Below are 71,252 nucleotides of genomic sequence, written 5' to 3' on the forward strand. Positions count from 1 at the left end.
GAGCCTTCGGGCATCCACAAACACTTAAACCATTCAAAATTACTGCGTTACCCCAGGGATCTTATTCTTCACATCTGTCGGAGCGATGCTCTATCTTACATAACTCAAAGTCCTGACCTATTCCAAGGAAATTCTCATCTAGCGATATTAACATCATTAGTATTCCGACTTTAATATTAGCCATAACCTGTGTGGTATTCTGCAAAGTCAAGAAGCGATTAACTTCTCATCCTCATGCTCTATCCTTCATACCTCACTTTTTAGCAACGGCTTCGGACGTAAACATTTTTGGGCCAAAGACTTAAGTTCGGATAATCATCAAAACTACATTTAATTCATTAGTTTTCATTACCTAGTAACATGTCAACCGATGATTCAAAGATTTTTCACTCGACCTTTTTCAACTCGTAACCTCTGAAATACGAAAAACTATGTTTATCAAAATTTTTACACGTTGCTTATTTGTGCGGTCCTCACGAGATTTATGGACAAATGAAAGTACTAAAAACTTTTCTATCACTTACGCGATTTATAAAATCATATATGTATAAATTTACCCTTACTTATTTTGGGTTAGTACATACTAAGTTATACCTTCAAGATGATTAAAAATCGCTCCTTTATTGAGTTGTTTTAAGTTAAATAATTTTGTGCAAATGGTACTCGTTATACATACTTCTAAATTTACCAAGAACTTCGTTCCATTTATGTTGTCGTATCAAACGTTTAAAGGTTTTTCAAAACTTCCTCGGTTGATTTTATTAAAGGTTTCCGTATTAGACTACACCATGTAGGGATCACACTTCTTCTCTCCCTCCGTTAGGGATGAAGCTTACTATTAAAATCCTTGTTAAAAACGCTTGAGCCACTTTGGGTGGCAGATTTATAAAAAAAAAAATTTGTTAGGAAGTCTTTGTACTCGAAAAATGTTCCTTTTAAGGTTAAACATGGCAAAATCGCGGGCCGATAAATCAGTTTTCTGAGGTACACTCAATGGTCACCCCATTGTAGGAAGGGCACTAGGTGGGTTTATATTCTCAATATTTCACGGCTAATCGCAACATCCTCGTAAAAATCATCTCTATGAATTAGTAGGTTGAGGTACAAGGAATCGTTTTGAGATTCTTTTCACTTAGAGTAAACCGTTCTTTACGACCAAGGATCCATGTATCTTCTTGTCCGCGCATCTCCTTAAGTATAAGGATAAATTCAGAACAAACCGCTCGAAGAGTTCACCCTGGTTTAAAGATCACACCTTTCGTGCGATTCTCTTTCGGAAATGTAAAGTAACATACTTTAGGAATCTATGAATCTTGTTATCCTCTTGGAAGGGACTGCTTAAAACATCTGTAATATGGATATGGTTACTCTACACATTCCTTTCTTCATTGGTTGCAACTATATGTTGTTCTAGTTAATGTTAACCCTAACTTCAACATGTAACTGAAAGGATAAAGTTACATTATGGAACTGTTCTTTCATTCCATCTAAGGAAAAGTTCACCTGCAGTATGGTAAACTGGGTGATATCTTTCATTGTTCGTTCAGACCGTCCTGAAGGCACTATAGATAATTATGGCTTGCATTGCATATAAGTCCGATTATTCACTTTCAGCAAAAGTTTCAATTCATATAGTTAAATGAAACGTTCTTAAATATTGAGTTCTTTATGCCTATGGTCTCTTTCCGAAATCAAGGGGTTAGTAAAATCCGTGGCTAACACTATCCAGACATCAAATCGCATGGTTATGATCACCATGTTTTCCATCCTACCTGTCAGCTTTGTATTGCGACATAAGCGCTCAATGTTTTAGATGAGTTTAGTAACATTCATGATGTATTTCATGCATCCAGCTTACTAAAGATGCCTGTAAGGCTAAAAACATCATCTTTTCTTTTGTGGATATATTCAGACAACATACTCTTGTTAACCAGAAACGAAATCAATTTGTTGATCTCCTAAGAGACTTAATTAATAGCATATACCTATTCTTACTTTTATACGCCAGAGTACCTTTCAAGGTAAATAGCTCACTTTTTAGCCCACGAATCTTTCGGAACTTTGATACGCTACTTCTTATTTAAATACGGTACCATTTTTTTTTTGTCACTCCTCAAATTTCGGGACGAAATTTCCATTAACAGGTGGGTAATGTAACGACCCGGCTTTTTCGACTTGCTTTTGTGCCTTGTGTTTTTGCGAAACTGCGTATTTGTGCGTATTGTGTTACTTTATACTCTGGAAACTTGATTTACGTGGTTTACTTCCATTTATATGTTAAAACGTGCCTTAGAGTACGTAGGATACATAACTTGATCATTGGAAGCCTTTATAACCGTTAGTGTTATTTGACGTTTCGAATAAACCGCGAACTTGCGCGCACGTTTAACTTTTGTCATAATCGGAATATTATGACTGCGAAATATTAATTATTATTTTATAATAATAATTACCTGGGTTTTTGGATGCTTAATTACGCGTAGTAATTTAATTATGCACAATAGTTAGTCTTGTTGGACTTTCTACCTTGTTGGGCTCAAGCCCACCCTACTCTAGCTAGTGACCCAATTAATTAGCCCTTGTCCATGTCATCAATCCTTGTCAAATTCCTTGCTTATAAATACTAGCCCTTGTCCATGTCATCAATCCTTGTCAAATTCCTTGCTTATAAATACTAGCCCTTGTCCATGTCATCAATCCTTGTCAAATTCCTTGCTTATAAATACTAGCCATTTACCCCTCATTCAAATCACTTGCTCATTTGGTTTTCACACACACTTGTTCTTTCTTTCTTCCCTTTCTAGTATTGCTTGTAAGTCTTCTTTTTCTTCTTCTTTTCCTTTCATTTTCGTGGCCATCATCATCATATTATGGAGATCAAAGTTCCTTTTAGCTTTGATCTTGCTTATATCTTGTTGATTCAAGCATGAATCTTTCAAGAACATGGAAGATTCAAGCTTTCTAGCTTTGAATCTTCACTAACTTTGTAGATTCATCTTTCTTTTACTTTAATCTTGTTATTTTGTTATAAAGATTCAAACTTTTGTTTGTTATCTTCATATATCTTAAAGATCCAAGCTTTATGCTTCAAGATCTTCAAGAACACTAAAGGTTCAAGCTTTCTAGCTTTGTGACCTTATAAATTGTGCGAAAGGGATCCAAGCTCTCTAGCTTAGGGTTCCATCACCTCTTTTGACTTGGATCATGTTCATACTTGTTTGATTGATGTAAAGTTTGTAACTTTGTTTGTAAATAGGACTTGTAATTGTGTTAAGACTAAGGATATGATGTAACCTTGGTTCATCATCCATCTAAGACTCTTAAATGAGTTGTGTTACCACTTGGTCTTAACATATTGTGTATTGATGGTAGAATCTTGGTCAAAAGTGATGCTAAACCATCAACAAGTTGTACACTTGAAGCTACAAGCATCAAGGATGAGAACCGTGATGAGCATCAAGCACTAAGAACCTCACCAGAGCACTTGTCCACTGATTTTGGTATCTGATCAGACCACCTGAGCTACTGGAAAGTTGATTTTCAGTTAGTTCGGTTCGATTAGATGATTTTCCATTTAGGCCTCGTCTTAATCCGAGTTACGGTTTAGGATTTATGGCCCTCCGAGAGTCACTACACCCTATTAACGTTGTGCTGAAATTTCTGACCTACTCGCACTTAAACCGTCGCCACGGTCAAACAAAGACGAGTTAGGTTCTGAAAATTGGTCAGCGGTTAGGGGACTCACATACGGAGCCATAGCCATTGACTATGCATCTTTTCAATTTACGTAGAGGTCGCAGCAGCTGACTGAAATCAGCCTATTATTTCGATCTCTATTCTTGTCGAACTTACCTAGCTTTTATGATGATGAATGATGATGATGATGACACTTAAACTTATTTTATGCACTATTAGAATTTATAAAAACAACCTACTGACCTAGTAACCCTTGATTTAGGTTGACGACCTTTCGGACCGACTTACTACTTGCGTACTTTCATTACCGACTTTACCGCTTTTATCACTGTGAGTTATAGCATTCCCTTTTTACTTTAACTTATTTTGGGAACTGAGAATACATGCGGATTTTATGTTTTACATACTAGGCACGAGTACTTAAACTTATATATGTGTGGGTTATACAACGGCATAAACATTCCCTTTAGCTCGATAACGTTTAATCATTGGTTTTTGAACCATGAACGCGAATCTTAGATATGGATCCATAGGGTTTGACATCCCCACTCGGGCTAGTCGCGCTAGCATTTAACGAGTGTTTAATACTTCGTAGACATACGCACTTGCCAAGTGTACTTTCAGGGGGTATAAACGTTAAGTTAGTTACCGAGTGCCCACGGTTATACATATACTTTATCATACTGATTTGAATTACTGATTTGAAACGCTTGTCTGAAGCACTGAAATCTCGTGGCCTACATTACATTACATTACTGAATACAAACAAACTATAGCTCACCAACATTCGTGTTGACTTTTTAAGCATGTACTTCTCAGGTGTTTAGACGTTGTTGCTTCTGCTGTTAGCCTTGCTGTTCTAGTCTCGGTGTATAGACTTGTTGTTACAGACTTGCTGTGTTAGACGTCCGCTGCATTACTTAGAGATGTCTCAAGCATGAAACGTTTACTTTGCATTCCCAACTTATGTTATTTTCAAAACAATAGCTTTGTAATGACCTTAGTATCATTTACTCATGTTAATGTTTCCTATTCATCGTTTGTAAAACGTTATCTGTTCATGAATGCAAAATTGGTTTTCAAACAGCATATAGTGTTTGACCTTGTAATGATCCTGTTGTTGATGTACCGTACACGATGATTTTGTACGGCGCGTCACAATTGATGAGTTCCTGGATTTCTTGTTCCGTCATTCGGTTTAATCGCGCCATATTCTTCTATAAGAATGAAAAGAAAATAATTATTCACATGGAATATTATAGATGTAGTGTATATTTACAGTACATTATAGCTTATTAATAATATGAACCAGGTATTATTATAAAAGCCTTTTCTTCTTATTAGCGTTTTATAATTATATCTAGGGTATTACCTACCCGTTAATGTCCATACTTAATAGCTTAGTACAGAATCAATTACTACCATCTAAATAATACTTAACCATGGAAAATTATTGCATTTCACACTTCACTATTTTACATATGCTTATCTTACATCGAACATTAAGCAAACCACACTAATAATATTATACAAAACATTATATGATCCCATGGTTTAATACGGCAGCGTATCGTTTGGTCTATTTTCTAGGACGTTTAGGTTCAAAGAATCGCTTAACGCTTATCCTGGCTGTCTGCCTATACTTTGGCTGTGGGACTGAAGAACTGGATGCCGGAATAGAACGAATAGGAATAGCGAGAATAGGGGTGGTAGTGTCTAGTGGAGTTGGTGCCACATCATCCTTACTAAACTCGGGATTTGAATTTTCTAATTCATTAGCCTTTCGTTTCTTTCCTAGTTCGAACTCGTCTTTTGTAATTTCCTGTATTTCTTCCTCGGGTTCACTTTCCTCCTCGGGTTCACTTTCCTCCTCGGGTTCACTTTCCGGGTTCTCTATAGTCGGTTCATCCGGAATTTGTGAGTCTTCCCCAAAGATATTATTTTCGTCATCGGATAGGTTAATGACTGGAACACCATCTGAAGATTCTGGTTCGGAGTCGCTGAATGTGATAACAAGTTTTGAGCCCGACATCTATCACACAACAACTAACCCATTAGTACTACATAATATTTACATATAAATTTTAACCAACAATGATAAGCAATGGTTTTTAAATCAGACCCGGTCAAAGTCCAGACTTACTAATGTATCCTAACGACTTCTCGGTTAGACACACTAATGTAAACCTGGTTCGCTAAGACCACCACTCTGATACCACATGTCATAACCCGTCCTTAACCATAAGAACGTGTTAGATAACGTATGATTTCATTGCGAGGTATTGACCTCTATATGCGACATTTTTAAAAGAACAACTGCATATATTTTACATTACAAACCATAATTCTTATTTTGATACAAGCTTTAGACAAAATAAAGATGATTATCGTTTAGCGATAATCTTAGACTTACAAACTTTACATGTGATGATAACAATACGATTTCTAGCATATTTTACATTACAAATCCTCCGATATGCAGTTTTATTTTTGACACAAATATGCATACTCAAGATCTTGTTTAAATTCAACATGTTGCAGCGGAAGCTTCTAATTATCACCTGAGAATAGACATGTTTAAAACGTCAACATAAAGTTGGTGAGATATAGGTTTAATGCCGGCAGCAATATATATATATAGACCACAAGATTTCATATATAAACGTTTTTAATAAAAATATTCTAAGTGGTTGAGCACTTGGTAACCATACTTAACATTTAATCACGTCGCATATTCCCTTTATTATGAAATCTTACTACACCGTACCAAGTGTAGTCACGAAACGAAGTACTGTGCAACCGTTGAATACTGGTCGTCCAGTCCGGTTGGGGTTGTCAGGCCCGATAGATCTATCAACAGGATTCGCGTTTACAATACCGCTGTAAATAACAGTTACCAAGCTACAGGGAAGTATGCCAGTGGTACAACTCAACGTAGAATATATTTTTCAGTTACTTGTGTCCATAACGTAAAACATAAAATACATGTATTCTCATCCCGAAATACTTAGAGTTTAAAAGTGGGACTATATACTCACTTTCGTCTTGAAGATATGTAATTTCGACTTGGTCTCCGATTGATATCATGAACCTATCCATATATAGTTTATCAATATATTTCTATTTTAAACAATCGTCACATATATATACTTTTTATACTTTTAATAGTTTTAATAATTTCTTAGTCCGTAGTTAGCAGTCCGATGTTAGTAATTCAATTTTAATGGTTCATTTTTAGGTGTTTAATAAACCCCCAATGAAATAAATAAAAACCCCCATCGTATATGTATTGGTCGAGATTAATCTTGACCCATGGTACCGGTGTTGTCAAATGACGTGTTGCGTACATAAAGTACCGGTGTTGTCAAATGACGTGTTGCGTACAATCATGGGATCTTATGATTAATCTTCTCGTATTGTTTACGGGTGATCCTGAACCATATAAAATTAAATTATGAGTACATATATATAAAATATCATGTTATTTTAAAAAGATGTGATTTATTTAATTTTCTCCAATTATTTTCGTAGCCAAACTAGTCTTAGATATCCGATCTCGTTTTGGTCATAGTTTCTTCGTTACAACTCCGTTTTCGTTGATTCAACTTGCCACTTCCTTGGATCGAGTCCCTCTTTAAGACTATGAACTGTAAATACCTTAGTTTGTATTCGAAATCACAGGTCATAGGTCAAACTTTAGTGAAACTTATGAAGTTAATCATTTTCCATCATGTAAACAACCTTAAATGATTATTTTTCTAAAAATACTTATACTTTGAGTTAAATCATGAAATTTTTATGTGTTATCATATTCATAGTAAAAATCATTTTTCCAGAAAATAAACCTCCAATTCAATGTTTAAGATGGTTTTTAATTATCCAACCCAAAACAGCCCCCGGTTGCACTCCGACGTCGTAAAAACAGTTTTTAAGGTGTTCTTTGAAAAACCAAGTTATACCTTGTTAAATTAGCATATTTTTAAGTTATATTACAGGTCTTGAAGTATTTTAAAAGTTAAGTTATAAGGATCTATTTAGTTTGCAAACAAGTTTGAAAACATTCAAACTATGTTCTTGTTGTTAAAATTTTATACCACAAAATAAGATAGCTATATATATATGAATCGAATAAGGTTATGAACATAGTTACTACCTCAAGTTCCTTGGACAAGGTTGCTGTAAAAGAGGAGTAAAAAGCTAGAACCAAAAGGGTGATGGAATTGAATGAAAGATTGGAAGTAAGTTTGTGTTCTTGGAAGGATTTCTTGAAGTGTTTTTGTAAGGTTTTCTTATGAGGTTTAAGTGTTGTTTTTGAAGCTAAATGATGGGGAAAATGCTTAGAGATGATCAAGTATGAAGTTAAGAGTATTTTGAGAGAGAAATGGAAGTGTAAGTATGAGAAAATGGGGTGAAGAAATGGTGTGCATGCATAAAAACGTTTTTAGGTTATAAAGGAAAAAAAAAATACCTAACTTTGTTTTCTTGCTAAATAATTCATGCTACTTAACAAATGGTTGGTTCCACATGTTTCTTAATCATTTAAGGCTGCTAAGGAGCAGATTTTTATTGGTATATACCAATAGTAAATACATCTAGAAGCTGCGTATGATACGGGTACATATACCCTAGGTATACGTATAGAAATCTTTGAGAAAACGGAACGAGGATTCAAATATAGCTATCTTTTGTAAATATACTTATATTGTTTTATGTATTTAAGTCTTTAAAAGTGATTAAATACATTACTTATACGATATATGTATAAACATTATAGGTCATAAGTATTTAAGTCAAATAACGTTACGTATGGTTATCGTTTTGAAAACTTAAGTTAGTAGTTTCAAAATATACTTATAACTTATTGTTATTAATACAAAATGAGATATTAAAACATTCTTAGATCATGTTAAATATGTATATATACATATATATACACAAACGTATAATTATCATATATTGTATAGTTCGTGATATCATCGATCAAACTAGACGGTCAAACGTTGTGTAAAACTCTTTTCGAAAACATAAGTCTCAACAATTTGGATTGCTTATCATGTTGGTAAGGTTTAATTTATATAAATATTAATCTTATAAGTATAGAACGATCGAAAAAGTGCGGGTCATTACAAGTAGTATATGGATCCATAGGGCTTGATATCCCCGTCCGAGCTAGAGCGCTAGCCTTTTAACGGACGTATGCTATTTGAGAAGCGTACACGTTGGTTTGCGTGTATTATTAAGATGATTATACAAAGGGTACAAATAATATAAGCATTAAAGTTTAGTTACCAGGGTGCTCAATTTTGTAGAACCGATTGATAAACGTTTCGGATGAAACAACTGAAATCTTGTGATCCACCTTTTATGTAAAACCTATTGATAACGTTTTAAATAAAACAACTGAACTTTTGTAATCCACATTGATATACGGATTATGTGTAATATTAAAACTATGAACTCACCAACCTTTGTGTTGACACTTGAAGCATGTTTATTCTCAGGATTCTAGAAGTCTTCCGCTGTTTGCTTATACGTGATACAAGATATGTGCTTGGAGTCATACATGCTATATACAAGAAACTTGCATTCACCAAACCATTACCATGTATCTTATTTTGACTGTATTGTCAACAGATGTATTATTGTAAACCATTAAATGGTGATTGTCTATACGTAGAAATCATCAGATGTTAAAAACCTGGAATTTATATATTCATTTATGAAATACCTTTTCAAACGAATACAATGTTACAAAATGTATCACATAGAGGTCAAATACCTCGCAATGAAATCAATGAATGACGTGTTCGTCCATATGGATTTGGAGCGATCGTCACATCGAATGTTGTCATATGTATTTTTACTACAAAATACATTAAGTGAGTTTCATTTGCCTTTTTACCATTTATATTTTTGGGCTGAGAATACATGCGTTGCTTTTATAAATGCTTTACGAAATAGACACAAGTGATCGAAACTACATTCTATGGTTGGATTATTAAACCGAATATGCCCCTTTATAGTCTGGTAATCTAAGAATTAGGGAACAGACAACCTAATTGACGCAAATCCTAAAGATAGATCTATCGGGCCCAACAAGCCCCATCCAAAGTACCGGATGCTTTAGTACTTCGAAATTTATATCATGTCCGAAGGAGGATCCCGGAATGATGGGGATATTCTTATATGCATCTTGTTAATGTCGGTTACCAGGTGTTCAAACCATATGAATGATTTTTGTCTCCATGTGTGGGATGTATATTTATGAGAACTGGAAATGAAAATCTTGTGGTCTATTAAAATGATAGAAATGATTATTTATGTTAAACTAATGAACTCACCAACCTTTTGGTTGACACTTTAAAGCATGTTTATTCTCATGTATGAAAGAAATCTTCCGCTGTGCATTTGCTCATTATAGAGATATTACTTGGAGTCATTCATGACATATTTCAAAAGACGTTACATTCGAGTCGTTGTGTTCATCATGATTATTATTAAGTCAATTATAGTTAGATATATTATGAAATGGTATGTCCGCCGTCAACTTTTGATGTAATGAAAGATTGTCTTTTCAAAAACGGATGCAATGTTTGTAAAATGTATCATATAGAGGTCAAGTACCTCGCGATGTAATCAACTGTTGTGAATCGTTTATAATCGATATGGACTTCGTCCGGATGGATTAGGACGGGTCTTCACATGTTTAGCATTTTGTTAAAAGATTTCAAGTTCATGTTGTTTATCACATTAGTGTTCGTGTCTTAGTTGGTTGAGATTTAAACCCTTTCTCCATATATTCATAAGCGTATTCACAATATTGATAAGGGAAGTGATTCGTACACCACTTAATTTTAGCCGTACACCACCAAATGTGCTTCACAGGGTTATACAGTACAACACTGTAAAGCATGTTTGGTGGTGTATGGCTAAAAATAGGTAGTGTACGAATCATCACCCTATTGATAAACAAGCGAATTCATAACTTGGTGTCAATCACATTATTGTCACTGACATTTCTTTCACATGTGCAGTACTAGTAAGACAAAACATCAAGGATAAAACATATTATGACTATTTTTTTAAGAATCAGCAGTGAGTCCATTGCTACTCAATCTTGTTGAAGCCATAAGTCTCAAATGTTTCCAACAATGCAAATCATATATAGAAATTAAGCTACTTGAAATATGGCTTTTTACCAACAATTTTTGATTGTTGGAATTGGTAGTTTTTCTAGTGCTGGAAGATACTACGTTGTTATCCATGGTGAAGCATATCTTGTCCATATCCATATGTACAAAAAAAAAAGAAAAAAGACACAACCATACCTACAAAAGTTTTTTTTTTTTTTTTTTTTTTTTTTTTTTTTTTTTTTTTTTTTTTTTTTGGTAAAGGGTTATACCCGGTGAAATTTACCTACACAATTTTACAACAACAACAACAACAACAAAACCCAATACCACATGTGTGGTGTATGGGGTAGGTGAGATGTAGACAATCATTTTCACATCTGAGAATAAAGACAAGTCATTTCTCCAACCATATAAAGACAAGTCATTTCTCCAACCATATTGAAAACACTCTCAAAAGTAGAGAAAGTCATCCCTCTCTCTATTCGGCGGATAGAGAGATTGCTTCCGAGTGGATCTCCGGTCAATAAGTAGGATTTTTTTTTTAAATAAGAAAAAAAATTAAATTAATTTAAAAATAAAATTAAGAAACGGTAAAATCAAATTTTCATGGGTTTTAAATTCTACCTAAAATTTAATTTAGACTCTAAGAGTCAGTCAAGTGGCCAATAAATCGACGCTTGCTGTCGACTCAATAAATACCGGATGTATATACAAAGCATAATCTTTAGTTTGTACCAAACAACTTTTAATTATTTTTTTATTTTTATTTATTTATTATTATTTTTTTTTTTTTTTTGCCATGGTACTTGATCTCTTCCCCATTTCGGTCCAACCAAATTCTATTAAGGCAGCTTGATGGTTCCTTGTGTAAAAACTTGAGTACAAACTGAATATATATATATATATATATATATATATATATATATATATATATATGTATATGTATATGTATATGTATATGTATATATATATACACATATATATATATATATAAAACACTGTTTGAACAATTTGTAGCAAAACAAGATAAACCTCTTATAAACGAATTAAATCAATAATCAGTTTATAACATAAGCAAACGACAGATTATGCATAAACAATAATAAAAACGATCAAACCGAAAAGACGATGCAATCGGACTTGTGTCTGACACAATTCCCTTAAACTAACTGGTGGAATCATTCTAGCCATTATACCATAACTAAAGCATTTAAAATGAATAATTATGATAACCAACTGAAACGTTATACATGAATTCAAATGTTTCGTTATACATGAATTCAAAAGGCTCATAACTTATGGCTCATGATGATGTATAGCATATTAGCCACTCACCTCATAACTTAACCAAGCTAGTCACTCGCAACTTTTTGCATCAAAGTATCAAACAACCAACTTCGAGATTTGATATCTCATTCACATTTATTTCATTTTGGACACATCTTAGCTTGTTGTAATTGTAATACCCTCATCAAAGGCTACAGAACTCGCTAGCCAACTTATTAATATAAGTCACTAGATCATATATTAATTTGTATCCAAAGTCGGTGAAAACACACTTTCTCAACCAAATTTTCCAACACTTAGTAGGGTGACCATTCACTTGCATTACATCTTCTGTGATGTGACATCAAGTGCGCAAGTGCTATACCTGTCACCAACAAACAAGAACTACATCCGAACAGCCTCGTATATCTGTATAATTTTCAGGACTATCATGAAACGCAGATGAATCTTAAAAATCTACTGAAATTAAAGAGTAAACTACTACTTTCAATGCAACATGCTGCAAGCACAAGCCATAGCATTATACTGAAGTGTTTGAAAGGTTCAATTTTACTACATGTTTTTAAAGGAGTACACAGAAACTCAAAGATATTAAAACAGTTAAAACAATATCTAAATTGTCCATTCATAACACATTTTGTCTACAATTACAGAACATTTTCATCAAAAATGAGATATATCACATCTTATAACCCGCAACACCTACCTTAGGGTGTGGATAAATTGCATTATATTGGAAACAACATGCTTTGATTCCAAGGAAACACCAAGAGTAATAAGAAAGCAATTTATCACCTTGAATATCATCATCATCATCATCATCATTAAATTGATGTACGCCGGCAGCCATATTAGCTCTTTCAATCACTTCTTCCTGTTCTTGCCTTTTACTCTCAAAATCCTTTTAGCTGCAGTAAATGAAAACATGGATGATGATCCAGTAGAAGCACTTGTATTAGATGATCCAAACACGCTAGGGGAGTTAATGGCGGGGCAGGGGTGACTTTGCAGAGCCAAAGTTGGTAAGGGGTATGCCTCATTGAACATGAGGAGCTTCCACGTTAAAGCGTTTCTTGGTCAAATATGCTAATTAAGGGCAAGCATTTTCCCTGTTATAAGCCATTGAATTAGGACTATTTGTCCTTATAAATCCAGGTGTGTCCCTCCAACAGTTTTGGTTAGAGGTACATTTTGAAGGTCAGGTACTAATATCCAATGTACATGTGATTATTGAAGTTTATGTAACGATACTGTTATTTATATGTAATTGTGTGTTTTGTTGTAGGTTACAATGGTAATTGTTATACACACTAGAATGTTTTTGTTAATATATGCAATTTCGACTTTTAGTAGGTCATTCTTATTGATGTATTATGATTTGCAACATTGATGGACTTATAAGGTACTTCATGGGGATTGAAGTTAGAAGTTGTTACATATAAAGTTTGATTCGATTGAGTAGATGTCTATTTTAGTGTGGTGATGGTCTGATGGACTTATAATGCAATTAATGGTTGACTCAAGGTGACTTTTTGTACCCATTGGCCATTTACTTGGCAAAGCACATACCGTTTTCATCATTTCTAATGCTAATGGCTTAAATCGGTGCAATTTTGTCACGCGAAAGTTGCATAACATGTTAGTCATAAAATTTGTAATATGTGTTTCAATTAAAGCGAAGTATCATTATCTTAAACTTTGTTGCAGGACAACGTTGCACATGTTCTAAAATTCTCAATTCAGTCTATATACACTATTCAATATTTCGATGTTTTTGTTGTGTTGATGTCATGATAGTAAATTGTTATTGGGCCATATCTTGGTTGACACATTTGTAAAGGAGACCATGTCTTTGTTGACTGCATCTGTAAACGAGTTCTCATAAATGGAATGTGCCTATCTTATTTTAAGAACTTTTTAAGCTTAAACTATTGTTCACAATTTTTTTATAAGGAGTGATAATACATTGTTGCACATAATTTTTATAGATAAGGATAGTTCTAATTATGTGTTTATAATACCTAATTATATAATAAGAGCACATAAAAGTAATTACTATGCAAATTACCATATACTTTAATCACCGTTTTGTACAAGGGAATATTCACAGTGGTCTACAAGGTACCCAAGCTCAACGATGATCAGATTCTAAAAGTAAACTTTATGTTAATCACTGTATATGCTTTTACATGAATCTTTAGTAGCAACAAAAAAGGTACTTTGTATATTAGATGTTGGTGAACATGATACCTGGTTTTGGCTTTCAATATGAATATTTGTGAGCCAGGTTATTGGTCATTTTTGTTGAACTATTTCGATAGATAGATTTTTTTGTATAATTTTGACAGAAAAAAAATACAAGATAACAAATATAATATCAATAAAGTTTGAGTTATTTTTTGTCAAACCCGTGTAATCACGGATCCTTAACTAGTTATAAGTATAAAACAAATAACACTTCATGGCCAAAACATACAGAAAACCCGATGTCTCAACACAAGTGAAACCAATAAAACAGACAGGAATAAAAAAGAGAAATCAAATCCAGGACGAAAAAGAAAATCATAATCTACTGTCGCCGGAAGATACTACATTGTTATTCATGGTGAAGCATATCTTGTACCATACCTACAAAAGTGTGATATTCACCGCTACACGTAACTTTTTTGACAAATGTATCAAAGGATGTATAATAAAAGCACTGTTATAATAATAATAATAATATAGATATGGATAGTCAATTTTGGTGTATACATATAGTCAATTTTGGTACACAAAGTATGTATTTTTATATTGAGATTTTAGGCTATAAATACTCATGAATGCAAGCATTAAACTTGCACCATTTCTCACACTTACAAAGTGTTTCTTTCTTTCTCTCCATTATCATCTTTGTTCTTACACTTCATTATTAGTATTCTAAATCAAGAATCAAACCACTAAAGGTAGTTATAAGCCTACTGAATTATAACATCAAGAATCAAACCACTAAAGGTAGTTATAAGCCTACTGAATTATAACACGTTATCAGCACGATAATCTTAATACTAAATATGGTTGGCTCTGCCACCAAAATGATATATGGTCGGTTATACCACCAAAATGATATATGGTCGGTTATACCACCAAAATGATATATGGTCGGTTATACCACCAGAATGATATAGGTCGGTTATACCACCTGAAAAAAATATATGGTCGACACTGTCGCCAAATTTTCATTTATGTTTACTAATATTTATATTTTTGTTATATAACATTTATTTATGATTGCTTACACATGGTCGACACTGTCACCTACTTATCATTTATGTTATATTAAATTTATGTTTAATGTTTATATACTTATGAATATAAATTGACTCTAATTTATCATGATGTTTGTTTTAATTTTTGATAATAGAAAATGTCGAATCTGGAAAAGCTTAAATTTACTCCTTTAGAATCAACTGGAAACAACTACATGCCATGGGTTATAAAAGTAAAAATGCATCTTAAATCAATGGGCATTCTTGAAACCATAAATGAAAACAACACTTGTTCTGAAAAAGAACAAGCTACGGCATGTTGCTTTATTCATCAACATATTGATGAATGCTTACAAAATAATTATGTGACTGTAGAAGATCCCCATGTTTTATGGGAAGGTCTCAAAAGCAGATTCAATAATCAAAGAGAAATTTTACTTCCAGCTGCAATGGAACAATGGAGAACATTAAGGTTCCAAGACTTTAAGAAAGTAAATGAATACAGCTCAGCTCTGTATAATACATGTTCACAACTTAAATTCTGTGGACATGAAATTAGTGATGCAGACATGATGGAGAAAACTTTCTCCACAATGAATGCTGCAAACATCACAGTGCAAAGAAATTTGAGAATGCTAAAGTTCAAAACATATCCTGAACTTAATTCATATCTCTTAGTTGCAGAGCAAAATGATGAGCTATTAATGAAAAATCAGCAATCCCGTCCTACTGGTACACTTGCAATCCCTGAAGCAAATACTGCAAATAATTATAAACAGGGACAAGGACGCGGGCAAGGTCGTGGTTATAATAACCATCACCATCATCATGCCAAAAGCCATAACTATGGTAGAAACCATCCTTATGGTAATGGTAATGGGCGTGGACGTGGTCGTGGTCGTGGCCGTGGTGGTCAAAGAAATAGTAATCCACGAAAATATAAATATCAACCACAAAACAAGCCCATTAAACAAGATGTTGAAGAAAATTCTTCTAAAAATTCTGAAGAATCTTGCTACAGATGTGGTAGAATGGGCCACTGGGCTAATACTTGCCGAACATCTAAACATCTTGTTAAGATGTATCAGGATTCGCTGAAAGGTAAAGAAAAGGAAGTAAATTTTGTGGATAATATTGATCCAACAGTCACTGAGAAACCATCTGATTTATATGAAGATTTCTTGAATGTTTAAGTTGTGTGTCTTTTGAAAAATAAACGATTTAATATCGCCTGTCTTTGTCATTATGTTTGCTAAATGTTTCAGTACTATCTATTTGCGTTTAAAATATTGTGTAATATTAATGTACTCACTATTTATTTCTTATATATGAAGTTCAATATGAATTTTGCTGGAATACAACATCAATCAAGTGGTGGAGATCTCTGTATAGCAGACAGTGGAACTACACACACTATACTTAAATCCGAGAAATATTTTATTGATCTAAAACCAACGGAAGGAACTATACATACAATATCAGGACCTGCTAACTTGATAAAAGGGATAGGAAAGGCAAATTTCATACTACCAAATGGTACAAAATTTTTAATAAATGATGCCTTATTTTCTCCCAAGTCAAGCAGAAATTTATTGAGTTTCTCCGACATATACCTTAACGGGTATGATTATCAGTCAGTGACAACAGAAAATGAGAAATATTTAAGTATCACTGACAAGAGTCATGTGGTTGAAAAACTGCCAAGACTTAGTTCTGGATTACATTATACACATATAAATGTACCAGAAATACATATGGTAGTTAACGAAAAATATATTGATCCTGGTGTATTCAGTTTATGGCATAACAGATTAGGCCATCCAGGATCAACAATGATGAAAAGGATTATTGAATGTACTCATGGACATCCACTAAAGGATAGAAAAATCCATCATGATACAATGGTTCCATGTACATCTTGCTCTCTTGGAAAATTGATAACTAGACCCTCACCACTTAAGGTTGAGAAAGAATCACCAATGTTTCTTGAAAGAATTCAAGGTGATATATGTGGACCAATTCATCCACCATGTGGACCATTTAGATATTTCATGGTTCTAATAGACGTATCTAGCAGATGGTCTCATGTTTGTCTGTTATCAAGCCGTAATGTGGCATTTGCAAAATTTCTTGCCCAAATTATTAAATTGAGAGCTCATTTTCCTGATTACACCATTAAAAGGGTGAGACTTGATAATGCTGGTGAATTTACATCTCAAGCATTTAATGACTATTGCATGTCTATAGGAATTGTTGTTGAACATTCTGTTGCTCATGTGCATACACAAAATGGTTTAGCCGAGTCATTGATTAAACGTTTACAGTTAATCGCTAGACCATTGATAATGAGAACAAAACTCCCTGTATCTATATGGGGTCATGCAATTTTACATGCTGCTGCATTGATTCGCATCAGACCAAGTGCAAGTCATAAATATTCCCCCCTACAACTTGCTTTTGGTCAAGAGCCAAATATTTCCCATCTTAGAACATTTGGTTGTGCAGTGTATGTTCCAATTGCGACACCACAACGTACAAAAATGGGTCCTCAAAGGAGGTTGGGAATATATGTTGGATATGAAACATCTTCAATATTAAGGTATATTGAACCTATGACAGGTGACGTTTTTACAGCACGTTTTGCTGATTGTCATTTTAATGAAACATTGTTCCCTAGATTAGGGGGAGAAATGAAAAATAAAGAAAATGATGTTTCATGGTGTGAACCTCAATTAAAGTATCTTGATCCTCGCACAAAAGAATGCGAGACAGAAGTTCAAAAGATAATGCATATACAAGAACTTGCAAATCAATTGCCTGATGCATTTACAGATACAAAAACGGTGACAAAATCATATATACCAGCAGTAAATACTCCAGCTCGAATTGAAATTCCAAAAGCTGGCAATAACGTCACTCATGAATCTTTGCCACGTCAGAAACGTGGAAGACCAATCGGTTCAAAGGATAAAAATCCTCGAAAAAGAAAATCAGCTGATAATGAAGTAAAAGAAAGTGTTCAAGAAGAACCACAAATCAGTACTCCTACTGCAGAGGAGATTGATGATGTCAATACAGAAATTGCAATCAATTATGCATATTCAAAAATATTATGGAACCGAAATGAAATGAAAAATCTTGATGAGAAATTTTCATTTAATGTTGCATATGACATCATGAATAATGATGATGATCCAGAACCAACATCTATGGTTGAATGTCAAAATAGACATGATTGGGCTCAATGGAAAGAAGCAATACGAGCTGAATTAGAATCACTCAATAAAAGAAAAGTTTTCGGATCCATCATTCTCACTCCTAAAGATGTGAAACCTGTAGGATACAGATGGATTTTTGTCCGAAAAAGAAATGAGAAAAATGAAGTTACAAGGTATAAAGCTAGACTTGTAGCTCAAGGTTTTTCTCAAAGACCGGGAATTGATTATGAAGAAACTTATTCTCCTGTTATGGATGCAATTACTTTTAGGTACTTAATTAGTCTGGCAGTTTCTAAAAATTTAGAAATGCATCTCATGGATGTTGTGACTGCTTATCTATATGGATCACTTGATAGTGATATATATATGAAGATACCTGAAGGATTTAAGGTACCAGAAGCATCAAATGCAAAACCCAAAGAAATGTATTCGATTAAATTACAAAGATCTTTATATGGGTTAAAACAATCGGGACGTATGTGGTATAACCGATTAAGTGATTACTTGATAAGCAAAGGGTATACAAATAATCTTACTTGCCCTTGTGTTTTCATTAAGAAAACAACATCCGGATATGTGATCATAGCTGTTTATGTTGATGATCTTAACATCATAGGTACAAATAAAGAGATCCATGAAGCCATTCAACTTCTAAAGAAAGAATTTGAAATGAAAGATCTCGGAAAAACCAAGTATTGCCTTGGTTTACAAATTGAGCATATGCCTAATGGTTTACTTGTACATCAAACAACATATACTGAAAAGATTTTGAAACGTTTCAATATGGACAAGGCAAAACCATTAAGTACTCCTATGGTTGTTAGATCACTCAATGTTGAAGCTGATCCATTTCGTCCATGTGAAGATCAAGAAGACATTCTTGGACCAGAAGTACCATATCTTAGTGCAATTGGAGCTCTTATGTATCTTACAAATTGTACAAGACCTGACATTTCTTTTGCAGTTAATTTGTTGGCAAGGTTCAGCTCTGCTCCTACCAAAAGACACTGGAATGGGATCAAACACATATTTCGATACCTTCGAGGAACTACTGATTTAGGATTATTTTATTCTAACGAATCAAAACAAGATTTGGTTGGTTATGCAGATGCAGGTTATTTATCTGATCCACATAAAGCTAAATCTCAAACTGGATATGTATTCCTAAATGGAGGTACTGCAATATCATGGCGTTCTCAAAAACAAACACTTGTTGCTACATCGTCAAATCATGCCGAAGTGATTGCATTACATGAAGCTACTCGAGAATGTTTTTGGTTGAGATCAATGACACAACTCATTACTGATTCTTGTGGACTAGAACGCGATAAAAGTCCAACAACTATCTATGAAGATAATGCAGCTTGCATAGCACAGATGAAAGAAGGGTATATCAAAAGTGACCGAACAAAACACATACCACCTAGATTCTTCTCATACACTCAAAATCTCATTAAGGACAACCAGATTGAAATGAGATATGTGCAATCTAGCAAAAACTCTGCTGATCTTTTCACGAAAGCACTTCCAACTGCTATTTTCAGAACACACGTTCATAATATTGGCATGAGACATGTTCAAAAGATGTAACAGCTGAAGCGATGTCTACTTGAGGGGGAGTCAACTCCATGCTGCACTCTTTTTCCCTTAGCTAAAGTTTTTTCCCACTGGGTTTTCTTTAGCAAGGTTTTTAACGAGGCAGTAATTTATAGTTGATCTTCAACAAAATAAAATTGCTATCCAAGGGGGAGTGTTATAATAATAATAATAATATAGATATGGATAGTCAATTTTGGTGTATACATATAGTCAATTTTGGTACACAAAGTATGTATTTTTATATTGAGATTTTAGGCTATAAATACTCATGAATGCAAGCATTAAACTTGCACCATTTCTCACACTTACAAAGTGTTTCTTTCTTTCTCTCCATTATCATCTTTGTTCTTACACTTCATTATTAGTATTCTAAATCAAGAATCAAACCACTAAAGGTAGTTATAAGCCTACTGAATTATAACATCAAGAATCAAACCACTAAAGGTAGTTATAAGCCTACTGAATTATAACAAGCACTATCTTTAGTTTGTACCAAACAATTTTTGATTGAATACATTAAAAACTCAAAATAAGTGCTTACCAAAGTTTCAATCCCTAATAGAATTCTACAATGAGGGCCATGCTACTTGATCTCTTTCCCCTTTAGGGTCCAACCAAATTCTATCAAGGCAGCTTGATGGTTCTTTGTTGGGTGATCATTCACTCGCATTACATTTTATGTGACTTGACATCAAATGCGCCAGTGCTATATCTATTACCAACAAACATGAACTACATCCGAACAGCCTCGTATATCTGTATAATTTTCAGGACTATCATGAAAGGCAGATGAATGTTAAAAATCCACCGAACTTAAGAGTAAACTACTACTTTCAAAGCAACATGCTGCAGGCACAAGCCATAGCATTATACTGAAGTGTTTGAGAAGTTCAATTTTACATGTTTTTAAAGGAGTACACAGAAACTCAAAGATATCAAAACATTATAACAATATCTAAATTGTGCATTCATAACATATTTCGTTTACAATTACAGAACATTTTCATCAAAAATGAGATATATCACATCTTATAACCCGCAACACCTTACCTTAAGGCGTGGATAAGTTGCATTATATTGGAGATAACATGCTTAGCACTTTCAATCACTTCTTCCTGTTCTTGCCTTTTACTCTCAAAATTCTTCTAGCGGACTTATCGACTCCACCAGAACCTAACGAGAAACCTCCTCCACCATTGAACGCTACACTACCAGATGCCTGAAATGGATTCTGAGACGGTGGCTGTGATTGGTTTGTCTGCCCACCAAATTGAAAAGGAGGTGTCGATGGAGTTGGGTTCCCCGAACCAAACATGAAACCTGGCGTGCCACCAGAAGCTGGAGTAAATGCAGGAAACGGAGAACTGGGTGTTTTAGATGAGTCCTCAGCCATGCTGTCTTCCACGCTCATCTGATCATTATTTATGGGTGAAGCTGCTCCAAAAACAGGAGACGAGGATGCTGTATTTGTAGTAGCAGCAGCTGCAGTAAATGAAAACATGGATGATGATCCAGTAGAAGCACTTGTATTAGATGATCCAAACACGCTATGTGAGTTAACGGCGGAAGGCACGGATGTAGTAGAAGACGCCCCAAAAGAAAACGGTGATGGAGAGCCAAAAGCAGATGTTTGAGGAGACTGCCAAGATGTGGAACCGAAGATGCTGGTAGTAGAACCACTGGTTGAACTAACCGGGATAGTATCTGAGGAGGCAACAGCTGAGCTAAAGCCAAAACTAGGTGTTGAACTGAAACCAGAACCAAATGCGTTGGTGGTTGTATTACTGGTGGAACTAAAAAGAGAACTCCCTGAACTAGATGACTGGACACTGGTAGTCCCAGAAATTGAAAAGGTGGTGGATGAGCCAAATTTAAATGGTGCTGCTTGAGTAATAGCAGTAGATGCCTGTGTACTTGCCTGAAACAACCCACTGATGTTATTGGTGGTTGATGTAGCTGGCGGAGAGCTAAAACTAAATAAGCTACTTCCAGTACCCGTTGTGAATGAGTTGCTAATGTTGCAATTTGGTTGTGTGCTGGTCTTTGCAGCCTCAAAACTGAATACTTGAGTTGGTGCAGATGTAAGGGAAGCACTACTAGCAGCAGATGTGGTGGTGGTGGGTAACATTGTGGCACTAGTACTAAAAAGGTTACTTGTGTTAGTACCAGGAGCTGGGATAGAAGACAAAGAAGCAAAAGTAGATGAGATCGAAGCAGGAGGCCCGTTAGTCTTTGGAGAACCACCAAACGAGAAAATACTACTTGCTGATGTTGTAAAAGGACTAGCAGAGGATGAAGTTTCTGAATTGCTGAACATATTTACAGATTTCTGAGTGCTGCCATTATCATTATTACTGTTAAAGGCTGAAAACTGTACACGCTCGTTTTTCAGAGCTAAATTAGAATAGCTGCACAGCATCGAAAGAAAAGAGAAAGATGTAGGTTTTTTTAGCATATATGCAACAGATAACTTCAAGTACAGAAAGCAAAATTAACTAACATGGCTAGATCACTTCATTACCTGGTTGACTCAGATGATTTTATATCTAGACTAGTGTTCGGTTTTACTCCTGAAAGCTCCTCCTTGGCTGAAAATGAGAATTGTGATGCCTTCTCAACACTTTTGATGCTCGTGCCAACTGACGGGAACACCGTTGGTTCCTTCTGTGGGGCCGTCACATCATTTGTCAATATTGATTTAGAAAGCTGAGCTGGCTGAGTATCACTACCTTCAGGAGGTCCAAAATCAGATTTTGGAGCATCAACATTTTTGAACTTGTGTAATTCTGAAATATTGTTGACTTTAGACGGCTCAGGAGTTTTGACCTCAGCAGGTGCATCGGTAGATAAATACCCATTCGAATGCTTGTGGGCATCGAGCTCCAGAGTATCCTTCACGGCATAATTAACAAGTAAAAAACTAACAGTCAAAAATTTAAAAAAAAAAAAAAAAAAAGAACAGACAAATGAAACAGTTAATACAACCTACCTCATGTGCACTCATCTGAAAAGCCCGTTTCTTTTGAGGCGGCTCAGCAGGCACCTTAAATGTTGATTCAGTGTTTGTACCAACTAGTGAATTACTTCTTACAGCCATTGTGGAATCTCCATTGGTTGAGCTGAGCACATTACGAGGAACAGCATACTTTTTAGACCCGTTTTCCGCAACTTTATCACTGCTTTTGGTGGTTAACTCACGAGTGTCGGGTGTTTTCTGCTCATCTAGAGAGCTTAAAAGAAACTTCGGTGAATCAACTTTGTCGAGGCTTCCAAGAGCAAGCCTGGAAACTGGAGGTTTTTCCTTTGGGCTCATTCTTTCAAGTTGCTCAAATATTTTTGAAGCCATTTTAGTCGACTCAGTAGGAACAGAGGCATAACCTAGATTACTGCTAGTCTCCGCATTTTCTTTTTCCTTGGAGGCTTTTGTCTCTGCTCCATTCCTTAAAAGCAGTTTCTGACTTGAACCCGGAAGATTAGCTTTCTGTCGAATTCTACGTATGGGCCCACCAGACCCAAGATCATCAAGTACAGAGCTCATGCGCTTAACAGCCTGGGCAAAGAATAAGATGTCATATAAGAACTCACATGTTATACTAAACCAATAGATTCTGTCAGATAACCAGAAAGTACCTTGCTTGACCCTCCTTGTTCCCAACCAGACTGAGACGATATAAGTAATGGTGATGCCACAGCCTGATATTAAACAAACATAATTTAAACTCTAATTCAACAAAACAAATACATTAAACAAAGTTACAAAGTGCAATTTTGAACCTTTTGACTAGATGTAGAGGGACCTCTGTAATATGGTGTGCGTGCCATACTGTGTATTGCTGCTCTTCCTCGAAGCCTAGGGGTTGTCATGACATTTTCAAATCCTTTAAATACATCGGTGGTCCTTGTTACAGGTGATGCGATGGGTGTTCTTGGAATGATAGTTGTGTTATTAAGCAACACTGAATCTTGTCTTGGTGCTTGGCAACCTAACCTCAGGGTTGATGGAGATACTTTAGCAGGCCGAGTCCCCATGTAAGCCTTTGCAAGCTCAGCAGGTGAGGCCACATCCTCGTCAAAAGCCTGAAACAGTAAAACTATATTAGAGACAACGTCTCTAGCTTATACAAATAACAAACCAACAAGTAAGAACGAGCAACTCACTCTCGAATTGACCAATGGAGTAGAAATAGGTGGACGAAAACTTTCCCTCGCCACATGGTCGCTCAACAGGCCAGAAGAGGATGGTTCATGTCTCAAAAAGTGAGACATGCTAGGAAGCTTTGCTTTATCTCCCTCACCAGCATCTGACTCAGTAGTTCTCGAATGCAGCAAGGCAGTCAGTCTCTCAATTTCAGATCTGTGCAGTATCACATTAGTAACAACAAACATGTTCAAAAACACAAACATAAAGAGGACGAACGAAATTATTTTAATTGATGTATTAGAAATTGTATATGTCAAGAGCACTCATCTGAATAGGGCTAAAATAGAAACTTATGGAATGAGAATATTAACAACTACTGGACCACAATATAAAAATAAAAGAGATATTTAACGCAACAAAAACAAGACCTTTCACAGCACACGTATCATAACAACGTTTGACAACTAGCCAAAAAAACAACAAACTAACCTAGTAAAAGTTTTCTGTTTCAGCACATTCTCAAGCTCTGATATCTCAGTGGCAGCAATCTCAGTCTCAGTGGCAGCAGAGGCGCTAGCTAAAATTTCACCTTCATTAGCAACAGGTTCAGATGCTCGGCTAGAAATCTTTAATGCAGACTGTTAAAAGAAATCAATATTCAATATTAATAACAATGAAGAGAGCTACATCAAATAACTAAAAAAAAAAGGTGTATTCTTGGTTAATATAAAGCTCTAAAAGAAACAAAGACCATAAAATATCCCTTGCTTGCCAATCAATTTCAAATGTGTTAACGCCTAGTATAGAATTCTACTATTTAGTTTTAGCAGTCTAAGACACGAGAAACAATAATCGATGATACACCTAAAGCTTCAAATGACTAAAGCATGTGAAAGATGACATTTGCGTAAACTATGTCACAACTAAGTATATAGATGCCCGAATCTTAATCACTAAAAAACAACTATACATACGCATCAGAAAGTTTACATGAATATATAAAGCAAGCAAGCTCTAAGCTATTACGATGCAACGAGCAACGAGCAACAAAAGCTTTATCATTCAAGTATTGTGAAGCAACTTACTTTACGAAGCAGCATAAGAGGTGAAATCACCTTCGCAACATAAAAAATATAAAACCCTCACTTTAAAACAAACAGCTGGTATGATTAAAAGTCATGAATGGCACAACCAAACATATAACCTTGCGCAAAACTCAAAAAGTGAACTTACATTTGTTACAGCCTCTTTAATCCGTTTCCTTGGTTCTTCTATATTCTCTGGTCACAATAAACTTTTGTGAGAAACGTGGAAAACATTCAAGACATTTAATGTGAGGTTATATTAAAAACATGATATATGAATGACATCCCCCATGGAAACAAGAAATCTAATAATGCGAAAACAGTCCGCATAGCATCGAATTATAAAAAAAATGGCAAAAAACTCTAGAAATTAGACATGTATGGGTTTACAGAAAATGCAAACCAATATGATAGATACCAGGTCTAATTATATACAGCTATAAAAAACCATAGTTATGATTAGTGTTCTTTAACTTGCAGTGTGAAAGTTTCTTTCAACGGAAGCTACCATAATGACAAGTCTACGTAATTTCAGTAGAGGTTTCGATATAAAAACACGTCCCTAACCTAATTCTACAAAATCTCAAATTGTAATGACCCAACAACACTCATCAACTCTATGCTTAGGGCCTGTAAATCTTATACAGCTAAACAAAAATGGGTTCGCGAAAAAAGGCTTTCCTCGAAAATAAGTTACAATCTAAAGATAGTGTGATAGAGCTAAACGAGCAGGTGATAACATGTTTCTAAGACATCACATCCTCTGTAACTAGCAAACTTCTAGAAGTTCAAACACATAATCCAGCTAACAAGATACTCACTTTCCTACAATAAATTTGAAATCTCTTGATCTAAAGCATCAGCATCCAAGGTTTTCCATCTTACAATTCGTCCTAAAAATTCTTAACACATTACACATTTGTATTGAAAGTGCTGGCTGGACTCTTACCAATGACGAGTGTTATAAACAAGCCTATCACATCCTTGAAAAATAAGATGTGTGATTCATAAGACGGAAGGGGGAATATACATATGTTTTGTTGTATGGAGTTATCATTCACAAACAGCACAGTCACATGGATCTAGTGAGGATGCCATGGGTTGAAAAGAAAAGAGTTTGTAACGATAGCCATAGTTGCACAACACATGTGCATGCCTTCTTGGTAGCCTGATTCATACTATAACTTTACTGTTTACATATAAGCTTCATTAACCATCCACATCAATGTCGGTTTTAAGCTTAAAAGAGAGAGCACGATAGATATACGTGTAATGAAACCAGCTAATAAATATAAGAAAATCAAAACCTTGACAGAAAAAAATCAACATCAAACCAATTCAACAAATCAGCCCTATAACCACGCCATCCAATATTTAATTCCTAAAACAATCATTATATTAAAGCTATATACATCCAAATCATCCTCAATTTGAATTCAAACATAAACAAGCAAGCAAATTGGGGGAAAAGGTGTTAACCTGGAATACGTGGCGCGGTAATTGCAGGAAGCCGTTTACGAAAAACGCCAAAAAGCCTATCAGCACCTGCGTATAATAACCTGGACGCAGGGTCTACAAGTTTCGATAACAGGCTAGGGTTATTGTTCCTGATTGCGGTCGGAGGCCTAGCGTACGGCGTCGTTTGAGCACTGCGTCGAATAGGCTTCTTCCGAAACTTACCACCGGCACCGCCGTTTTGGTAGAGGGTCATTCCGTCGTCCGCCGTCGCCATCGGAGAAGCTCGATTAAAGGAATTTGAAGAGAGAGAAAGTAGAGGGTGGAGATAGTGGTAAATTAGGGTTTTTATGAGCGCATACACACGAATAAGAGACAAATAAAGAGTTAAGGTTAAGGATTTATTATTAAAAAAAATCAATTAATAATTAAGGAAAATCATGTTTTTTGAATAAATCGAAACCAAGGAGCGTTGGAGAGAGAAATCGGCGACGTATAAATTTTTATTTTCGTTTAAGTTGCAAAAACACCCTTTTATATAAACTCATTTTAACACTTTCATTCAAATTATTTATATAATTAAATGACATCGTATTTACTTAAATCCGAATCCGATTCAGAAGACGAGCGCTTGTTGCACTAAATTAAGAATTACAAGGTGAAGATGCCGAAGTCGAATCATCCGAGCGTGTTCCAAGCTAGTGCCCGAAAGGATGTTGAGAGGGCATTTGAGGTTCTTCAAGGTCGATTTCATATTTTAAGGTTAGCAGCACGCACCATGTCAGTAAACAATATCGAAGAGTTATGCATTGTTGTATGACTTGTATCATATTACATAATATGATTTTAGAAGATCAAGGATTTGCGTTAAGTGATTGGGAGGAAGATTTCATTACCGAACCATTGGAGAATCGTCCAGAGCGTATACCGAATAGAGGACGGGATCAAGACGTTATCATCCGAGAGATTAGAGATAAAACGGTGTAGGACCAACTAACCGATGATCTTGTTGAACATATTTGGAACCTTCTGCCCACATTTTGCACTACGAACTAGTTTATTTTATAATTTAATTTATGTAATGCTTAGATTTTAAGTATTGTTGAATTATATTAATTTATGTAATGGTTAGATTCTAAGTATTGTTGAATTATATTAATTTATGTAATGGTTGAATTTTATGAAATATTAATTTGTGATGTTTTTTATATTTTAAATGCATTTTATTTTATAAAATATACTTTGTATGGAGATTTAATAAAAAATAAAAAAATAAATAAAAAATAAAAATGATAGGACCCACATTTGGATGATACATAAAAGGGGCGTTAAGGTTATTTTGTGTCAGAAATTGACATCTGCCACGTCACATACAGATTGTATTTTTTGGCCAAAAAAATGTACAATACACCTCTGACGTCACATGCAGGGTTATATATGGTCTTAAAGTATTTTTATATACGACTTTTGGATTTAGCAGTATAATCAAGTTTATGGATGGTTAGTAATTGTATGAAAATCGAAAATTCATAGATATCTATCTGTCTATCTATCTATACATTATATAAAACGTGTGATAATAATCCTACGTGTCAACTTCTGGTTAAATTCTGCCACGTGTCACATTCGTATTTATTTTTGTCACATGTCACTTTTTCTATAATTCCTATTTTTTAGTTATTGATATATTCTCATAAAATAAATTATAAAATCTTTAGAAAAAATAGCAGCTATTATATGTATTGATTATATTATTTTATCGTTTAGATGACATAGACCAACATTCTATCTGCAAACTCTTCAAGTCCTTATATGGCTTAAAATAAGCTAACAGATAATGGTTTACAAAACTCACCAACTACCTCATAGGTCAAGGTTTCAAACAGAGTTATGCTGATACGTCCCTTCTCACATACACCAAAGATTCCACCTTTCTAGCCATTATCATCTATGTAGATGATCTCTTGATTACCGACAACAATAACACTATGATACTTCAACTAAAAGACAATCTTCACACAACTTTCAACATCAAAGACCTTGGAACTATTAATTACTATCTTGGCATAGAATTTCTTAAGCATAAAATGGCATTACCATGTCCCAAACAAAGTATGCCTTGGAACTTTTGAACACAGCTCGTATTTTAGATCAAAAAACATAGAATGTTCCTCTTGACCCAAACACAAAGCTATTAGCAAATGAAGGTACACCACTTGAAGATCCTTCCTTTTACAGGACTTTGGTTGGCAAACTCATCTACCTCACAATTACCAGGCCAGATCTTTCATATGCTGCCCAAACACTCAACCAATTTGGTTAAAGTCCAAGAACAAGTCATCTCACAGCTCTTTACAAAGTCTTAAGGTATGTCAAACTTTGTCCAGGTCAAGGGCTCCATTTCCCAACAGCTACTCACCTGACACTCAAGGCATTATGTGATAGTGACTGGGCAAATTGTCCAACCTCTAGAAGATCCATAATAGGGTATTGTATTTCCTAGGGAATTGCCTTATTTCCTGGCAATCCAAAAAGCAGAAAGTGGTTTATAGGTCCTCCACAGCTGAATACAGGGCTCTTGCTGACTGCACATGTGAACTTACGCGGTTACAAAGTTTTCTACATGATTTCAAGATAATCAGCCCATCACCTATTCCCATTTACTGTGACAATGCCTCTGCAATTGCTCTGGCATCTAATCATGTCCAACATGCTCGTACTAAACACATTGAAATTGATTTTCACTTTGTTCGTGATCAAATAAGGGCTGGTCAAATTGCTACTATCTTCATCCCTTCTCCAAACCCGGTTGCAGATGTCCTTGCCAAAGGTATGAGTAAATCTCCACACCACAAATGCATCTCCAAGTTTGGCATTTGTGACCCTTACACGATGCCAACTTGCGGGCGGCGGGGGATAATGGTATAAAATGCAGAGTCAACAAAGTCAATGTTGCAGATACTGGACAGGTCAATACCATATTCAGTCAACATAGCAAATGCAGGAAATACTTCACCAGCTTAGATTAGTATATAACTAACTTAATTAAGTTGTTAGGGTTGTTAGCTTTCTGTTAGTACTGTTACATTAGTTTAGGGTATATATGCATTTACTATTCTATTGTATAGTTCAGTTGTTCATAATGAAGTCTGTGTGTTCAATTCAATTTACTCTCACCTTATTTATTTTATTTTGTTGCTAGTATTTAATCTAAATCTTCCTAGGATATTTAGGATATTGTTTAATTCAGTTTTGTTTACGTAATATCAATAAAAGAGCCACATGCCTTTTTGTGTGTTTATCATATTATCGATTGCTAGTTTCTTGACAATTCATTACGTTATATTTTAATTTTAAGTTACGTTGGAGGCTATGGAGAAAAGAACAAGATAAAGGCGTTTTTGTGCTTTGTTTTTATTTGTATGTGATCTGATATATAATGTGGTAGTGATATATAAACTCTCTCCACCACTAACATTTTGACACATCATCTAAAAAGTCAACTGCAAAGTCCAACGTAACTAATTTTTAAATAAAATAGTCCACTGTAATAACAATTTCTCACAACATTTATCACATCGCTTACAAAAAAAAAAAAAAAAAAAAAAAAAAAAAAAAAAAAAAAAAAAAAACCTCCAATCGTTAAGTTCTATGGATTCTAGGTATGTTAAAGACATTACTCTCAACTTAGTGACTGCATGTGGAAATAAGGTTTTTGTTGATGCCCTTCATGATGTTTGTCTCCTTCTCATTTAGGCTATTTGAAAGTAGTGCAACACGTAATTTATGCAAATCAACGACTATTAGACAAATATTTTTTTCCCAATAATCGATTTATTGGCGACTTGACTGTCGCTTAGAGTCTAAATTGAAATTCGGGCAGGTTTAAAACCCATGAAAATTTGATTCTACGATTTTCAAGGCGTCTCACATTTTTTTTGTTTTCTTTATTTTTTACATACTTATTGGCCGGAGGTCTCGGAGGGTCTATTTAGAAGCAATTTCTCCATCCATATAAAATTGAGAGGGATGATTTCTCTACTCTTGAGGTGTTTCACTATGAGTAGAGAAATGACTTATCTTTATTATAGGATATGAAACGATTGTCTACATCTTATCTACCTATACTCCACATCATTTATGTGGGGTTGAGTTTTATTGTTGTCATTGTTGTGATTTTTCCAAATAGTTCAACTTTTGACATTGCAATGAATTAAAACCACGTGTTAAGAGATGGCCGTGGCAGTTCTAGCACATTTGTTAATCTTTTTTAGTAGAACGTAAAAAAATAGAAGGCGTTAAAGGTGTAAAACGTAACAATTGATCTAAATGAAAATGTGCTAAAGTTGCATGTGTTTCAGTGACTGTGTTGGTAGCTTAACCAAAGAGATAAAGCATTGCAGTAAATGTGTTAGTATACAACCAACAAAAATCAAGGAACAAGCTATACTACACAATACAGTCAAAGATCACATTTACCATCAGTGCATACATAGTACCAAAAATGATGTCATCAAGAGTTCAACACAGACCTCCTTTACTCATAATTTCCCCTTATTTATTTGCAACTATCAACCACGGAGCTTGTTTCATTAATCCTTAACACGCTATCACTTGTATCTGAAACTATCTTCGCGTCTGTTCGGATAAGATGAACCTGCCAATAATCAGAAATTCAGATTCATGGTTTTTGGAAGGCCGCTTTCACTTGGTAGGATTTTAGAAAACATGTAGTGTCTTCGAACAGCATGTATCTCTATCTACAGTCAATTAAAGATCATTGAAATCGCAGTTATTCATTTGAGAAAACACATTCAAACACCCATCCATAAGCTTTTTAGAACGCTCGTTTCAATGTATCCTTGGTACGAAAAACAATGCTTCAATTGCAAAAGCTTTGATATTTATAAGTGCAATGCCTTCGGAGTTGGGTCATTAACATAAAAAGTTACAAACCAATCTTTTTTTAAGACAACAAAAGCTCAAAAACTACAATTAATAAATTTTAAAGAGTATACGTACCCACATGTTAATTTGATCAAACTTGACAGAAAATGTAGTCTCAGTGGTTTCGACCAAAACTAATTCTGCTGTTAGTATGGCGAGTAGTTACAGGTTCTCGATGGACTTTGTCCAGTGCAAAGCACACTTTTAGTGGCCGTCCTAAAAAAGCCTGCAAGTTAACGATCAAGTGACTATAAAAATTATTATTCAATTTCAAGATATAAAGACAAGGTGCATTTGTAAACGGGGTATGATCAGTATTTGTTAACCTTTCCATCCATGGCGTCTTTTGCTGAAGCCGCTTCATCTTCTTTTGAGAAATTTACAAACCCGAAACCTCTTGACCTACCACTATCTTTATCGTACATAATCCTAACTGCATACAATATGCCACATAACAGTTCACCAGCAACTTCCTTTTTAATTTTACAAGTTTATAAACGGTTATAATCAATAGTCAAATTTATGTTCAAGAACCAGATTTTAGCCATCAACAAGCAATGATACATTACACACGTTATCTTTCACTTAAATCTATAAATTTTAATAGTGAAGCAATGCTATGCTAATATGCAGCTTCTCATTGAGACATTTCATCGAACACCTAGCGGGTAACATGAATGTAACATTATTATATGAAAAGGTGTGATTGTTTACCTTCTGATACATCTCCAAATGAAGAAAATGCTTCTTTTAATGATTTTTCATCTACTGACCATGATAACCCTATAAAACGCACATTTAAAAGGTTCGTAATACTGGGTATAGATTTCAGTAAACTCGTTATATATTCATATTCCAATTAAGCAGTTTTCGAATTGACCTGCGACGAATAATTTGTTGTTGGAAGAAGGCGTAGTAGAAAAACAGCGAAAGTGTGAAGATGATGAGGTAATTACTCGTCTCGCAAGATGTGGTAAGCTCGTCTTCCCCATTATTGTTGAACAGGTGGATTTGCAAATAGAAAAAAGAAAAAAGAAAAAAGGAAAAAATACTACTGGTACTTAAGAATAGGAAAATTGTTCGAAATACATTTTTTTTTAGGCTTCAAACAAAATACATTTTTTTTTTAAAAAAATGTCTTTTTACACCATTCAGTAGACGGAATTTCTGTCTACCACCTTTATCTGTCGTCTACTACCATTTTTACAAAGTAGTAGACAGTAACAACAAAGTATAGTAACAACAAAGTAGTAGACAGTGAGAACAAAGCAGTAGACAGTCAATTACAAGGTAGCTGACCGTCTACTGCCTTGTTGTTATTGTCAACTACCTTGTTGTAGGTGTCGACACCAATAATACATATCAGTCGACACCTACAACAAGGTAGTAGACAGTAACAATAAGGTAGTAGACGGTCAGCTACCTTGTAATTGGCTGTCTACTGCTTTGTTCTCACTGCCTACTACCTTGTTGTTACTGTCTACTACTTTGTAAAAATGGTAGTAGACGACAGATAAAGGTGGTAGACAGAAATCCCGTCTACCGAATGGTGTAAAAAGTCAATTTTTTTAAAAAAGTGTATTTTGTTTGAAGTCTTAAAAAAGTGTATTTTCATCAATTTGTCAAGAATAAATACATGGTCCATGTTATTGGAAACAAATGGATCCATTTAAAACCTGATAGTCATATTGGGCCTTTCTAGTGTCTTTCAGTATTAGTAGGGATAATATAGTGAAGGGGGTTTTACTTGAAACAATGTTACAGAATAGTTAGTTTATCTAAACATCTAAACATAAAATAATATTGTATTCTCTCTATTAATATATTTTTGAACTTTACTAATGATAATCGAATGATTATCTTTAAAATTTGGACATGCTTCATTCACTTTTACATTAAAAAGAACTACCCAGCTACCCTCAATACACTCATAGTATTAATACTTTTTGAATAAATAAATATATAATATAATATAAATAAATATAAATATAATATAACTCTGAATATTAAGATAGCTTCAATAAATTCAAAGTTCATATTTGTCTCATAAGTTAAAATTTTTGTTCTAATATATTTTGTGCAAGTTCTATCATCTTTTTTTTTTCAAACTTAGCAATAGAATAGAATGTTTGTTGGTTTTTATTTAAATGTTCACGATCTTACCATTTCATATGCGACAAGTGACTTGTTTAGCATCTTTAATTAAATATCTTAACATATATAAAGTAAAAAGTAAAATGAATGTGATTAATACATGCTAATTAATACAAGTGTTAATAGGCAAGGCATATTAACAAACCTGATTCATCTCAGTAACAAGTTGATTTAATAATTACATAAACAAACCGGATCTGATCAAAAATAGATCCAAAATTCAAATTCTCAGATCCATTCACGTCTGAGTTTTTTTACGGAATTCGTTCCGGGGTGGGGGGTCTCGATCATGGTTGGGGTTCATACTAATCAATCCAAGGATACTCGATGGCGATTAGTTCACAGAAAGAATGGAAAACAAACTTCTTCTCCTATCGATGATCCGTTTGTGGATTTGGAAAAGGTAACGACTACGTATTTCATCACTAACTTTCCGGAGGATATGACAGCAAAAAGTTTAAGAGATACCTGTGAATCGTTTGGTCATGTCATCGATTCCTTCATTCCTTTCAAACGGTCAAAGAATGGGAAGAGGTTTGGTTTTGTCCGGTTCGTGGGTGTCAAAGATGAGGAGTTGGTGGGTAAATCCCTAGCTAATATTTGGATCGGCAATTTTCATTTATTTGCTTCATTGGCTAGGTTCCAACGATCCTCGTTACGAAAAGGGGGGAGAGGTCACCTGAATCAGAATCGATCAGCTAATGGCAGCCATCGTAGGTTTATCTCTAAACCAAACGACACTGGTTATAACAAAGAGGAGACTTCAGTAAACAAGGAGACAGATCCGGGGAATACTAGTAATTTGAACTTTGCTGAAGCTGTGACGGGAGGTAATCAGTCTAAAGGCACGACAGGTATTATCCTCAAAAAAATTACTTTAATTGATCAAGATGTGGTCACTTTTCCTGATTCTCAGGAAGCTATCTTGATTAAAGTGAAAGAAGTTGAATCCATGTTGAATTTTCATAGAATATGTAAAGAAGAAGGCTTTTATAATGTGTCAATTCATCATGTGGGAGGTTTTTGGTTATGGTTACATTTCGATTCAGTTAAGGATTGTACCAAGTTCAAGGAAAATGTTTTTCTTAAGAACTTTTATACTATTGTCAGACCTGTTTACAAACATTTTATTCCCGATGAGAGATTTGTCTGGATTGAGATTGTTGGCCTTCCTTTATGTGCATGGGGTACAATTGCATATAAAAAGGTAGCAGGTTTATTCGGAAAATTCATGTTCTTCGATAAAGGCAAGGATGCAGCTATGTCTGTTGGTAAAGTATGTGTTGCAACCAAACAGAAATCTATGATAAATGAAGAAGTTGAGGTCAAAGTGAAAGGTAAACAGTTTGCGGTATTAGTGCATGAAACTGGAGATTGGAATGTGATTCTAGATAAGGGAAAAGAAGGTAATGATAAGGACGATGACATTGACAGTGAAGTTAATTCAATTAATTCGGATATGGTCAAGGAGAATTTTGAAGTTCATTCTGATTTGAATGAAGAAGAGAATAATGATACTTTTGTTCAAAATGAAGCGGTGGAAGAAACAGTTTTCGATTCCGTTGGGATTCATCAAAGTTGTGATACTCAAAAAGGTGAAGGTGGTAAAGAATTTAACTCTGGATCGAACTCCTCTCAACCAAAAAAAGTTCCTTCAGATACTGACGAAAGTAACAAATATAAAGGATTTCATAAATTTCATGGTGGATCCATTTTTTGCGAACTTGAAAAGATGATGGACTTGGGTGAGAAAATGGGAGTTGATGTCTCAGATTGTCAGAATGCTTTCCATAATCTGATTGACAGGATTGGAGCCTATCACGTGGATAAATGAAGATTCTTTCTCTTAATGTGCGGGGGTGTAGAAAGAGGAGAAAACTATTGTGGGTCAAAGACCTTTGCGTTCGTAATAGTGTTATGTTTTTGGGTCTTCAGAAAACGAAGATGGTGCATTTAGATTTTTTCCGTTTAAAAACGATGTGGGGTAATATGACTTTTGATTTTGCTTGTTCCCTATCGAGAGGTCGTTCGGGAGGGATAGTGTCGATATGGGATCCTTCTTTTTTTTGTAGGGAGCGTATATGGTGCGATGACCATTATGTGATCGTTAAAGGAAGAGTTTCGGGGTTGGAAGATCCTTTTTTTCTTGTCAATGTCTATGGCCCTCAAGACATTCGTGACAAAGCTCATCTTTGGGATTTTTTAGTTGATTTTAGATCTCAACACTCTGGGTCTTACATCATGTTCGGTGATTTTAATGAGGTTCGAGAAGAGGCGGATAGATTCGGGTCTCATTTTAACTTCGCCGGGGCTTCTCTTTTCAATTGTTTTATTGCTAATGCAGGTCTAGTTGAATTACCGCTTGCCAATCGGAGATATTCTTGGATGAATAAAACTGGAACGAAGATGAGTTTACTTGATAGATTCTTTGTTTCCCAAGAAGTTAATCTCTCTATTCCGGATTTATCTGTTGAGGCGTTTAATAGGGGATGGTCGGATCACATTCCTTTATTTCTTCGAGTGGATAGAAAGGATTTCGGTCATATTCCGTTCAAAGTATTCAACTCATGGTTATACAGAGATGGTTTTAAAGATTTCGTAGACACGGCTTGGAAAGAACATGATATGAACGTGGGGTTATTTGAGAAAATGAAACGGCTAAAACGAAAGATTAAGGCGTGGGTTGTCGCAAATAGATTAAATGACAAAAGTCGTCTTCACTTGTTAAAGGAGAGAATTAACGAGATCGAATGTAAAATGGAAAACTCTTGTGCCTCTCTCGAGGAGTTAGACGAGAGGACAAAGAGTTTCGTTGAGGTAGAAGAGATTTCTCAACTGGATGATCTAGATATTCAACAAAAATCAAGGATCAAGTGGGACATCGAGGGAGATGAAAATTCACAATTTTTTCATGGTTTGGTTAATTATCAACGAAAACATAATCTAATCAAAGGTATCCTCATCGATGGTATGTGGAACTCCAATCCGAAAGAGATTAAAGATCATTTTTTTGATTTCTTCGCTAACAAGTTTTCTTCCCTGCAATCAGATGTTCTGTTTCCGAATCTAACTCCTTTTTCTACACTGAATAGAGATGATGTTGTCAGCTTAGAAAGTGAGTTTACGGAACAGGAAATAAAAATGGCGGTGTGGTCATGTGGGAGTCAGAAAACACCAGGGCCCGATGGGTTTTCATTTCATTTTATCAAATACTTTTGGGAGATTATGAAGGCTGATATTATATCAGCTGTAAATAATGCTTTTAATTGTCGGTCGTTGTCTAAGGGTGCGACTTCATCCTTTATTACTCTAATCCCGAAAAGCACCAAGCCTATGCACACAAACGATTTTAGACCGATCTCGTTAATTGGTGCATTTCATAAGATTATTGCTAAGTTGCTAGCTCTTCGTCTTGCTAAGGTGATCGACAAAATTATAAGCCCTGAACAAACGGCGTTTATTAGAGGTCGACAAATTCTAGACGGTCCGTTGATTCTTAACGAAGTCATAGAGTGGTACAAGAAGAATAATAAGAAAATGCTGTTATTTAAAGTAGACTTCGAGAAAGCATTCGATACTGTTAATTGGGAGTTTTTGAATTATATGATGATGCGTTTAGGTTTCGGCTCGACTTGGATTGCTTGGATTTTTATGTGTCTCAAGTCGGCCAGATCTTCAGTTATCATTAACGGTAGTCCTACTCGTGAATTCCCTATTCTAAGGGGTTTACGACAAGGGGATCCCTTAAGTCCTTTTTTATTTTTAATTGTCATGGAGGGTCTAAACATTTTATTGCATGAGTATGTTTCTTCAGGTCTGATCCAGGGAGCTCGAATAGCTAATTCGGAGGTTATCGTGTCTCATTTATTCTACGCCGATGACGTTATGATTGTTTCAGAATGGAATTCTTTGGACATGGAGAACATTATAAGGTTGTTCTCTTTGTTTCATGATATTTCTGGATTGAAGATTAACATAGATAAGTCCAAGGTTTATGGTGTGGGTGTTATGGAAGTGGAATTAGGCATCATGGCTACTCAAACAGGTTGTATGGCTGGTGCTTTTCCACTTAATTATTTAGGGCTTCCTCTTGGTGCCAACATGAAGTTAGTGAAAAACTGGAAGGTGTTGGAAGATCGATTTGTTAAAAAGTTATCCAGATGGAAAGGTAACTTGTTATCTATGGGAGGACGTCTAACGCTCATCAAATCTGTTTTAGGTAGTTTGGGCATTTATTTTTTTTCATTATATAAATGCCCAGTTGGTGTTCTTAAAAAATTGGAGAGTTTACGTTCTAGATTTTTTTGGGGAGGTGGTGAAGAAGGGCGAAAGATGACGTGGATTAATTGGCAACAAGTTCTAGCTCCATATTCTAAAGGTGGCCTTAATGTGGGGAGCTTAAAAGCTTTCAACTTGGCTTTATTGTTGAAATGGAGGTGGCGATTGTTGACCGACAGCAAGGCGTTATGGGTGAAAGTTATCAAGGTAATTCATGGTGATGAGAATTCGGGCGCTCAGATCAGACATAATAGGCGTGGTACATGGGGTTCCATCACTTCTTCTTGGTCTGATCTACATACTCAAAATATAATTCTCAATAATGTCTTCAAGAGAAAGGTGGGAAACGGCGCAAACACTAAATTTTGGAAAGATATTTGGATTGGTGATTGCTCGCTTGCTTCCAGGTTTGGTCGTATTTTTTCTCTTGATATGAATGGTGATTGTACTATTGCAGACAGGTTCATCAATGGGGTTTGGGTTTGGGACTGGTCTCGGGAGTTAACTTCTTGTCGTCATCAGGCTCTTTTGCAAGATTTAAAGTTGGTTATCGATTCTTTCGTGTTGGGGGATCAAATGGATTCGTGGGCTTGCACTATCTCGAAACAAAGCTGTTATTTAGTTAAAGATGGGAGAATGATGATAGACAATATGTTGTTACCTTCGAATGGCCATTCTACTCGTTGGATTAACACCCTTCCTCGCAAAGTTAATATTTTTATGTGGAGGGTGGAGTTGAATAAACTTCCATCTCGTCTCAATCTGTCTAAAAAGGGCTTGGAAATTATGCACATTGATTGTCCTTCATGCGGATTCAGCGTCGAATCAACGGAGCACGTCTTGTTTGAATGTCCGATCGCATCTCAAGTGTGGTCCAGAGTGCAACTTTGGACTAATGCAGATATGCCTCACTTTTGCTCTTGGAATCAAGGTTTGGCTTGGTTAAACAATTGGAATTTTACGGCAAGAGTGAAGGACCATATGTTCATTATTATGGCTGCTTATTTGTGGATTATGTGGAGGTACAGGAACAATGTGATCTTTGGTGAGAACAAGATGAAGAAAGCAGATCTTTTTGATTCTATATGTAATTTCTCGTTTAATTGGATTAGATATAGAAGCAAATGTAATATTTCTAAGAACGATTGGCTTTGTAAGCCATTGTAAGTTTTTTGTGGTTGCTCTTCTAGTTTCTTTCTAGAGTGAGTAGTTTATAAAATTTGGCTGTTCAAAAAAAAAAAAATACAAGTGTTCCATAATTTATCGTATGAACTTCTATGACGTTATCACAAAATAAGCTAGAAAAGAGTAACCAATTCATGATAATTAGCATGTGTGTTAATAAATTAAAATTAAAAGAATTGAATATTATTATTATTATTATTTTATTATAATTATAATTATGGTTTATTTATAATTTATAAGATATATAATTTATAATTATATTATATTATAATATAATTATATAATTATTATAATTATAATTATAATTATAATATAATTATTATATTATAATATTATAATTATAATTATAATTATAATTAATAATTAATAAATTAATAATGACGAAAATGATGAATTACGTACTCTATAGTACGAGTATATATATATATATATATATATATATATATATATATATATATATATATAGATAAAAATAAAGAATTAAAATTCATCAAAATCCACCCACGTTTACTACCTCCCCCTTCCCTCAAAATTTCCTTCACCGCCGATGACTCTCATGACTCCCGCTCCGATTGATGTAATCATCTCCGTCTCTAAACCACACACATCGCGTCTTTCTCACTTTATTTAAACACATGCACACGCAACGTACATAATATTTATTATCTTTATACCTGTATATACATCTATATATACATAGTGTTTTAACTTTTGTTTGCTTCTTCATACTCACTTGATCATCTTATTCAGCTGCGATCTCATTAATGATCTTCTTTCTGACACGTTTTAATTATTAGCTTTACTCGATTTAATTTATGATTTCTGTTTCGTTCTCACACTTTTGGGGAACGTATATCATTTCTAGGGTTTTGAATTAGTAATTGCTGTCAGATCCGATTCCTTTGATCTTTTATTATTTAATATTGCAGGCTGAAGATGATGAGATGCTAGTTCCGCATTCTGATTTGGCTGCCACTGAAGGATCTCAACCAATGGAAGGTACTTTTTACTAGGTTTTTGTTTATAAGATTCGAAATTTTCTGTTAATGTTTGTAGAATTTGATGTGATGAATTGCAGTGTCCGTTATATTTTTAGGTTCGTTACTTAACTGATGATTGGTTTTGTTAGTTGCACCCGCAGAAGCTGCAAATGCCGTTGATGCACCAGTAGCTGATGATCCACCATCAGCAAGGTTTACTTGGACGATAGAAAATTTTTCGAGGGTGAATAGTAAAAAGTTATACTCTGATGTTTTCACTGTTGGAGGTTATAAATGGTATGTTGATTTGTAGACTACCTACTTAATGTGTTGGGATTTTAATCTAAGATGTGGTTGTGGTAATTGATTACATGTTAGTTGACATTGTGTTTTGTATGGCCAGGCGAGTTCTTATATTTCCGAAAGGAAATAATGTTGACCATCTGTCAATGTATCTTGATGTTGCTGATTCGTCAGCTCTACCATATGGTTGGAGTAGATATGCGCAGTTCAGCTTAGCCGTAGCTAATCAAATTCATAATAAGTTCACTATCAGAAAAGGTAAACCACTTACTAATTATTACGGAGTATAATTTTTAGACAATTGTCTCTGATATTCAGTACACTTTCTATAGCTGAAGCACAAAACTGGACATATGTATAATATTGAAAATAGCGATTGTCTATGAATACTTTGGCCATAGCACTCCTTATGATATATAAATTCATTCATTTTAACATAGTACTTGTACACTTTTGCCAACTTTATATGCCATGAAGCCCTATATATATGCGAGGCTTGACACCCTTGTCAAACGGAAATTCCTACACTTTGTATGGACACAGATGGATAGTGATTCTTTTTTCTAGGTGTAATGCTGTAATTTGATTTGGGCCTTATTATCTCTTGAGTTTCATATCGTCTTTTTTGTTTTCTGTTATTTTTGGTTTGTGATATTTGAGTATCTCCTCATCTTGCAGACACACAACACCAGTTTAATTCACGAGAGAGTGATTGGGGTTTCACTTCATTTATGCCTCTAAGTGAGCTATATGACCCGAGTAGAGGCTATCTATTGAATGATACATGTGTAGTTGAAGCTGATGTGGCAGTTCGAAAGGTTGTTGATTACTGGTCACATGATTCTAAGAAGGAGACTGGTTATGTAGGCCTCAAAAATCAAGGTGCTACGTGTTATATGAACTCCCTGCTACAGACCTTATACCATATCCCTTATTTCAGAAAGGTTGGTGATTTTATTACATTAGTCAATGCTCAGGGATATCATTCTAAATATAACATTCACATTTTACCTTTTTAACCAGGCTGTTTATCATATGCCAACAACTGAAAATGACATGCCATCAGGGAGCATACCACTGGCTTTGCAGAGTTTATTTTATAAGCTTCAATACAGTGACACAAGTGTCGCCACAAAAGAGTTGACAAAGTCGTTTGGCTGGGATACTTACGATTCTTTTATGCAACATGATGTTCAAGAACTCAATCGAGTTCTCTGTGAGAAGCTGGAAGACAAAATGAAGGTACATAGTTATTTAGTCACCAAACTTGAATATTGTCACTTGTTGATAGAACCTACTTATGTACTAATTATCTTTCTCTGGCACAGGGAACTGTTGTGGAGGGTACAATTCAGCAGTTGTTTGAAGGACATCATATGAACTATATTGAATGCATAAATGTTGACTACAAATCAACGAGAAAGGAGTCGTATTATGGTAGAGACATCTTAAAAAAGAGTATTTCATTTTAAACATTTGAGTTATCTACTTATTTGTATGTTATATCAGATCTTCAGCTTGATGTAAAAGGTTGTCGAGACGTATATGCCTCTTTTGATAAGTATGTGGAAGTAGAACGTCTTGAAGGTGACAATAAATATCATGCTGAACAACATGGATTACAGGTTAGGTCGATATTTACTACTTTTTAATCTATTGCTTTTAGAAGTTGTCTGGTGCCACATCTGGACATCACACCATCGGAGGTTGAATATTGATTTGACTTGTCAGACTATGGGAAATTGTATTTACACTCTAAAATCTCTCCATATTACAGTTTGCTACATAATTTTCTAATTGAAAATAAAAGAACTACCTGGGATACTTCGGTTGGCTTTTGTTGATACCCAAGGAGAACAGTTTTTCTTCTTTTTTAACATAAAAAAACACCCTAGTATAAACACAATTTGGCTTCTAACCACCATACACACAATAAATAAGCTTCTATCATTGTCACTAGCTGATGAATGCTTTACTTTGTCATGACCATTACAGGATGCAAAGAAGGGAGTTCTGTTTATTGATTTTCCTCCTGTTCTTCAACTCCAGTTAAAACGTTTTGAATATGATTTCATGCGAGACACAATGGTGAAGGTCAGTAATTTTTCGTGAATGTCATACTTTGTTATATGTATCTTTGCTGCCTGATTCTGTCTGTATGGACATCAGCCTTTGTGACAATGCTAACTTCGACAACTCTCTTAAAATATGGTTGATGTCCTGGCTTGTTCTTTGGCACATGTTCTTACTTGCTTAATCAACGTTCATGTTGTTTTATAACATTCTATCCAATGTTTTGGTCCAAGCCATAGGTTAAGCGTTACATTTATTTATTTTGGTCTTTGAATTTGGTTATTTTTAACATTCTATTTGTTCATGCTTGTTCCCTTCTCACCGTTTAGGAGCCACATTATTGCTGTATTTCTGAGCCTGAGACTTTTCTTGATTCATGCTGTAATTATGTTCTGAAACTTCAACCATATATTTAAAATTTACTTTTCTTATCCTAAAGTCATGAGTGAAGGGTTGTTTACAATATCGATCTCATTCATTAGTGGAATTAAGTTGAATACACTATCATATATCTGTTAGAGCACAAGGTGTCCGTGTCCATTTTTCAGTGTCAATTTCAGTGTCCATTTTTGACACTGAAATTGACTGAGAGTGTGTAAGGTGGAGGTGTCCACAGTGTCCATTTCAGTGTCAATTTCAGTGTCCATTTTTTATTTTTTAAATTGATTTTTAAATATTGTATTTAACTAATTTAATATAAAAACAAAATAATTAATTAAATACGTTTTAATATTTATGATAAAAATATTACGGAGTAAATTAAAAATGGTTTGGCCCATGTAAAACAAAATAAGCCCAACTTTTACAAAAACCTAAGTATCTTCTTCTTCACCTTTAATGTCAAACAGCAGCAGCAGTAGAGCTTCAACCTGAAAAAAAAAAATAGATTAAAAATACGAGTACCAAAATTAACAAGAAGAAAAAAGAAACAAATTCAAAAAAGAAAAAAACCCTCCAACGGTCAAAAAGCCACCGTCGAATTTGGGAGGCTGGAAATCGACGGCGAGATCGACGCCGTGCCGGTGTCGACCGACCGTCGATCCCGGCGTCGATTTTAGGGGGACGGTCGATTTTTGTATGGATACCAAGTGCTCTTAGCATTTATTATTCATGATATACATGATGTTGACTTTATTCTGAATTCAACTTATGATACTGGCATACCTTGGTGTATTGTGTTAAAAGTTTTTGCTATTACACAACGATTGTAATATCAAAAGGCTACTTACTAAGTCAGTCATCTCATTTCGGATTCTGTATGTAAATGTACTTGACAATTCAGATAAATGATCGGTATGAATTCCCATTGCAACTTGATCTTGATAGAGATGATGGGAAATATTTATCACCTCAGGCAGACAGAAGCGTTCGCAACCTCTATACTCTTCACAGGTACTATTATCTTCTTGAAATTTTCTTCTGAGTTACAGATGTTTATTGTCTACTATGTTCAGTTGCTGGTGACTTCTGTAAGATGCAAGTTTTTTAAAATTGTAACAATTCTCATATGACTTACGCAGCTCGTATTTATGTTCTGCATCTTTTAATAGATATTTGCTGATCATTTTTGGTTTAACATCTCTTTTGTGCAGTGTATTGGTTCACAGTGGTGGGGTGCATGGTGGACATTATTATGCTTATATCCGACCGACCCTTTCTGATCAATGGTGTGAACTCTATCACATTTATCATTTATTCATGATCTGGTGTTGTTTTCAATTACAGTTTTTGGTTTTGAATCTATATGCTTGTTACATCTCCTCAATGCTCATTTTATGTGCAATCCTTATTAATAAAATGGCTGCATTTGCTTGTAAATAGAAGTGATTCAAATGTAAAAATTATATACGTATTACTTGTTGGCAGCCATGACGTTCTCAGTTAACATCACCAAGCCATTTCTTCAGTCATCATTTGCCTTTCCACCTTATAATTATGTCAAGTGTGATAAAAAAGGACTTTTAGGATTACGTAATGTAACCTGAATCAATCATAAGATAAAGAGACCATTATTACTTTTTCTATTTTATCTGGAAATGTGCTGTATTTTTTTTATCACCTATATATTTTGACATAATATATGTGTGCATGCTGATGCGTGTGCATTTGAGGAGTATATGATTAAATTAATATTTCTTACTCACTTAAAAGTCAAATTACTGTTAATGATACTATCAATCAGTCAGTTACAGTATTTCACAATTTGTTACATGCCATATCTTATTTCAATGATAATATACATTTTTTTGTTATTACTGAAGTTGCACTTTTTTGTAGGTTTAAGTTTGATGATGAACGTGTAACCAAAGAAGACATTAAGAGAGCGTTAGATGAGCAGTATGGGGGCGAGGAGGAGGTGATTCATTGATAAGTTATTATGTATATCTAGAAAAGCTACTCTTCACATCTACTTGCTCTGATTTTATACATTTACTCGTGTGACAGTTGCCTCAAGCTAATCCTGGGTTCAATAATTCACCCTTCAAATTCACAAAGTATTCAAATGCATATATGCTTGTGTATATACGTGAATGTGATAAAGAAAAAATAATCTGTAATGTGGACGAGGAGGATATAGCGGAGCACCTAAGAGTACACTACTTATTTATCTTTTTCTGTTTTTATAAAAAGATCTATCATATCCTAAAAAATAACATTCTGAACATGCTTTAATATCTTTCAGGTAAGGTTGAAAAAAGAACAAGAAGAGAAGGAGCAAAAAAGGAAGGAGAAGGCAGAGGCACATTTGTATACAATCATAAAGGTAAGACTTGCTGACCACATTCTTCAATTATGAAATAGTCTTTGACTTCCCCTGTAATGTAATGAGATTAGGTTGCTCGAGATGAAGACCTTCGCGAACATATAGGAAAAGATTTATATTTTGATCTAGTTGATCATGACAAAGTTCGTAGCTTCCGCATCCAAAAACAAACGCCTTTTTCCCTTTTTAAGGTAAGATGCCCAGTTTCTCTTTGTTATTCCTTTTCTTTCAGTTTTGTGTATTATTTTTTTTGCAACTTATAGTGAATCAACTTGGATTAAACACCTTGAAGCCTTTAACAACATCATGCATACTTTGTCAGGTTACTTATTTTGTTGTATGTAACCTCGAATCCATTTTCAGGAAGATGTAGCTAAAGAATTGGGTATCCCAGTGCAATGCCAGCGTTTCTGGCTATGGGCAAAACGCCAAAATCACACTTACCGGCCAAATCGTCCTTTGACGCCTCAAGAAGAAGCTCAATCTGTATGTATTTTATTAGTTTTCATATTACTAGTTTAACTACTAACTGGGCATAGGGATTCCTTTTGTTGTACATCAGTTTTTACCTTTTTTAAGTCCAATTTGTTTACTGGGCTCTCCTTTGGGGCTCTGGGCTATTTCCAGTATTAGGATCCTTTATACATGCATAGATTGTAGGTGTAATTGACATCCCAAGTTCATTGTGTTTGGCCTTTTAGGTTGGACATCTGAAAGAGATATCAAATAAGGGTAACACTGCTGAGCTTAAGTTGTTTCTCGAAGTAGAACTTGGACAGGTATACCTTTGTGATGACTTGTTTTTTCTGAATCTTCGTTGGGTGATATCAACTCAACATTTGTCTAACTTGCAAACGCAATGGTCTTATCAATGCAGGATCTACGGCCGATACCTCCACCTGAGAAAACTAAAGAGGAAATATTACTTTTCTTTAAAATTTACAATCCTTTCAAGGAGGAACTTAGGTATGCGTTCTTTCTTTAACTCATTAAATCTATGTCGGCGTGCTATCATTTGCTCTGTATCTGTGACTGCCAGTTATGTTAGTTTACTTGCTTTGAATATCTTACCATATTTAGTACATTACTTGCACATTAATTCAGTAGACAATTAAACTTGAGCCATACTTTAGAATTACCCGTTTTGATACAATCCTATTTGACCCTTCACACACCCTGCTTGAACGGCCCAATTTTCCACCTATAAGGTGTATTGTTTATAGTCGAATTTCTGGTCACATGTCATCCTCGAATGATCCTAGCACCAATTAGTACCATGTATTGCATCATCACAATTATCTGTTATCTATACTATGTGAAAGTGGCAATCTTCTGATGCTCTTGTACATGCCAGGTATGTCGGACGGCTCTTTGTGAAGGGCACCGGAAAGCCAATCGAAGTTGTGGCCAAACTGAATGCACTGGCTGGCTTTGCACCAGATGAAGAAATTGAACTATTTGAGGTTTCTGCTTCATATATTGTTTGAATTCTGTGTTCTTCTGAATCTAAAATTTGTTCCTTTCATATTATCTCTCGAATCCAGGAAATTAAGTTTGAACCTAATGTCATGTGCGAACACATTGACAAAAAGTTAACGTTTCGAGGTAGTCAGGTATGTGTACTAGTTTGGTGGTAGCTCTTTTTTTTTTAATCGTCAGTTGCAATCTTTCTGTTGTTATTATTACACTTGTGTTCTTATAATTTAGTGTTGGCATTATCTGATTGCAAATTACTTTTGTTTGGTTATGGGTTTAAGCTTGAAGATGGAGACATCATTTGCATTCAGAAACCTCTTAAGGTCGAAGATGCAGAAACTTGTCGCTATCCGGATGTTCCCTCTTTTCTGGAGTATGTTCACAATCGCCAGGTATAACACGAATCGTGATATATCTTGAGACCTCTGGTTCTTTATTTTATATTTGTTACTCTAGTGTGTGTATTTTAAGATACTATGATTAAGAAACATCTTATAACCCCAGTTTGCTAATAATATTGGATGGTGCATAGGTTGTGCGTTTTCGTTCGCTGGAGAAGCCCAAGGAGGATGAGTTTTCATTGGAATTGTGAGTTCCTTGATGCACTGGTGTTTGAATTTATCAACTTGATCACGGTTATAGTTCAAGGGTTTACTTATTCTTCTTGCATTGCAGGTCAAAACTTAATAATTATGACGACGTTGTTGAAAAACTTGCACGCCATCTAAACTTAGACGACCCATCTAAAATTAGGCTTACATCTCACAACTGCTATTCCCAACAACCTAAACCACAGCCAATCAAGTATCGCGGAGTCGAACATCTCTCTGACATGCTGGCTCACTACAATCAGGTAATAATTTCCTGTTTTGATTTTCACATCATATACATCATGCTTCTGCTGGTGTTTCTTATATAGGGTTGCTTTTACATTAGATAATTCAGTTGAAAACTTGAAAAGTTTACCCTGTAACTTTGCTATCTTATTGCAGTCTTCAGATATTTTGTATTATGAAGTATTGGATATACCTTTGCCAGAACTACAAGGCCTGAAAACCCTGAAAGTTGCCTTTCATCATGCTACTAAAGATGAGGTAACTTCCTGGTTTTTAGACACCTTCGTTTACGCTAGGTTAGAATTATTATTATTATTTTTTTTTTGCTGACATGTTTTGTTGACTAAATGTTAGGTGGTAATACATACTATTAGGTTGCCAAAGCAAAGCACGGTGGGGGATGTAATTAATGATCTTAAGACGAAGGTACATGCAGCAAAAAATTATAGATATTAGTTAAATTTTGTATTGTTGATACTGTAAAATTTGTATACATTATGGACGCCAAATCTGTGTCATCTGGTACTTTTGTGTTCCCACTTCTTTCGAGTTTTTTGGTAAATTGCGTTTAACTGCTTTGGAACAGGTTGAGCTATCTAATAAAGATGCAGAACTTCGACTACTCGAGGTTTTCTACCACAAAATTTACAAGGTATCTGATGTTTTCAAGTTTGATAAGCCAACCTTTATCTTCCAATGTATCGTTGTAGTCTCCCGAGCATGTGATTTACTTTTCTACCTAATTTGTTGCCACATATGCAGATCTTCCCCCTTAATGAGAAAATCGAGAATATTAATGATCAATACTGGACGTTGCGTGCTGAGGAGGTATGTACTTAATAATCACGTATCACACTGATGTTGTTGAGGTTATTCACATGGTTACTGGTTTACATTTGTTCTAATATTTCTACTAAACACTCCATTTCTTCTTTCTTTTTCAATATGTTTTGTTAGTTATTGTTTTTGTCTATTCAAATCCCAATTACTATTTGTTTAAAGTTATTGGTGACAGAACGATGGTTTCTGCACGTATACTGAGACTATTTTTCTTACAGGTTCCAGATGAAGAAAAGGATCTGGGTCCTCAGGATCGTCTAATTCATGTTTATCATTTCACGAAAGACACAGCTCAAAACCAGGTGGTTTTGCGTATGACTAAGAATAAATTTGTGCTTGCAGTTTTTTCAGTCAGTTGTTATAGTACTAAACAGTTCGTGTCTACATGTGTATTGATAATACAGCAGGTCCAGAACTTTGGCGAACCATTTTTCCTGGTCATTCGTGAGGGTGAAACTTTAGCTGAAGTTAAAGTACGGATACAGAAGAAGTTACAGGTTCAAGATGAGGAATTTTCAAAGGTATATATGTCTTCATTTCTCTAAGTATTTAATCCCTAAATTATTATTTGACTTACTTTCTAACTAAATACTTCTTATTTGGAACTAATAATGTGTCAGTGGAAGTTTGCTTTTATGTCTTTGGGTCGTCCCACGTACCTTCAGGACTCGGATATCGTCTCGACTCGTTTTCAGGTGTGTAATATTTTCATTTAAAGAATGTGATAAAGGACCTCATTACGTGCAAGTACTAGTGTTTATATGTCTTAACGTCATTGTGCGTGGTTCTTCTGGTTTCAGAGAAGAGATGTTTATGGTGCTTGGGAACAATATCTAGGGTTGGAGCACTCTGACAACACCCCCAAGAGGTCGTATGCTGCGAATCAGGTTCGTATCTTCTATATGATACCATAGCACTGAATTACTCGGATTTTAATTTTTGTTTTTTTTTGTAAGAAGAAACAGTACAGTGATAAACGTTTTGAATTTTTCTTTCATTAGACATCAACTGATGGGTAAATAAAAAATAATTGTTTTAAATGATTCCCCAAAGTATCTGTATTATGAATCAGTAGGTTAATTTAAAATTTATGCCAGTCCTTGTTAGTTGAAGACTTGTAATGTTAGAATATTGCTCTTTTGCAGAACCGTCACACGTTTGAGAAACCGGTTAGAATTTACAACTAAGTTATGGAATAATAATCTGCGCCGAAGCTGCTGCAAGTCGGCCAAGTTATAATATTTGTGAATGGACTGTATCTTTGTGGGGAAGGATTAATCAAAACGCATGAACCTAGCAGCAAGAGAATGCAAGCATAAACATGATTCCTGTAGATGTGTAATTCTTTGTGAAAAAGGTAGCAGCATATTATCATATTGAATCACACTCTTTCTTTGTGCAGTAGCATCATCCTTCTTTGGGTGAGATGTAGTTTTGTTTAGGTTATAATTCCCATCTTCCATTTGAGTGTACCTTAGAGTTACAAGACTTTAGAGCCTATGATTTTGGGTCTATGTTGTATAGGGTATAGTTCGTGTAAAAACTTCAATTTCTGTGCAACTTTCACTACATTTCAGGTTGTTCTACATTTTGATGATTCCATCATTATACGAAATTAAACATGAAATATTTGTGTTACGTCATAGCTGACGATTCATCTACATCAAGTGCAAATGAGATATATCGATTTTCTCATTTATAATTAGACTATAGATGTATAAATGTAAACTCCCTTCCTCTATCATAATTAATTTTGTTATTAAATGCTTAATTATTGATTTGAAAAAATTGTTTGCGAGTAATATAGCGTACACGTAAATTAGTCGTTCCCTTTGTGATACATTAAAAGTAATTATGTATTCCGTCAACATAATACTTCTCAATCAGAATGTCAAAACATAACGTAGGTAATTTCATTATAAAAATAATGTTCTTAAGGTGTATACAACTTTATATTATAGTCGTACGTCACCAATTATGCTTTAGACGATTTATTGCTTTACAAAATCATCGTTATTTTTGTATGCATCATCACCGTCGAATTAAAATATATAAGCACCATCTTATAAGTTTCTAAAATACATACGGAATTATAGCTTTAACATCCTTGCTAAACTTACTTCCAAACTTCGTAACGTACCATTTTCTCGTGGCATGGCTCCGACCTATCAAGAGGAACATCGTGCCGACAGTGAAACATAGTGTAAACGTTGTTTGAGAGATACAAAAAACTCCTATGAACTCAACGATCTCGAAGAAATAATGTGGGCATATAACCAACTCGAATAATCCTCCTTTCGGGATTTTATAGTCTTTGCTGCCTTTCTTCCTTAAATTAGATAGAATGTTATGATGGTAAAAGTTCCCCGTTACTCCTATTAAAAACAGGCCAAGTCCAATATATTTAAGATCCACATAAGGCTGATCGGGACATTCTTGACATAAATATTGTGCGTAAATCATGGTAGCCGTCGATATAGAGTAGCTTAAACCGATAGTTTTTGCAGCATCAAGCATCATGGAACCACTAAAATTGTGAACAAACAGAACCTACACAAACTGAAGGTATTTAAAACAAAAAATAAGGGACAAAACTATAGTAATTATGAACATTTGTATATTCATATATATTGAGAAAAAGAAAATGAAAGTGTAACTAGAGGGTGCGCATAATGCGCAATTCACCCGGTACCAGGTCTCGCGCTCGGGGGCTTGATTACCCGAGGTTTTACTTTCTATGGGCGAGCCAATGTGCTCGTTCATAGGAGAGTTTCCTTGCTTACCAAAAAAAAAAAAAATATTTGAAAGTGTAGAACGTACGTACCTCAAGTATCCGCTTTAAGAAATGAATAATTAGAACATAGACGATCATACTGAATCGAAGATCTTGACGGGTAAAAACGATGAATGAAACAAGAGCGATGAGGAACGATGGGGTATAAAATACGAGCATACCATTTCTACTAGACAACTTAGTGTCGGCATCATCTCTAGAATTTGTTGAAATGTTGGCGTCGAAAAACTTTGCATACTGCTTATTTTTGCCACTCAATTCCATGTATCCGGCAGTAATAAGAGACAACATGTTTATGATCGACATTAGTGTGACGAATAAAGAAGTTTGTGATGGAAATAAGAACAACGAAGAAATTGCCATTTTTTCTAGTTCGGCAGGCTAGCTGCTCTCTTTGATGCTATTGTTGTGGATTGTATCAATTAAGTGTTTAGAAAGGTTTTATAGAGTACGAGTATTAATTACTGAATTACTTTGCTAGGGGATTTTGCTAAAGGAAAACATGAGCGTGACAATGGAACACTATTTGTGTTTATTTTCATAAATAACAATAAAAATATTAATCTAATATTATGATAGGAAAAGGAAATGATGACTAGCTTTATATAGAATTTAGGAGTATTATAATATTAAGATTTTAGATAGAACAAAATAAGAGATACGGTTCAAGGTAAGAAAATGTAACTAGTTGTTTCGTAAAACTAGTCGAAAACTCTAAGGTAAATAAAATTGGATAAAGAAAAAATTTACGTTTCAACAAGTACTCGGACACTCGGTCATGCTTTGTAGATGTTAGTTTGTTAAAATTGTTATAATTACACTCCGTATGTAATAACAAATTATAATACTCCGTATAAACTTGTTATGCGTAATTGACTTTTAAATATCGTTATTAATAGGGTTACAACTTTTTTTTTTGAAAGGCCAATATATATTATATACTACAAAATACAAAATGTACAAGGTGTACAAGGTATACAAGTGTCATGTAACCGAAAAGGTTACCAACACCAACACGAGAGATTACAAGAATGCAACACGAAGAAATGAAACAACACGACTAGGGATATACTACAATAACATTCAACCCGGGTCATGAGTCAAGGGTGATGATGCCGGTAGAAGTAACCATTGTTGCCAAGGTAAGAAGGGTTTCCTCGATCGATTTTTGATCCACTCGTATGTCTTCACTTGTATCTCGGCAATCACTTTAGGTGCGGCCCAACAATCATTTTTAAACACATTCATGTTTCTATTTTTCCAAATTAAATAACATTAAATTGTTCATGTATTATCAATTTTTGTTTAGACGTAGGCTATATAGCTAAAAAAATTATTAGTGTAAACTATAAACCTATTCTCTATGTGTCATTATCAACATATATAAAATTTTAACCTCATAAATTTTTGTCAAGCTTACGTGACGATTACTTGGCACATACGTTTAGTGAAATTTTATTGGTAGAAAACGAAGTTACTGTGATCTCCTAAAGCTCTATGACCTATAATGATATTTTTTTTAATTATTTAGTCTAGATCAGAATAAAACTGATATAATATAACTGATTTTTATCTTTAACCCTTATTAATCTACACAACATTTTAAATATGAATACTACGCGATAGCTTATATAAATTGCATGGCAGTTAAATTACATACGGAGTATAAGTATATTATGGAGTAATAATCCGAAGTTAAATAAAAAAAAATGACGTTTTATAAGATTATATTTATATACAAAAAAGTAAAAAGGTTCGATATAAAAAATGACGTTTCAATCATAGTTTATTACATTTAAGCACAATTATCCTAACAAAAAGACAATCGAACAACGTCAAAACGTCTATGGAATTGTAGTAATTTGTTGCTAGAAAAGATTAATAATAATATTTTGTAAGATAAAAATTCTTGAAGCTTGAAACTTTACACGATAAGTGGCAAACATCCAAACCGAACCGCAAAACTAATTTTAAAAATATTTAATTTGTGAATTTGTTAGATGTTACGTAAGAGACGACTTTTTCTTTTTCTTTTTTGGACTTTGATCTATTTTTAGTTTCAAACAAATAGAAAACATCATCTTCTAGGTTATTGAAGGATTGAAGCAACTATTATAATATAATTATAGTTATGTTAGTCAAATACATAAAATATCATTTTCTAGGTCATTGAAGGATTCATTTTTCATCAATTGGAAATAGGACTCAAACTTTAACTCAGGTCCTTTATTGGAAATAATATCATGGCGAGATATATTTAGAGGAGGATATAATATGCGTACAAAGGTTTGTGATATTATATCAAATTCTCAATTCAACTGGCCACTGGATTCGTATGTTAAATAATAACAAATATCCATGTTTACAAGTGTTAAATGTAATTGTGGATGAGAGAGATCGAATTAGCTGGAGGGGACGAGACTCTTGCTTCTATGATTTTTTGGACTCCATTCGGCCACGCGATGTAAAGGTAGTTTGCTTCTCTGATTTTCCCTGTGTATTCTCTCCATCATGCATTTTTGTTATGACTTGTAAATAAAGTTATAATGAGCTAACCGAGTGAAGAACAATATTGTCAATGTGTGGATGCATCTGTTGAACTGAAATGAAAATGAAAAATACAATTGTGCAATCAGTGAAAATTCAATTATTTCGCTTGCTTTATTCAATTATAGAAAGGGGATCATTTGAGACCCCTGATAGAATATCAAGGAAAATCAACATAATTTGAAGAGTCAAGTGAAATGAAAATCGATTTTGATCCTATATCGCATCATCATGACTCGTCAATGAAGCAGATATATTTTAAGAGTTCATATGGAAAGAAAATAAGACGTCAAACAGTGCCGTCTAGCGCCTTTTAGGCTTAGTCACGTCATCAACATTAAAATCCCATGACCACGAGTTGTTCCGAGAAGAAAAAGATAAGGCGTTCAATCCAAAAAAACTCGTTGCGACTACCTTAATTGTCGCGAGTCCAATTCCAACAAAAATATAATTGTAATCCAATACCTTATTAACCTTGCAAACAACTTAGAGTAGCTTAGCGATACTCGGTACCTTTAAAGCTGTGACCTGCCATGTGAAAGTTTTAAATTTAAAATATTCGCAAGTTTAATCCTCACTCGCTACAAGAATTTACAATTCTTGAGGCAGTGGGATGATTGTTGCTTCTGTCACGTGCGTGGGGACAGATGGAGGTAATTTTCCAAAATCCGACTCTTTCTCGGCGAGTCTGGTGAGTTTTTAAAGAAAACACAGCATCGAGTGTCCCTGCTAAATATACACCTTTTGAATTTAACTTTAACACAAGAGTTAAAAGCTTAAAAGAGAGAAATTGTCGGTTTCACAACTTAATGTACCATAAGTATGCTATATTGTTCACATCTTGCTAGTTTTATTCTTTGACATAATTAAAATTTCATATAAACGTTACATTAGATTTGTTATTCAGTGACACCTTCAATTAAAGATCTTAGCTTCACCGCTAACCTTATCGTTGTTGTACTTGTCATGTCAAATGATCAATAGACCTAAATAAGGGTCGTGTCGTGAGACAAAACAAATTAAACGGCTTTAATATCCACCTATGGTCCATGGACCAGATCTGGTCAAGTTCGCACTCTCACAAGTTTTAAAAATAGAGGGTTAATACGCAACGGTATTTTTTTAACTCATCCTCAAACTTTTTTTATGAGTACTTTTATAACACCGTAAATCACTTATTTTATATCATATGATTAATTAAATTTTTGATTCAAGAAATATAAGTTGTAATTGTAAATTGGTATTATATTAAAGAAAATGATAATAACTCTTATATTTGTCATTAAAGTCTTACAGCATAATCAATATTTGTGCTCACACAATAACAACAAAATTATTTAACAACGTTGTTACTTTTACAAAGTACTATAATAACATTAACGTTAAGGTAATATAATACTCCGTAATTGACTATCATCACAATTATTTAATACATATAATGATGGTTTCTTAATTAAAGCCCTTGAGAATCACTAACGTTTCATAAGACTACTCATACTGTGACGTGAAGTGGTTTTGAACAACTTTTTTTTTTTTTTTTTTTTTGTGAGATGACTATAACGTGTCAATGTTTTGAGATAGAAAAACATAATAGAGAAAGTTGTGAGAGAGGTCCCGAGTGATGGCGAGGTAGGAATGTATTAACAATAAAACTTTTTAAAATGCCATAGATTTCTTTAAGAACAACACCTACATAAACATCTCCTAAATAATTACCCCATAAGACTATTCCCTACGGTGCAAATTGGGGCGCGCGACATCCTTGTTGGCACCCTACAACGCCCCATAAATCCCCGTTGTGTACCATAATTAGTAGTCGAGTGTAGAGGTGTACACCAGTTGGTTTTCAAATTCAAACCGAATAAGTCGAATTTAAACTATAAAAAACCAAACCGAAATTTTTTAAAGGATTTTCGGATCGATTGAAACCGAAACCAAATTAGTAATTCGGTTTTTGGTTTGGTAAAACCTTTTGAAAATTTTAAATTTGGTTAACCGAAAACCGAATTCAAAACCGAATTCAAATTAATAACATATTAAAACATATTTATATTTATATATTTATATTATATTTGATGTATTATTACATTTTTTTAAACAACAAACATGTTATATACCTTGTATACTTAAATTAATTTCACAACCGTTATTCTAATTTTATATGTAAGTTTATGTTGGTTATGATTATTATTTTTAGGAATTTTCGGGTTTAACCGAAACCAAACCGAAATTTGATTCGATTTTCTGTTCGGTTTTGGTTTTGGTTTTGGTTATGGTTTTGATATTTAAATTTAGTTTCAGTTTGGTTTTCGATTTTGATTTTATAAGTTTCAAAACCAAAAAATCGAACCGAATAAACCGAAAATTAAAAACCGAACCGATGAACACCCATAGTTGAGTGTAAAAAATTATAATATATAATATACTTGATTAAAAAAAATTGATTGGAAAATTCGTTGTTGAGCTTGTGGTTTCTTCTCCCACCTCTACAACGCCTCATAGAGGCCTGTTGTGGACATTGTAAAAAAGTGAGAAGAAATCACGAGATTAACGAGTTTTCATTCAATTAAAAAAATATATTAATTGAATATATTATATTATAATTTTTCTTTTATCATTCAACTACCATTTACATTTTATAACATCACACAACATTCCTACAACATTACCATATAAACTTTCTTTTTCATAATATTGTCACATCGACATAATTGTCTCTGCAACTTGACGTTTAAGGTACGTTTTGAGCATCTTAAGCTATCACGTGAGAAACAAAGGTTGTTCAAAATTTAGTGTAGTTAATGGTCTAATTGGGCACTGGATGAGGGATTTGGGCTCCACTGATGGGTCGATTGTCCAAGTACCCACAATGTTAAGAACTAATCTCGTTTTTGGTGATTATAATTATAATAACAAAAAATTGATACTGCGTAATTGAACAAAATAAGTCATTAGAATCTATCTATATATTTATCTATAGATTCTATTAAAATACTAACTTGATGATGTAATATGCATTTTTCCTTCATTAAGAAAATACAAAATAAAAAAAAAAAATTTTAAGATGAGATTGATGATGTCATTAAAAAAAAATTAATATTAAAATTAAGATAGTTATAATAATAATAATTACTCCGTACTTTTTTACATCCGTTATTTGGAATGCTTCCTTTTCATTCTAAACCCTAACGTCAATCCGTCGATCCCTTCGCACGCCTCTTCTTTTCAATTTACGGTTCTTCATCTGCTTTTTCTTTCATCTCCTTCGCCATTCCTCTTTCATCAAAACCCTAAAAAAAAAAACAATCAAGACCATCATCTCGCCTAAACCACCACTGATTCCGTTCTGCGTATGATTTTTTAGGATTTTTTTTCGATTCTGCATATTCAAGGTTAGCATTCAAAGTCCAATCTATTTATATTTGAAGTTTTTTTTGTATACGTTATTTTTGTGTTTATATTTGTTTTTGATGCTTCTGGAAAAATGCCTATTCGTTTAGAATGAATATGAATGAATGTTCAAAAGAAGAAGATGATCATCGAAAGCGATTAGAGAAAAAAAAGATACGGTACTACACATACTATTATTGTTTCCTCCTTTATTTTTTAATGTTAGTTACTCCGTATTATTTTGTGACTGATATTGTAATCGTGCTCAACACATTAATAATCTATAAACCATTTAGCAAAAGTTCATGGGTTAACTCGCCCCGTTTCAACCTGCACCATTTTGACAGTTATACAATCTAACTAGCTCCACCTTTAGATCAGGTCATGGTATATGCAGTATCTTTATAATTTTCTAAAATGAGGTGTTTTTCGAATTACTACCAGTTTACAAAGAATTTGTACGCAGTTTTCTAAAATGATTGGAGCATGTCTCTTCTTTGAGTGGTCAACTTGGAATCTTCGTGTTGCACTTTTGTTGCAAATAAATTATTTTCTTGCAACTATTCAGTATCACCATATGCTTTTGTTTGAAAATAGTTTTGATCATAGGCAACCCAATTGTGATGGTTTGTGCCTTTAATTATTTAACTTGAACAATTATGGTAATAGTAAATGAATTAGTACAATGAGTTGATGCTAACTGATGTGAGGTTAAGGCAGATTATTCACATTTGTGTCCTTCAGAAATTTCGAACATGTAACTTTTCAGTCTCAAGTTCTAATTGTTTCCTGCACATGCTATATGATGGTGCCAATGAAATTGTAGTCGCGTATAGCATGAAAAATATGTCTGTATCTAAATATGGAGCACTTAAATATGGAGCACCTAAATATGCATCCAATATGATAATGAGGTATGATAATGAGGTTTCGATATACATGTGCATTCAATCAAGCAGCTATGTTTGGTAAGTATTTTAGTGATTGAGTTTAGTAAATGCATCATTTTTCATGATTTGTAATTTAAGTTAGCTTTAATTTTGATTTTGTGTAACATGAATTTCATTTGATGAAACTCTTTGCTAAGATTAGGGTTTCAATGGATTTGTTGCTAAAATGGATGAAAGGATGGTTCGTTATTTAATGCTTTTGAGGTTTTTGTTTTTGTTTAATTGTATTAATGTTGATATATCGATTTTGTGATGGATGAATCTGATTATCTTTCTTATGAAGGTTTTGATTTTTCCTTTTCAGGTTCATAAATAAAATACTGAAAAAGATTTCAAATGACTTGTCAAAACTAAAAAAGGTTTTTTTCTGGCTTCTCACTTTACCGATTCACGGTTTGATTTATTTATGTTGTTTATACTTTTATTTGTGAGGTAAATGGCAAGGAATGATTACCGATTAATATTAATATCACATGTAATATCATTTAAATTATAAATACATTCTATTTATGTTGTGTTTATTTATAACTTTTCTGCAGGTTCTGGATAAAATTTTGGACAGGGTTCTACATAAACTCACGTATGTATTGATGCTTGACTCTGTATTGTTTTTGTGAATAGGTTTTTTATTTTACTTTTAATGCTTATCAAAAGTTTTAATTTGCAGCTTGGATATCTTATTCTAACTTTACATAGATGATAGAATAATTAACACTAAGACCCCGTTTGGCTCACAGAATTCAATGAGATTCTGGCAGAATTGGAATGGAATATAGACACGCGTCGTGTCTAAATTCAATTCCAATTCCACCGGAATCCCGTTGGATTCCGGGAGCCAAACGGGCCTTAAGAGTTTAGGGCTTACTTAGTGTTCTGTAATTCATGGCATGTTATGTTCTTTAGTTGAATTGATAATCGCAATCCATGTTTTTTTCCGATTTTATATACAGACTCGTTCCTCATTACTCTAGCCCTCTCTTTTTTAGCCTTTATTGCCTTTACTATTACTTGTAATAATAATAAGTATAATATTTTGTTGATGCCTTGATGGGCATATTTTGTAAACCTGTTTTTTCAAGGTAGCAAAGGTCTGTACTTAAACCTTTGTCTTTAGAGATTGAAGGCGTGTAAAAAAAAAAGGTTTGTACTATCACCTTTGTCTTTAAGTTCTACTTATTTAGTTGTTTGATTTTATGATGAAGGTTATACATGTATGTATCCAAGGCATAAACATGTCTTTAAATTCTCTTTTTTTGGTCTTTATTGCCTTTACTATTACTTGGAAAATTAATACGGAGTAATATTTTGTTGATGGGCAGATTTTGTAAACCTGTTTTTTCAAGTTAACAAAAGTCTGTACTTAAACCTTTGTATTTAGAGATTGAAGGTGTGTAAAAAAAAGATCTGTACTATCACATTTGTCTTTAAATTCTACTTATTTAGTTGTTTGATTTTGTGATGGAGGTTATACACGTATGTATCCAAGGCATAAACGACTTTCGATACTCTCAGGTTAAAATGGATCAATGGATTAGTAAGTAGATTCATATACTCTATCTTAAGCATTTGAGGTGGAAAAATGCTTGGGTCAAATATAACGTCTTAATTTTTTGAAGGTGGCATAATGGTTGGGTCAAATATAACATTTTAACAGTTGGATTATAATTGATAAAGGATGTTGAGAAAGTATATGATGTAGTCTGTTATCGTATATAATTTTCAAGGTTCGAGTTAATTTCGAAAAGGATGTTGAGAAAGTATATGATGTAGTCAGTTGGATTATTATTATTATTTATTATTATCTTTCTTTCAATCATACTTAAATTATGAATTATTGATGTTAGCATTTTTTATTCGGAGACTGCAATGTCTTAGCCTTCTTTTTGTTCCTTAATTATTAATTAACATGGCAGCTGGTCATGCAAGCATGAAGTATGGCTTTCACGTATGCTGATGATGGAAAATTCAATCAGTGATGTTGCAAGGAAGTTCAGTTTGGAGATGGTGTTGTCATGGTGGAGGAAACATATAATTTAAAGACAAGAGGAAACATATAATTTGGAGACGGCTTCATCTTTATTTATTTGTACTTGTTTCTTGTTTCCTTCCCTTCCCCTCTCCTCTTCGTCTTTTTCCTTTTCTTGGCTCTGTTCTCCTTTTCCGGTGAGATCCAAGTTCCAACGCCATTCTGACAAGTGTTTCCGGTAGCAGGCGGCGAAAACAGGTGTAGTTCACCTGTTTTCTGCGAATGGTTTTTCAGTTTGAAGTTTGGTTGTTTGTGAACTTGGATCTTGCCATCGTTTTTTGCGTTTTTTCCGGCGTGGTCTCACTGATTCTCTCTAAAACTCGTCTCCTCCGCCGGTTTTTGAGCCTTGTGCTGCTGCCACGCCACTAAGACTTTACTACCTTGTTGGATCTTCTTCTTGGTTTTCTGAATTTGCTATCTGGAGGTTCGTTGGTGTTAATTTCCGGTAGCGACTTTAAGTTTCCGGCCGGATCCCACCAGCTGCTCTTCCTGTTGGCGATTGACAAATCCATTTTGGTGATTTAGTGGTATATGGGTGTAATTGGGGTGATTCCTTTGTCCTAGTTTGGTCGTGGTTTGCGGTGGCTCCACCGTTGGGTGTTTGACGGCGTTTGAAGCTTTGGATCTAGTTAGGCTCGTTCAGATGATTTGGTTCTATAGTTTGGTGCAAGATTACTGTAAGTTTGCTAGTGGTGTTTTCCGGTTGATATCTCAGACCGGCTCATCTATATGGAGTTTGGCTTCTAGTTAGGCAGCTTCGGGGGTCTGGTTTACGTCGTGTTTGCTCTCTGTCGTGGATATCAGGTTCAAGGTGGTAGGTGTCGTGGTTGCAGGTTCGCGATTTTGGGTTATGGTTGCTGGTTCGTGGTTGTTGTGTGCGTAATCGTGGTGAAAGTTTTTTCGTGGCTTCAACTGGGTAAAGCTCTCGTGGGTTCAACTAGGTGCAGTGGGTGGAGATTTTGTGGTCCAAGTCGTGAGTATCTGCACAACATGTGGTGGTCAACATAATCATGGGTTATTTCTTTGTTAATCATCTTGACATATTGCATTATCACCACTCGATTTGATTGCGTGATTGGATATTTGATTTAGATTTTCGTGGGTTTCATGGTTTGGTTTTCGGGTTATTGTCGGGTTCCATGCTTTCATTCGGGTGCTTGCCCTTAAGTGGTCTTGTATGTTGTGGTTATCAAGGTGGTCTCCTAGGTTCTTAGTTAACCCACTCGTGTTCAGATATATATGTTCTACTCGTGTTTAGATTTATGTGGTAGTTGATTCGAGTTTGAAGTCGTGAGTTGCCGTGTCGTGTTCAGATCTATATGTTCTACTCGTGTTTAAATTTATGTGGTAGTCGATTCGAGTTTGAAGTCGTGAATTGTCGTGTTTAGATTTATAACCCACTTTGTATCTCCCAGCATCTTGCTAGTTTTTATTAATATAATTATTATTGCCTTTTGAAAAGAAAAAAAAAGTTTAAACTACTGCATGTGTATTTAGATAAGCAACATGCATATTTGCTTAATATGATATGTAACTTTGAAGATGATTTTTAAATATTTTTATATTGAACAAACCCGTGATTTTACTGGTCTTTTCACTAGTAACTATCTAATTTCCATGGTACTTTGCATTAAATTGTGTACAGTGGACCACAAATCATTTATATTGTTTTCTCGCAACTTACACTCTTGAAAATATATATATATATATATATATATATATATATATATATATATATATATATATATATATATATATATATGTAAAAGAGAGAGAGAGAGAATATATAATGAAGTTTTCGATTTAATATTTTATATAAAGCCATCAGACAAAAAAGTGGTTCTCCCAACTCTGATAAAGACACATCCGAAAACATCATAACTCCAAAAACTAACACACAAATTTGAACTTATAAAGCATCTCTTTTAAATACACACAAACAAATAGCTAAAACTCATAACTAATTATTATTAGTATCTGAAGCCAAAATGGTACTTAGATTCATTGGGTTCATGTACTCAGTTGCTCCAATCATAATCTGATCTACAATAAGTCTGTTTGCCTTCTCTGATGGATGAAATGCGTCCCAAAACGCGTAAACATCTCGGTTTGAGCATAAATTCGACATTGCTGTACAAAGTCCTAATCCATTGTATGGACCTTGTCCACAACATGCTATCTTTGAAGTAACAAATCCTACATATAAAACACAAACTAATGTTACTATATCACACAAACAAGTTTAACAAACTGTTGTTATCAGTTAAATAACTAACCAAAAGCTGCAGGATCTCTCATGAAGTCATTGTGCATTTTTCGTGTGTTTACACCAACAAACACATGTTGTCCTAATTGTTCGTTGAGACTAGTCAGCATATCGTCTAATTGTGGGTTGTACAAATCTGCAGCCTTTTGAAGCTCGGTTGCACATTCACCGTTTCGACTATGTTGGGCCAGTTCGGCTGGTACGCATCCTAATGGGCCCGTTCCCGTCACTAGCACTCTTCGGGCTCCTAAACCATGTAATCTCTGCATGCATCCAAAATTTATTTCGTTAAAAAAGACTTTTTTTTTTTGCGCAGGTTGTTTATTGGTTTTACAAATGTTGCCTTTGGTGATCCCTCCCTTAAATTTTCGTTAAAAATGTCCTTTAAGTGCCATCAAATGATTAACATCTAACACGTGATATCATTTTATGATGATTAATTTATCTTAGATGACATTACTTGATGGCATTTAACAGACATATTTAACAAAAATTGACGGAGGGATCACCACCGAGACATTTGTAAAATCAAGGACCACGGAAGCTAATAAAAAAAGACAGGGACGCAACATACGAATTGATGTATAAATGAGGGACCACTTGAGCAAAAAAATAATTAAAATATTGCAATATTTTGGAAATATAGAAATGCTAAATCATATTACATACCAATAAAATCTTCCTGTATTCGGAGATGATGAATGGAACATAGTCTTGCAGACTATATTGACGTGAGCGTGCAGATAACGGGACGAGGTAATAATTGTTAACAAAATCATTCCCACCAAGTGTAACGAGAACAAGTGCATCGTTTACAAGTTTCTTTGTTTGTTTGGGTCCTATAAGCGCACTAACTCGTCGTTGGTATTGTTTAAAGTTCTCAAGTTGCTGTGTTGCCCGAATTATGTTCACCTAAAAAAAAGAATTATATGAATAAACAAAAATCTGTTGAAAATAATACTAGTAATAAAATAAAATGATTTATTATAAAATTTACAAATTGGAATCCAGTGTCATTTAAAATTCCAATTCCAGCAGATGCAAAGTTGGCACCAATGAGAAGTTTTCGCCCGTTGAGCTGTGGGTTCAAGTATGGCATTGTGGGTTCAGACCCAATACGCTGACCTGCAGTTAAACTTGACTCAAGTTAACTATTTAAAAAACTGGTTAATATGATGAATTTAAATTAATTGTAATCAAAACTCAACTGATAAGATCAGGAATGTTGTAGCCATTTGAAAACCGTCCAGTGGCTCTATGACTCGGGTGATCAATACCATAAGGATATGCATCGGCTCGAGCAGTAGTAGCCAAAAAATTGTTGTTGCCACTATCGACTAATGAGTCACCAAACACGAAAAACGCACGAGGTGCAGCTTCGGTTAGAAAAACAAACTGTCCCAATACTAGGAATATGGCACAAAAAAACAAAGAGACAGCCATTAGTCTGTTAAATTAACACAACAGTGAATACAAAAGTGTTGTGTTATGTGTGGTTTATGAATAGAACAAATAATGGGGTTTTATAGAGTGGAAAGTTATGGTAAATAATGAAGAAAGTAAATTTTTTGTAGGGATAAACAAGGACCAACATTGTTAATGGTACTGAAAAGGTGGTTGAATTTTAATTAATTGGAGGTTGATTTATTGGCAGGGCCCAAAAGGTAAATTATGAAGTATTACTGAGCTATTAGTACTCTGTATATTGATGGTGCATTATAATTCACAAAGGCAATGTTGGTTTAAATTTGGGCTGCAAATACAGTTTTTACAGTGGGCATAACCTTAGTGACATTTGAACCTAAAAATCATCAGTCAGGTACTCAGATGTATGAACTTTGACTCAAATGAAAATATTAATATTTGTTACAAATTAAGAGAATAATATTTATATTTATACAAATTGATACTAAATTGCATAAACAGAGAAAATATAACAAAATCCGAAGAACGAACAAATTATTTAGATGAATTGAAGTTTATTGAAATAAAATTGGTGATTAATTTAGAGAATCTAAAGCCAAAATGGTGGATAGATTCATGGGATGCATATAATCAGTTGAGCCAGTCATCATTTGCTCGACGATAATCTGGTTTGCTCTTTCTGAAGGATGAAATGCGTCCCAAAATGCGTACAAATCTCTATTAGCACACAAGTTTGACATCGGAGTGCACAAACCGAGCCCATTGTATGGTCCTTGCCCACAACATGCTATCTTTGATGTCACAAATCCTGCACAATCCATACCATCTTGAGCTATGATACAAATAAATTATTTGAGTCAAAGGACCAGACTAACAAAATGATATTATTTACCAAAAGCTTGCGGATCAGTAATGAAATTCGAGTGCATTTTATTTGAGTTTACACTGATAAATACATGACTCCCAATTTTGCTATTGAGATCATTCAGCATTTGGTTCAGTTGTGGATTATACAACTCTGCAGCCCTTTGAAGCTCAGTTGCACATTCACCATTTCGGCTGTGCTGGGCTAGTTCAGCTGGCACACACCCCAGTGGGCCCGTTCCTGTGATAAGAACCCTTCGAGCTCCCAAACTGTACAGTTTCTGCATTTACGAGATAAAGAGTTTAAGGTTTACAGTCGAAAAGATATCACGAATGGTCTCCGTGGTTTATATATAGAACTGGTGGTCCTATAGTTTTTTTCGGTCAAGGATGGTCCATGTGATTTGCTTATTTTCATCAAGGATGGTCCCTATGGATAACACCACAGGGACCACGGTGATTCAAGATGAAAACTAAAGGGACCATCCATGACGAATAAAAATATACAGGATCACCGGTGATTTCTGATACAAACACAAGGACCATCCGTGGTACTTTGTCTTTATGGTCTTAGGAAGTTCAATTTATACACTCTTTATCCAAACGAAAAAGTTTATACTTTGCATACCATTAAGATCTTTTTGTATTCCGATATGATAAAAGGTACATAATTTTGGAGGGAATATTGTCTAGACCGCGCTGAGTATGGAATCAAGTAGTAGTTGTTGACAAAATCGTTGCCACCAACTGTCACGAGAACGAGTGCGTTTTTTATTAGTTTTTTGGTCTGACTCTCACCGATAAGTCTGCTTACTCGTTGTTGGTACTGCCTAAAGTATTCAAGTTGCAACGGCATCCGAATTATATTCAGCTGAAAAAATCATTTGGTCATTTCTGTTATAAATGTAGCTTCATGAAAGAAAATTAAATAAAAGTTGGAGAATTATACAAATTGGGCTCCGGTGTCATTAAGTATTCCAATCCCAGCAGAAGCAAAATTAGCACCAACAAGTAGCCTTTGGCCCGTTAGTCGCGGGCTCAAATACGGCAATGTGGGCTCGGCCCCCATGCGCTGACCTGGCATTACAGTTATAAAAATTAGTATATGAAAAAATAGAATGAATATCCATCTATAAAGGGGCATATTAGGAATTTACTTATAAGGTCGGGCATGTTGAGCCCATTTGAGAAACGACCCGTTGGTCTATGTGTGGGGTAATCAATCCCATAAGGAGGTGAGTCAGCCCGCGCAGAAGTAACCAAATAATTATTGTTTCCATTGTCGACTAACGAGTCTCCAAACACAAAAAATGCACGAGCATCAACACTAGTAAAAACTGTTGCTAGCACCAATACAGATAATACTAAGGTAAAAGAGTGACCATAAATTGTAGAGACAGCCATGGATTATTTTGTTACAGTTATTAACTGGTATAGTACACTGTATACTCAGCTCATAATGTTGTGAATAATAGGTGAGCAGTTTATTTACATATATATATATATATAGGTCTTGTTTGGAATTATTATTATAATGTTATAAAAGTTATGGTAACTTTAAACTTGATCCCTGCATAATGCAGGTAGCACAGTTGTAAAGAAGCACCATCAATGATCCAGCGTGTTTTGGAGTTAGGATTGGTGGACAGTTGCACTGAAGATTTAAATCATTTGTGTAATAACATAACAACAGTTATTAAAATTATATTGCAACTTTAAATAAACATACTGCGTAGTTATAGACTTATAGTTATAGCTACTAGTACTGTTTTAAAAACTTGGACGTGATAGATTTGTAACTGTTTTAAGCAAAATAATATAGTCAGATGGTGTGAAAGTAACAATAAAAACGGCATGAAAATAGTGGATCTTAAAGGCCCTTAATTAGAAAAAATTTAGTAGGAATTTATTTGACAGTGAGGTGTTAGATAAAGTTGCATGTGATGTGATGAAAATAAATAAGTAGAGGAGGATGAGAAGATAAATATTAAATGCATGTGTTTGTTGAGACCTATTTATTGAATTATAATGTTCTTTTATAAGTATAAAGTTGATGTATAGTTAACCAATGCTACAAACATCTCGTGAAATTAAGGGGTGGAGCTATTTCTTTTAGTTGAGGTCACAATTTGTAGTATTTGGACCACTTTTTCTCAACCAGAGCTCATGAGAGTTATCAAGTAGTCTCAATATTGAATATGGCTTTAGCAAATGTGGTTTTTGGGTTGGACTTGGTTAGGCTGGGCTGGGCTGGGCTGGGCTAGGCTCCATGGTCTAAATATAACTTTGGTTTATTTACGATCTATTTTGAGTGTACAAATCACTTGTCACCTAGAAGGCTAGATCCAAGTGAACAAAGGTAATCAACATATAATATAGTATATAACTGTATATTGAAATCTCTTGATTGTGTTACTATCACTACAACAAATTTATCAATTGTTCACGCATATTTTTACACACTTGTAAGAAAGTGTGAGTTTTTTGTCAAATTCCTCACACTTATAAATATGTATAAGTTTGTTACATTTATAAATGTTGAATGTTATTCAAATTTCACACTTAAAATTATAGGAAAAGTTTGTTCACACTTATTAGTGTATACAAACACAAATTTAATCACATTTAAAAATGTGAGTAAAATTTGTTACACCTCATTTCTTCACACAAGGGGGAGCGTGAACAAATCTAGTGCGACAAATTAGTGTGAACATTTTTCCCCACACTTTTATGTGTGAAACTATAATGATATTCTACACTTATAAATGTAATATATTTACACACATTTACAAGTGTGAGGAATTTAACAAAAAAGTACACACTTTATAAAAGAGTGTAAATTTATGCATGTTAGCAAATTTGTTGTAGTGTATTTGAAATGAAGTTTCTAAAATAAGTATAATATCTTCAAGTACATTAGTTATTATTTGGATATGTTTGTAACTATCCTTTTACAATACATACATCAATTTAATTAAGTTCTTGAAAAAACATCCAAAGAGTATGAACCTATAGATAGATTTACAAAGTGAACGTTATGACGGAAGGTGTCAAGGTGGAAGGATTTTTTTTTCTTCGAAACTGTAGGGGAATGTATGTTAACTGTTCTCAAGTATGAACCTATAGGTAGAAGTTATTCGGTTTACGTGTTACTATTACCTTCATTGTATAAGGGGTAATATATTGATTACTCGTAACCGTAGGGGAATGTATGTTAACTGTTCTCAAGTCTGGGGGTACATTTGTGATATTCGTTTTCCTATAGGATACTACACATTCCCTTCGAAATCAGGGTTTAACTGACAATAAATTAGGGTTTAACAGACGATTATTGGATTAATCATTCATCTTAACGTTTTCGAATTCCTTCCTAGTTCTTTGCTGTTCTTGATTCACCTAAGTTTTTTTGCCTCACCACTTTCCTTCAATCACTGTTTTTTTCATTCCATTGATCGGAATTGGATAAACAATTAATTAAAGGTATTTTGTCAACTGTTGTGACTTGCAATACATATGTTTACTACGGAGTATTTTATTATATGCATTATGTAAAGATAGTACTAGGATAATTCTATCTTATTTAATTTTTTATTTTTTTTAACGGCGATTTTTTGACATCAGTAGATCTTATTTAGTTAGTTTTGGTTCTAATTGGTTGCTTTCTAGGTTCGAGCTTCCTAGTCCCCGTTTCTTTTGTATTATCTATTTAGAGCGTTTTTCTTTGAAAAACGACCTCGTTTCTATATGAGTTTTAGTTATTTCGCAAAAAAAAAAAAAAAAAAAAAAAAAAAATTGTACTAGGATAAATGAGGGTGAAACTTTTTTAGCATTGATGATTAGAGGAGGTGTGATGCCTAATAATGTCACATAGAACACACTTATGTATGGTTACTGCTTACTCGGAAAAGTTGACCTTACTAGAAAGTTGTTTGACTCTTAATGTTCACACCTTCTGTTATCAGTTACAACATCTTTATTAATGGGTACTCTGAACACAAAAGATGGAACTCATTATGTATAAGTGGAACTTTGCATTGGCTTTGGACCGTCCCGCGCAAATTTAGGAGTCTGATATTGTCTTGAGCCGTTTCTAGGCGGTCCGCTGAAATTTCCCCTGTAGAAGAACTGATTAAAAAGACTTCATTATTTCACATGATGTATGTGGTCCTTTTGGTATCACAAAAAAGATATTTTATGGTGTCTGGTGGCTATATAACTATATCTGGGATTTGAATACTTTGACAGTTCACACGCAAGTGGTCATATGCTGGGAATCAGGTACATGCATATACATATTTTATATCTAGTGATACCATAAAAATGACTAATTCTATGGAGTTTTAACTTTTGGGTATATGTTTTAACATTTGGGGTATACTCTGCGTCGGCAAGCCTACCTTCTTTTCCAAATCAGCCTTGGTTGTATCCGCAGACGCCAGGGCAGCCTTGGCAAAATATTCAGGGACAGACGAATCTCGCAAGCCAATTTATGCAGGCGGCACCTCCTGACATGGTCCACCTATTTTCACAACCTGATTTTGTTCAAGATATGATGAGGCGTTTCTTCGCAGGGCTCAAAGGTGACCCTGTTAAACCACCTTTTGAGCTACCAACTACTTTTGATAAGTTTCCTCCGCATATAACTGCATATCCGTTTCCATCTGCGCCAAAGATACCTCATACGTTGGGTACTTACAATGGCTTAACTGATCCAGATGACTTCTTACAGCGTTTTGAAGGCGCAATGCGCACTCAAGGTTGGGTCGATCCGGTTGCGTGTCAGATATTTCCAATGACACTGCAGGGTATTGCTCGTGAATGGTTTAATAAACTGCCGACCGGTAGTATAGCCGGGTTTATAGATCTGCGGACGAAATTCTTCCTGCAATATCAGAATCAGAGGCCACGTAAACGCACTCATATCGAATGTCATGATATTGTGCAGAAATCCAAGGAATCTTTGGGTGAATTTCTCACAAGATATACTAATGAGTGTCTGCGCATACCAGATCTCAAGCCAGAGCAACAGATTTCCGGACTCATACATGGTATAAACTCAGAACGTCATCCAACACTGGTAAGGCGTCTGCGCCATACGGTCCCAACAACTTATGCGGAAGCGCTTAATGAATGCCATGACTATATGCGAAGTGGCGAAGATAATGATATTCCAACAGCTAGTTCACGCAACGAGAGGAAAGACGATGATGATCGTTCGCGTGATCAAAATCGTGGCAACAACTCTCGCGGAAGGTATCCTAGCGGTGGTCCTATCAAGAATGATAAAGGGAAATCAAGTGGCAATTATCGAAACAATAATCAGCGCGGCATCAATAATCAGAACTATGCGCTGCTTAAAAGTTTGTCTAAAACGCCAAAAGAAATTTTGGCAACCGAACCAGTGTGCGCAACCTTTGCGGTTCCAACTCCGCTTACATAATTCGGTAAGCGGGATAAAACAAAGTATTGCGAATTCCAAGACGATTACGGGCATGACACTAATCGATGCAAAAACTTGATGGAACTAGTGCTCGAGGCACTACGCGCAGGTAAATTGGATCACCTAAAACCACCTAAGAAGGACAAGGGAAAATCCGCAGAAGAAGGGTCGAAGGCTAAAACTTTCGCATGGCAAAAAGTTGATAAAACAAAAAACGCCGACTTAACCATTAATATGGTCGACGCAGAGAAAGTTAGCCAGCGGAGAAAGTACAATGATCACCATGACTGGGAACTTCTCCCAATCACGTTTCCTCCTGTAATGTCAATCGACACAGTTAACGAGCCCATTATCATCAAGTGTCGCATCCCTACTTGCGGAGTACAAGTTAAACGCATGCATATTGACACCGGGAGTGGCGTGGACATTATGTACGAGCATTGCTATCTTTTCCTCCCTGCAGAAGTTAAAACGCAGCTACGCCAGTCTGATATTACGTTATCTGGGTTCTCCGGGGAAAGCTCATGGCCGCTAGGCCGGATAGAGCTAATAATAGAACTCGCGGATGACAAGAATCCGGAATTGGTTAGACACGAGTTAGTTGACTTTTACGTGGTTCATTCAACTTCACGGTACAACGCGTTGCTCGGGAGAAATTTCATACGACGTTTTAACATTATACCGTCGGTGGTGCATGGTTTAATAAAGTTTCCTACGAAGGGAGGGGTTGCCACAATTGCTTCACATCAAACAACCGAGTTGTGTGGTTCAGTTGTGCCTGTAAACATTCCCAGCGTAGGAGAACAACTCGCAAGCAGTACGGCCATAGCAAACCGTTTACATCCAGATAAG

At 34.7% G+C, this 71,252-nt stretch overlaps 6 protein-coding genes across 13 annotated transcripts; 1 reads left to right on the forward strand and 5 right to left on the reverse strand.

The window, feature by feature from the left end:
- Positions 1-14,643: 14,643 nt before the first annotated feature.
- Positions 14,644-27,207, reverse strand: LOC139896008 (uncharacterized). 4 transcript variants are annotated; one of them, XR_011776099.1, is made up of 11 exons: positions 26,887-27,207; positions 25,556-25,602; positions 24,812-24,960; positions 24,340-24,535; positions 23,956-24,258; positions 23,812-23,874; positions 23,171-23,731; positions 22,703-23,073; positions 21,232-22,589; positions 20,723-20,954; positions 14,644-14,744 (listed from the first exon to the last, which is right to left on the reverse strand). XR_011776099.1 is itself a non-coding variant. In XM_071878583.1 (9 exons), the coding sequence occupies exons 1-9, from the start codon at positions 27,137-27,139 to the stop codon at positions 21,287-21,289; spliced, it is 3,246 nt and encodes a 1,081-aa protein (XP_071734684.1). In that variant the 5' UTR covers positions 27,140-27,207; the 3' UTR covers positions 21,115-21,286. The 4 variants fall into 4 exon arrangements, 1 of the variants encoding a protein (XP_071734684.1); XR_011776100.1 differs by lacking the exon at positions 14,644-14,744 and having other exon boundaries at positions 20,659-20,937; XR_011776098.1 differs by lacking the exon at positions 14,644-14,744 and having other exon boundaries at positions 20,659-20,954.
- Positions 27,208-31,277: 4,070 nt separating this feature from the next.
- LOC139896009 (glycine-rich RNA-binding protein 4, mitochondrial-like) lies at positions 31,278-32,815 on the reverse strand. Of its 4 annotated transcripts, none has more exons than XM_071878586.1 (5): positions 32,690-32,815; positions 32,524-32,592; positions 32,136-32,242; positions 31,889-32,035; positions 31,278-31,519 (listed from the first exon to the last, which is right to left on the reverse strand). In XM_071878586.1, the coding sequence occupies exons 1-4, from the start codon at positions 32,799-32,801 to the stop codon at positions 31,925-31,927; spliced, it is 399 nt and encodes a 132-aa protein (XP_071734687.1). In that variant the 5' UTR covers positions 32,802-32,815; the 3' UTR covers positions 31,278-31,519; positions 31,889-31,924. The 4 variants fall into 4 exon arrangements, with proteins under 4 accessions (XP_071734687.1, XP_071734688.1, XP_071734686.1 ...); XM_071878587.1 differs by having other exon boundaries at positions 31,278-31,622; XM_071878585.1 differs by having other exon boundaries at positions 31,278-31,622; positions 31,885-32,035.
- A 7,101-nt stretch (positions 32,816-39,916) lies between these two features.
- Positions 39,917-50,392, forward strand: LOC139896010 (ubiquitin C-terminal hydrolase 12-like). 2 transcript variants are annotated; one of them, XM_071878588.1, is made up of 32 exons: positions 39,917-40,003; positions 40,356-40,425; positions 40,556-40,703; positions 40,810-40,967; positions 41,388-41,653; positions 41,733-41,951; positions 42,038-42,146; positions 42,219-42,334; positions 42,705-42,803; positions 44,065-44,174; positions 44,375-44,449; positions 45,060-45,138; positions 45,228-45,374; positions 45,466-45,546; positions 45,618-45,737; positions 45,910-46,032; positions 46,248-46,325; positions 46,424-46,512; positions 46,901-47,009; positions 47,091-47,159; positions 47,304-47,414; positions 47,555-47,610; positions 47,698-47,875; positions 48,015-48,116; positions 48,213-48,284; positions 48,445-48,510; positions 48,621-48,686; positions 48,917-49,000; positions 49,103-49,219; positions 49,319-49,393; positions 49,499-49,585; positions 49,844-50,392. In XM_071878588.1, exons 1-32 carry the CDS (start codon positions 39,974-39,976, stop codon positions 49,883-49,885), a joined length of 3,351 nt encoding a protein of 1,116 aa, XP_071734689.1. In that variant the 5' UTR covers positions 39,917-39,973; the 3' UTR covers positions 49,886-50,392. The 2 variants fall into 2 exon arrangements, with proteins under 2 accessions (XP_071734689.1, XP_071734690.1); XM_071878589.1 differs by having other exon boundaries at positions 49,106-49,219.
- A 379-nt stretch (positions 50,393-50,771) lies between these two features.
- Positions 50,772-51,855, reverse strand: LOC139896011 (uncharacterized). The gene is made up of 2 exons (XM_071878590.1): positions 51,523-51,855; positions 50,772-51,248 (listed from the first exon to the last, which is right to left on the reverse strand). The coding sequence occupies exons 1-2, from the start codon at positions 51,853-51,855 to the stop codon at positions 50,772-50,774; spliced, it is 810 nt and encodes a 269-aa protein (XP_071734691.1).
- Positions 51,856-62,233: 10,378 nt separating this feature from the next.
- LOC139896012 (GDSL esterase/lipase At5g33370-like) lies at positions 62,234-64,125 on the reverse strand. The gene is made up of 5 exons (XM_071878591.1): positions 63,880-64,125; positions 63,669-63,796; positions 63,341-63,583; positions 62,682-62,934; positions 62,234-62,601 (listed from the first exon to the last, which is right to left on the reverse strand). The coding sequence occupies exons 1-5, from the start codon at positions 64,112-64,114 to the stop codon at positions 62,366-62,368; spliced, it is 1,095 nt and encodes a 364-aa protein (XP_071734692.1). The 5' UTR covers positions 64,115-64,125; the 3' UTR covers positions 62,234-62,365.
- Positions 64,126-64,519: 394 nt separating this feature from the next.
- LOC139896013 (GDSL esterase/lipase At5g33370-like) lies at positions 64,520-66,397 on the reverse strand. Its single transcript, XM_071878592.1, has 5 exons — positions 66,118-66,397; positions 65,910-66,037; positions 65,589-65,831; positions 64,989-65,241; positions 64,520-64,904 (listed from the first exon to the last, which is right to left on the reverse strand). Exons 1-5 carry the CDS (start codon positions 66,362-66,364, stop codon positions 64,672-64,674), a joined length of 1,104 nt encoding a protein of 367 aa, XP_071734693.1. The 5' UTR covers positions 66,365-66,397; the 3' UTR covers positions 64,520-64,671.
- Between the last annotated feature and the right edge of the window lie 4,855 nt (positions 66,398-71,252).

This window comes from Rutidosis leptorrhynchoides, chromosome 3 (genome assembly GCF_046630445.1).
Source record: "Rutidosis leptorrhynchoides isolate AG116_Rl617_1_P2 chromosome 3, CSIRO_AGI_Rlap_v1, whole genome shotgun sequence".
NCBI classification, from domain to species: domain Eukaryota; kingdom Viridiplantae; phylum Streptophyta; class Magnoliopsida; order Asterales; family Asteraceae; genus Rutidosis; species Rutidosis leptorrhynchoides.

Coding starts and splice junctions, on each gene's coding strand:
- LOC139896008 (XM_071878583.1), bottom strand. CDS start 27,139: ATGGCGACGGCGGACGACGGAATGACCCTCTACCAAAACGGCGGTGCC. Junction 24,961..25,555: donor TTAAAGAGGCTGTAACAAAT/GTAAGTTCACTT, acceptor TTCTTTTAACAG/TCTGCATTAAAGATTTCTAG. Junction 24,536..24,811: donor AAACAGAAAACTTTTACTAG/GTTAGTTTGTTG, acceptor GATACTGCACAG/ATCTGAAATTGAGAGACTGA.
- LOC139896009 (XM_071878586.1), bottom strand. CDS start 32,801: ATGGGGAAGACGAGCTTACCACATCTTGCGAGACGAGTAATTACCTCA. Junction 32,593..32,689: donor CAACAAATTATTCGTCGCAG/GTCAATTCGAAA, acceptor TGCGTTTTATAG/GGTTATCATGGTCAGTAGAT. Junction 32,036..32,135: donor AAGACGCCATGGATGGAAAG/GTTAACAAATAC, acceptor GTTAACTTGCAG/GCTTTTTTAGGACGGCCACT.
- LOC139896012 (XM_071878591.1), bottom strand. CDS start 64,114: ATGGCTGTCTCTTTGTTTTTTTGTGCCATATTCCTAGTATTGGGACAG. Junction 63,797..63,879: donor CAACATTCCTGATCTTATCA/GTTGAGTTTTGA, acceptor GTTTAACTGCAG/GTCAGCGTATTGGGTCTGAA. Junction 63,584..63,668: donor ATGACACTGGATTCCAATTT/GTAAATTTTATA, acceptor TCTTTTTTTTAG/GTGAACATAATTCGGGCAAC.
- LOC139896011 (XM_071878590.1), bottom strand. CDS start 51,855: ATGGCAATTTCTTCGTTGTTCTTATTTCCATCACAAACTTCTTTATTC. Junction 51,249..51,522: donor TCTTAAAGCGGATACTTGAG/GTACGTACGTTC, acceptor CAGTTTGTGTAG/GTTCTGTTTGTTCACAATTT.
- LOC139896013 (XM_071878592.1), bottom strand. CDS start 66,364: ATGGCTGTCTCTACAATTTATGGTCACTCTTTTACCTTAGTATTATCT. Junction 65,832..65,909: donor ATGACACCGGAGCCCAATTT/GTATAATTCTCC, acceptor TGATTTTTTCAG/CTGAATATAATTCGGATGCC. Junction 65,242..65,588: donor AATACAAAAAGATCTTAATG/GTATGCAAAGTA, acceptor TCGTAAATGCAG/AAACTGTACAGTTTGGGAGC.
- LOC139896010 (XM_071878588.1), top strand. CDS start 39,974: ATGACTCTCATGACTCCCGCTCCGATTGAT. Junction 47,160..47,303: donor TAACGTTTCGAGGTAGTCAG/GTATGTGTACTA, acceptor TATGGGTTTAAG/CTTGAAGATGGAGACATCAT. Junction 48,511..48,620: donor TCTACCACAAAATTTACAAG/GTATCTGATGTT, acceptor CCACATATGCAG/ATCTTCCCCCTTAATGAGAA.